The sequence below is a fragment of the Oncorhynchus nerka genome, linkage group LG23 (genome assembly GCF_034236695.1).
Source record: "Oncorhynchus nerka isolate Pitt River linkage group LG23, Oner_Uvic_2.0, whole genome shotgun sequence".
Lineage (NCBI taxonomy): Eukaryota > Metazoa > Chordata > Actinopteri > Salmoniformes > Salmonidae > Oncorhynchus > Oncorhynchus nerka.
Window position 1 is genome coordinate 23,104,051 of NC_088418.1, and position 71,808 is coordinate 23,175,858.

The following is a 71,808-nucleotide window of genomic DNA, read 5'->3' on the forward strand; positions in this document are numbered from 1 at the left end:
CTTGGAAAATTCCAGAAAATTATGTCATGACTTAAGAAGCTTCTGTCAATTGGAGGTGTACCTGTGGATGTATTTCAAGGCCTACCTTCAAACTCAGTGCCTCTTTGCTTGACATCATGGGAAAATCTGAGCCAAGATCTCAGAAAGGAAATTATAGACCTCCACAAGTCTGGTTCATCCTTGGGAGCAATTTCCAAACGCCTGAAGGTACCACGTTCATCTGTACAAACAATAGTACGCAAGTATAAACACCACGAGACCATGCAGCCAGCATACCGCTCAGGACGGTGACACGTTTCATCTCCTAGAGATGAACGTACTTTGGTGCGAAAAATGCAAATCAATCCCAGAACAAGAGCAAAGGACCCTGTGAAGATGCTGAAGGAAACCGGTACAAAAGCGTCTATATCCACAGTAAAACGAGTCCTATATTGAGATAACCTGAAAGGCCGCTCAGCAAGGAAGAGGCCACTGCTCCAAAACCGCCATAAAAAAGCCAGACTATGGTTTGCAACTGCACATGGGGACAAAGATTGTACTTTTTGGAGAAATGTCCTCAGGTCTGACGAAACAAAAATAAAACTGTTTGGCCATAATTACCATCGTTATGTTTGGAGGAAAAGGGGGGAGGCTTGCAAGCCGAAGAACACCATCCCAACTGTGAAGCACGGAGGTGGCAGCATCATGTTGTGGCGGTGCTTTACTGCAGGAGGGACTGGTGCACTTCACAAAATAGAGTGCATCACGAGAAAGAAAGATTATGTGGATATATTGAAGCAACATCTCAAGACATCAGTCAGGATGTAAAAGCTTGGTCGCAAATGGGTCTTCCAAATGGACAATGACCCCAATCATATTTCCAAAGTTGTGGTAAAATGGCTTAAGGACAACAAAGTCAAGGTATTGGAGTGGCCATCACAAAGCCCTGACCTCAATCCTGTAGAACATTTGTGGGCAGAACTGAAAAACGTGTGCGAGAAAGGAGGCCAACAAACCTGACTCAGTTACACCAGCTCTGTTAGGAGGAATGGGCCAAAATTCACCTAACTTATTGTGGGAAGCTTGTGGAAGGCTACCCAAAACATTTGACCCATGTTAAACAATTTACAGGCAATGCTACCAAATACTAATTGAGTGTATGTAAACTTCTGACCCACTGGGAATGTGATGAAAGAAATAAAAGCTGAAATAAATCATTCTACTATTATTCTGACATTTCACATTCTTAAAATAAAGTGGTGATTCTAACTGACCTAAGACAGAGAATTTTTACCTGGACTAAATGTCAGGAATTGTAAAAACCTGAGTTTAAATGTAAACTTCCAACTTCAACTGTAACTAATACTTTTGGGTGTCAGGGAAAATGTATGGAGTAAAAAGTACATTATTTTCTTTTGCAATGTAGTGAAGTAAAATAGTAAAGTACAGCCACCCCAAAAAATGACTTAAGTAGTACTTTAAAGTATTTTTCTTAAGTACTTTACACCACTGGTAGTACAATAGTACACACTTTCTACACAGACAAACTATTTTGGAAAATGTGAATGATTCAATGGAACTACAAAGCAAATGATAACTAGTCTTTATTCTTATGTTCATCATAATATAATAAAGAGCATTTATAAAATGACCACACGAATAGAGACCTTCACACCAAGAGCAGTCCCCATCGGAAGATGTCAAGACTAGAGACTTCATGCCATATCTTTTGCTTCAACTTTTATCTTCTTTCTTTTTTTGCCTGTATACTACAATTCAGCTTTTAGTTGTGAATGTGTACAACTCAGTCTAACTACTAATAAAACCTTGATATACCTCGTAAAAACATAGGTAAAAGAGATGTAATGAGATGTATAACATAATTCCAGGGCTCTGCTTTCAGTACGTAATTCTGCTTTACACATCGTCTCACATGATCTCGGCGTCAGATATCAGGAAAGCCATCCATTTCCTTCAGTTAACATTTCAAATAATGACAACTTCTCACAATGGTTGAATGGCAAAAGCATTCCCACACACAATTATACATTAAATAATGAAAAAGGCCATATACCCTTTGAAAGAATCATGATTTCTCTGGGAGGACAACTGTCTGAAACTATTGAATAAAAATAACTACAGGATAAACAGTCATACCAACGTGTGAAGGTGCAAGTATGCAAAATGATTTAGAATATCCTGAAACATTGAGAAGTTCAGGTACGAAGCAAGAACTTTGACGAACCAACACTCACTCTACAAAGCTGCTTTTTGGTTTTGCTGCAACATTAGCATTTGTTGTTATGCTAATCAATATTCTGTTATTTCATATGGCTTTATCATACTGGTAGGATACCACAATGGGTGGGGAACAAATTTCTCAAGACTATAAAGCTTCTTTTCAATGTTAGCCTGGAACTAGACTGATATTTTGCAGCAAAAGGGTTTCAGGGTAAAGTGGAGCATAAATCCTAACCCAATGCATCTAATTAATGACTAGCTATTATAACTTGGCCAGAATAATGTTTCTTTATGTGGTCAGAACTTATCAGATGGTGATAATATCAAGAAATGAATTAAGAAATTCCCATTCTAAATTAATGGATTTGTATCAAGATGAAAGTACGCACAACTGTTGACATTTGGCAACTAACATTCAATAATGACAGTCTATGCTTTGACCCTACAGTACCTAAAATCGCCCGTTTCTTACCTTCAGTGATGTTGCACGATGCACAATTCTACAATCAATGGAACATTATGTTTTTGAGTGTAAAAGTTTAAAAAATCCAAATGAAGGCACAATCTAAGTTTGAGAACGTTTTCAAGTGAAGTTTCTTTTCTCAGGCGTATACATGTATCCCGTCTTGTGGAACTGGAAGCAGTTTAATATTTATTTTTTATATGAGTGACTTGCTCCTTTGAGCTTCCCAGAAAGTCCTGTACAAATTTACACCGAGTGTTTCCTGTAAACATGAAATAACTAGGTAACAAAACACCACAAGCCCCCCCAAACAATGACAACATCAATGTATAAATGTCATAGAAATTGCATCAAGGAGATTCATGGCATCATCCTTTACTGGATTATATTGTTCAGATGATTCCTTGGCTTGGACACTCATGACGTAGAGCTAGTTCAGAGAGGTAAGAACATATCAACTTGTTTCACCTTGTCAATCATGTCAATAGCAGAAACCTCTCCATGTTAGTGCACGTTGACGAATAGCTCCTGGCTCGACCACTATCCAGTTCGGTTGATCATGTTTGGTCTGTGGTCGGTCCATACAGTCGCACTTCCTAATTGCACTTGAGGTTAATTCATGTAGAAAAAAAGAAACTAGAAGCAGGATGTCAATGTCTGTTCTTGTCATTTCATAGGTATCTGCAGCTATGGGAAGCCCACTGGGTCACAAAGACCATTCCTGCAGGGTTGCCGGTTAGTCCTGCAGATCTCTCTCGAGGTACCTCTGAAGACGCAGGCATCGTGGACAGGAAGGCGACTTGGCCTTGCAGGTTACGTGAGACACGGCCTTACACTCTTTACACCTGTGTGGGAGACAGAGGGAGAGTATGTGGGGGGGGGTTCAGTGAGTGATCACATTTCAGAGTATTGAAGTGATAAATGGCCAGGGCCCTACCTGGTGGTGGTGTCAAACTGGAAGGGGAAGATGATGTCACTAGTGTGACAGATCTGGCAGATGAAGCCCCTCTGGGTGCAAAGGTCACAGTGGTGGACGTGGTTGGAGGCAAACTGGATCAAAGTGTTCAGGTAGGCCACATACATTCCCTCCGCTATCTGAACACACACACACAGAGAGAGAAAAAGCTAATTCAAACTTTTTACCTACATCTATTTGGTTTCTGGTGGTGTAGTTTTGCAGGTAAATAATGTGCATTATTTCATTTAAAAGTGAATTGACTAACAGGGATAATTAAGTAATGACTGTATTGATACCTGTCGTAAGTCCATGACACTGTAGAGATGGCTTGATTCCAATAAGTATGTCCTTGGACCCAGTCTTGAGAGAAAAAGAACACAATAGTTACACAATAAAGGTTTACTGGTATGTGGAAATCATTAATCTATTGACGTTTGGCCCATGTCCAGATCACCTGAAGAATGACCTAGATGACCCGAGTTCTCAGGAAGCAGGATCTATATGTTAACCAGCTCACATTGATAAACGTTCATTCTGCAATGCTTAAAGTATTTCCTGGTTACTAAAATTCAAATAGTTCGCTTAATTTCAGTTTGTGACAAAACAAGCAAGCATAGTTTAAAGAATCGTTGTACCATCTAAACCACTGAAATATATTTTCCATAACCCAAACTATTTTATTTTCAGCTGGTGTTCAAAACCGAAAGCAAAAGCTGCAAAAACGCAACTTAAGGGAAGCATAGAAATAGAGCACATAGAACAGATCTATCACTTCTTAGACTTGCTCTCAATAATAATGACAGTTCTATAACACACATATCTATGTGAATTTGGTCAGGTCACCCAAAAAGTTACATATTGCAGCTTTAAACAAAAAAGACAAACATACAAAAGTGGATCACACACACACCTGGTCTGGATGTTCTTGCATGCTCCGCTGCGGCAGGTGAGCAGGTAGTCTCCTAGGAGACGCAGCCTCTGTCTGTGGCTCTGTGCCTGGGCCATGGCCTCGGCATGCTCCCACAGGTCAGGGTTCAAAAGGTCAAGGTTGAGCAGGGGCTCATGTTCAATCTCAGCCAGCAGCTTAAGGGCATGCCTGGAGACCTACATTTACACAACCAGGGCAAAGGATGCATACAAGAGCATCTTAACAACAAACACAAATAATATTAAGGACAACAGTACTGGTTTAGTTCCATGTCAAAGGTAAAAGAAAGAAAAAAAGTTATGCAAGGTGGAAGTTAAGGTATGTTTCCATTCTGATTATGTTGGAAAATTATTTATTTTTTATTGACCATGGATATACTTTGGCACAAATATTGTGTGTGTGTGTGTGGTCCATAGATCCTTGAGACTCACCTCCCGAGGTGCGAGGTCCCAGTTGTGCACCATGCGGGAGGGTATGACGATGGTGTCGCCCTGGTGACAAGCGTCGCAGTAGTACTGCCCTGAAAACTCACACAGTCTGGCTTTTCCTCGGGAGACGCCTATCACCTTTGGACAACCTGCAGAGAAGAAAGGCGTTAATAAAGTTGATGTCGGAAGTTTACATACACCTTAGCCAAATACATTTAACTTCAGGTTTTCACAATTCCTGACATTTAATCCCTGTTTTAGGTCAGTTAGGATCACCAATTTATTTTAAGAATGTGAAATGTCAGAATAATAGTAGAGAGAATGATTTATTTCAGCTTTTGTTTCTCTCATCACATTCCCAGTGGGTCAGAAGTTTACATACACTCAATTAGTATTTGGTAGCATTGCCTTTAAATTGTTTAACTTGGGTCAAACGTTTTGGGTAGCCTTCCACAAGCTTCCAACAATAAGTTGGTGAATTTTGGCCCATTCCTCCTGACAGAGCCGGTGTAACTGAGTCAGGCTTGTAGGCCTCCTTGCTCGCACACACTTTTTCAGTTCTGCCCACACATTTTCTATAGGATTGAGGTCAGAGCTTTGTGATGGCCACTCCAATACCTTGAATTTTTTGTCCTTAAGCCATTTTGCCACAACTTTGGAAGTATGCTTGGGGTCATTGTCCATTTGAAAGACCCATTTGCGACCAAGCTTTAACTTCCTGACTGATGTCTTGAGATGTTGCTTCAATATAACCACAATTTTCCTACCCCATGATGCACTCTATTTTGTGAAGTGCACCAGTCCCTCCTGCAGCAAAGCACCCCTACAACATGATGCTGCCACCCCCGTTCTTCACGGTTGGGATGGTGTTCTTCGGCTTGCAAGCATCCCCCTTTATCCTCCAAACATAACAGTGGTCATTATGGCCAAACAGTTCTATTTTTGTTTCATCAGACCAGAGGACATTTCTCCAAAAAGTACCATCTTTGTCCCCATGCGCAGCTGCAAACCATAGTCTGGCTTTTTTATGGCGGTTTTGGAGCAGTGGCTTCTTCCTTGCTGAGTGGCCTTTCAGGTTATGTCGATATAGGACTTGTTTTACTGTGGATATAGATACTTTTGTACTCGTTTCCTCCAGCATCTTCACAAGGTCCTTTGCGGTTGTTCTGGGATTGATTTGCACTTTTCGCACCAAAGTACGTTCATCTCTAGGAGACGGAACGCGTCTCCTTCCTGAGCGGTATGACGGCTGCGTGGTCCCATGGTGTTTATACTTGCATACTATTTTTTGTACAGATGAAAGTGGTACCTTCAGGCATTTGGAAATTGTTCCCAAGGATGAACCAGACTTGTGGAGGTCTACATTTTTTTTTTTGAGGTCTTGGCTGATTTTGTTTGATTTTCCCATGATGTCAAGCAAAGAGGCACTGAGGTTGAAGGTAAGGCCTTGAAATACATCCAAGGGTATACATCCAATTGACTCAAATTATGTCAATTAGCCTATCAGAAGCTTCTAAAGCCAAACAATAATTTTCTGGAATTTTCCAAGCGGTTTAAAGGCACAGTCAACTTAGTGTATGTAAACTTCTGACCCACTGGAATTGTGATACAGTGAATTATAAGTGCAATAATCTGTCTGTAAACAATTGTTGGAAAAATTACTTGTGTCATGCACAAAGTAGATGTCCTAACCGACTTGCCAAAACTATAGTTTGTTAACAAGAAATTTGTGGAGTGGTTGAAAAACGAATTTTAATGACTCCAATCTCAACTGTACATTCACGGGCTCTCCCATTAACAGCATGGTAAGGGTAACTTAATGGAAACTATAAAGTGTTGCCTGGTTAAGGGCAATTCCACGGTATCAGATTGACACAGACTAAGATTTGTCACTTTAAAAAATACTTCTGATTGCAAAGTTAAACAAACCATACAACTCTATTAATTTACCCTTATCACTTTTAGCAATTTCCACAGATTTCTTTTTACAAAAATCACTTACTTGAAAAACAGTGCAGATGCAAGATTGGTAACAGAATGACAGTTCGTGCCGTCATTCTGTTACAAAACTTTGCATATGCATTGTTCTTCAAGTAAATGTAAATTTTTGTCAAATGTTATTTTTTGCAATCCTTGGATTTGGTTTGAATGAAAAAGGAGAGTATCAGTGTCATTGTTACTGTGGTATTGCCTGTAACAACTAGTAGGTTGATGAGATTTAGAGCTACCTGCACACTTGAAGCCCTGAAGGTCCAACCCCTTCTCTGTGGGCACTGTGCATAGATGGGCCAGCAGCACCCCGTCCCCCTTCAGTCTATGCTGCACCAGTCTGTGGGTGTTCCCTCCCGCCCCAGGGGCCACCCCGGGGCTCTCAGGCTCCCAGTCTTCTCCACTCTCCAGGTAGGAGTCCAGGGCTCCCCTGATGAGGCCCCTCCAGGCCTGTGCCTCCTCGGAGCTCTTGGCCCTCAGTTTGAGCGTATCCCTGGCCGTTACGACCCTAAAGAAGGCTGGTCCACCCATAGAAACGTCTGGGACCACGTCCCGGATCCCCTCGATGGGGTGGGAGCAGCGCAGCACCTTCTGCCCGTCTTGCATCCGGAAGCCCTTGAGAGTCTCTAAGGAGAGGGAGAAGACGAGAGGAGTCCAGATGCGAGGCTCGGAGTCCTGGCAGAAGTACAGCACCGCTTCCTTAATGGCGTCTGACTCGGGGTCTGTGGGACGCGTCCAGTCCAGCTCCAGCTGCTGCACCTGCTCAACCACAGCACCCCCTCGATCGGGACTGGCGGGTACGGAGGAGGGGGATGAAGGGGAAGATTTTGGGGGCTCATCCGGGGTTACACTGCTGTCAGAGAGCTGCAGCACCTCCCACTGGTCATCGAGGAGGTGAAGCGGGCGGCACTTGTTGACGGCTTCAGTGATGCGGTCCACCCAGTCCTCGGCCTCATCGCAGTTGGCCGCCCGCATAAGGAGCCTTTTCCCAGGGAAGGAAAGGTCGAAGCGGCCCTCGGCCGAGGTGACGCAGGCATCCTCGCAACGCAGCAGGGAGCAATTGTCGCAGCAGGTGCGCTCCTCTGCATTCAGGTAGAGGCGGAACTCGAAGGGCGAGAGCTCACAGTAGTAGTCGCGCCACATGCCTACCGTGCCCCGCCGCTCCAGGTGTCCCAGCTTCAGTAGTCCACGGAAAGGGTTGGAGAGGCCTGAAGGACAGAGAGAAAGAGTGAAAGAGAAGAGGGAGCGAAAGAACGAGTTAAATCAACTCAAGGATGCTATAGAAAAACTGCCCAACAGATCTCTAAAGTGCGTGGGTCTAATTTCTGTCCAGATAAACATTTGCATGCCATCAAAAAAACATTATTTTTTAATGACACTAAACCGGTATAACAGGTTTTATCTGATCATGAAACCACCGGGCAAAAATGATATTCAACTCTGAGGTTCAAACATACCATAAGGAGGAAGTACCAATAATTCTGTGCAGTTGTCAGCAAAAACGAGGAAGCACGATCTTATACCAAAAAGGTAAGAGAATTCATGAACATTACTGGTAGAAATAAAAAGTTCTTCCTGGTTTGAGCCTAGATAGTTGTTTCACAATTGACCCTTCGCTAAGCCCCGCCCCATAATTTTGAGCAACCAATCGCAGTGCTCCAATGGACACATCGGACAAGCTCACGTGTCAAACGCATTAAAGCCACTGAAAGCTATGGCAAAACTGAGTTTTCATGAAAAGGAAGATAAATTGTTTAAATGGCTGAATAACAGTGTACCTGAAATGTAGAGCCTGTTGGAGTATTTTTCTAATCCAAAATTTTACTTTTGTTACATTGTTTGCTAGCTCAGCCGGTTAGCTAGCTCTGTCTCATTGACCACCAAACGTGGCTAACTAGCCAGTTAATATAACTTGTTTTCTTGAAATGTACAGTATGTTAGCAAGTTAAGTTAGCTATATTATGAATAGAACTACAACATCATCTGTTGTTGACATCAGGATATGACTTGAGGGAACTAGTTAGCTCCAAGAGTGGTTAATAGTAGCTTTATCTGCTTGACATTCAGAGCCATTCAGTGGCTAACTAGCCACACTACAAACTAACTTGTACCAGGTTCCTGTGAAGCAATTGTCATGACAGTCCACCATAACATACTCAACAGTCTCCTGATTAGCAAGGGGTTGTCTGTGTTGAATTTGATTATGTATTAAAAACACAGTTTGAGATCATTGTGTAGGGTTTTCTGAATGAGGAATGGAGCTTCCTGGGAATATTATGGCCGAGGTTGCAACAGGAAGCAAGGGTGTGTGAGGCTTAGCAAAGGGTAAATTATGGAAGTTGTGGACTGTCCAATGACTCACAAACCCTGCCATTGAACAAACAAGTCTTTGGTTCATCTAAATTTCCTTGAACTAAAGTGTGAAAAAGACCAGAACAACATGTGCTGAAAACTAGGAACAATCCTTTGGCATACTGTCACCTCATGACCAAGGCCATTCGTATGGTGGTTACAACAGACTGCATCACAAGGTGTTCTGTGTTCAAGAAGTGCTAGAAGAGTTGGTGTCCCTGGTTTTGGGAGCTTACCTATCTGCCTGCGGTGGACCACGCTGGGGGGGGACTGGGGGGTCTCGGGCTCTAGAGGGGGAGAGGTAAATCCGTTCACACAAGCTGGGCCAGACCCTAGCAAAGACTCATCGGGGTCAGCCAGTTCCTCAAGGTGTGGCTTATAGATGTCATCCTCAGAGATCCAGGAGTGGGAATGCTAAGAAAGGGTAAATGGGTCTCAGTGGTGATCGGTTGCTCATTTAGCAAATCTGGAAATAATTGTTGTTTCAGCTTTGAACCATATAAGCCCACAGATGCGTTACTATTTAGCAAAGCTTTGCACAATATAAATTCTACTAATGCAGCCTAGACTACAGTGGAAAATATATCATTATATTATATCATTATCTAGGGCAAAGGTCAAGGAGAACTCAAATAACTTAGAGCGACTGAACACGCCGATTGGCACGTTTTTTCTGTTACTCATTAGAAAAATTATGAGACACGGTAGACGTGGAAGCCTATTTCACTTCCTTAAAATCCCCAGAATGAATTGAAGACAACTCAAGAAATCGCTAACTAATTTAGACCTTTTTGTCAAAGATGTTGTCGTTGCACAATTATACACCTAACTAAAGTATGTTTGGTGTAGTACTTCTCAAGTTCAAAAATGTGCAACATGTCTTAAGTAAACAAAGTCAGAGCTGCTGGGCAGGTCTGTCTCACTGTCTATGCTTTTGGATAGAGAGCCATCACCGCAGCTGTTCACCCCATGCTAAAGGCAAATGGCCATCATCAAAACCAAACGGTAACTTACCTGTTATACGCACGGATACGACAAACTCTGTTTTAGGCTAGACTGACTTTATGACCAAAATTATCATACTTACACTTCGTCGTCAATTTTGACACGATAATAACTGTTTCTGATTCATATCGATGCCACATAGGCCATTTTCAAAGGGATTTGTTGCTTTTAAAAGGCAGTCGCTCTTTAAGGTAAATCACATGACGAGTGAGTCAGACAGGGGGATGGGAGGGAATAAGAGAGAGATTAAATTTACTGTGACTGAGTCTGTAGACACCATCCGACTGAGCACGCTGGTAGTGCGGTGTAGGTTCATGTGGGCTGAAGGCTCCGAGGCGCCCTTAACAGAATATTCTGTTTTTTTCTCCTGTGGCATCTCAGTGGAGGGCCCTTCAATGTGCGAGTACACGTTGGAGGGGGCGTGGGTCTTGGTGGACGGCTCCTCCTGGTCTGACCCCAGTGAAGCAGGGTTAGAGGGGCCAGTGAGATGTGTGACATGTCCCTGGGTCTCGCTGTCGGAGCCACTGAAGGCAGTGTTCTCAGAGAGGTGGTCTGCGCCTGGGGTGGACGCGTACGAATCCTCGCGCATGGAGTCCTGACTGGAATGGGCACTCTCCCTGAAGTCTGCCAGAACACTGCATGGTTACACAAAATAGGAGATGTCAGAGGTCGTCAGAAATCACCAAATGAAACAAGGGACAACATGTTAGACAGTTCCTTTAAGTATTTAATACATTTCTTTAAACATTGTTAGTCGAATCACGTTGCTTGCATCACCATAATTGCGGTGGGTTTCATTCTTGCGTGAGTACGCCTACAGGCATTGACCTCAAGTTGCTTTGGATAAAAGCATTTGCTAAATGCAGAAATGATTTGGGTCTATGTCTTATACTGCTTTGGTGATCTTCCAAGGACCTCATTTATTAGCACAGGTACACTAACAACACCCACACTCACACATTACTTACTCTTTGAGAGGCCTCTTGGCATTGCCATTGTTCTCCATGTTGGAGATTTCCAGGTCACATGGCCAGGGCTCCTTGTCTGGGCTCTTGGGGTCGTGGCCTTGAAGCAGACTGTCAGAGCTCAGACTGGAGGAGAGCTGAGACGACCCTGTGGTGTCCAGGCTCAAATTGGACGAATTCAGTGGGGTCTTAAACCCGGAGACCCCCCCAATCCCCTTCCCCAGCACCCCTGGCCCCCCTCGCTGCACTTCAACCGTATCCGACCCGCCGGATGACTGTGACACCGTATCATAGGATTCCTTGCGCTTGGTGAGAAAGGGGAGGTCGAGCGCTTCAGCCTGTGCAGCAGGGCAGAGGCCAGCCAGAGCCAGAGGGGTGGTGGTCCACTCGTTGAGCACGGCCGATTTGTAAGAGAGGTTGAAGGTGAGGGAGGCCAGGCCCTGGATGTAACTGAGCAGCACCTCACGCTCCTCAGGGTCCAGCAGCAGGGCGGAGGGCTGGTAGTGGGCCTGCAGTTTGGAGCCCTCACGGAACAGGGAGGCCAGGTAGCACTCCATTAGGCCGTGGTTGAGGGCCAGCCGCAGCCAGGCCCGGCAACGACCCGTGTCCGTACCCACGAAGCTCAGCTTCTCCAGCTCCGTGATCACGTCACTGAGGGCACCAGGAGGAGGCATTACATAATTTATCATTACAGAGAATTGTTTCATGTACAGTATACACCACACATATTGAAACAAGCTACACCATCTGATCTGAAACATTTTCTTTTGTCATTCTGCTTAACTTGTGTAAATAAATAGCATTCTGCTTAACCACTGTAAATAAACATTATTCTGCTTAACTACTGTAAATAAATAGCATTCTGCTTTACTACTGTAAATAAACATTATTCTGCTTAACTACTGTAAATAAATAGCATTCTGCTTAACCACTGTAAATAAACATTATTCTGCTTAACTACTGTAAATAAATAGCATTCTGCTTTACTACTGTAAATAAACATTATTCTGCTTAACTACTGTAAATAAATAGCATTCTGCTTTACTACTGTAAATAAACATTATTCTGCTTAACTACTGTAAATAAATAGCATTCTGCTTTACTACTGTAAATAAACATTATTCTGCTTAACTACTGTAAATAAATAGCATTCTGCTTTACTACTGTAAATAAACATTATTCTGCTTTACTACTGTAAATAAACATTATTCTGCTTAACTACTGTAAATAAATAGCATTCTGCTTAACCACTGTAAATAAACATTATTCTGCTTAACTACTGTAAATAAATAGCATTCTGCTTTACTACTGTAAATGAATAACATTCTGTGATTTGTTATGCACACTTATTGCAACATAATAGAGGATATAAACATCCCATTATCTGAACTTCAACTTCTCTAGCACACTAAAGCGATTGAGGGTGGAGACACTGCACTAGAGGCGCCTGTACGGCTATCTATAGGGGAAGTGGGATTCTCATTGTACAGCTTCAGGCATCCACGCACCCGTGAGTGACAGTCTTGAGGAGGCTCCAGAACACAGGCTGGGGGAGGGCTCCCCGGGACCCCCCTTTCCTGCCACGTCCCCCAGCCTCGGAGCGAACATATTTGCTTTTGATGCCGTGGATAAAGATGGCCTCCAGTGCGCAGCACAGCAGATTGGCGTCACCATCCTCGCTGGTAACCACGACATCGGTTGTCACGTAGCGCTTCTGCAACGCCTTGAGTGACCACGCCAACTTCTCCTTAATCCACTAAAGAAATTGTAAGATTGGGTTAAATCACATAGCCCAACAGATGAAACATTTCCAAATGTCTTCAACTGTTTGAAGTGACACAACTTCGCAATGGACTTCCCCAGATATTGGAAACAAAATGATGGCAGAAAAGATGTGTCATCACTTTAAGAAGGGTCATTAGCCATGTGAATATGAAACATACCCTGACACACATACAAGTCGCCCGATGTCAGCTGACACTGGCAAAAGGGCCAGAGAAAATCCATTTGATTCAATAAAACACGAAACATATTATTTATGAGCTACTGTTGGGCTGGAATGGGTTTTGGCATTCATGACAAAGCGTGTTCTGGGCATCTAATAACACTTGACCCAAATACATGTTTGTCAAAATGGCTCTTTGACATCTAAAACAGACTGTAAACCTATTTAACTGCTGCTCATACAAGTTCTACCAACCTGACTACAAATAGGAACACTTTTGATCTTTATTTTCCCCAGAAAACAGGAACAGTGGACACTGGCCTACAATTTGAATTGATAAAACAAACCTTTGCCTCATTGACGTTGTCGGTAAAACTTGAAAAATGACAGCATATTATTGATTATCTATGATATTTATCCCACAGGCTACATTGCACAATGTCTAGCCTAAATCAAACATCAACAGAGTTCAGTTAAAGGAAAACTCCACCCAAGAACTATCTTTTAGTATTTGATTCATTAGCCCATTATTGATAGACCCAAATTGTTTTGCATGTCAGCAATCAAGTTTTCAAGATGTATAACTTTAAAAATACAGAAACAAAGGTGGTATGAGACATTTTGCATCATAATATGGTGCGTTTTGCAGGCTATTACTAGAACAGCAAAGATAGCCTACACCACTTAAACAGACCTAAAATAAGTTTCAGATATTGATTTTATTCACTTAGTTTAAACCGTCTGTTATAAAGTAGTGCAATCAAACTGTGACATAAAAACGCCACGACATCAATGGGCTGCATTAAAGCAGAAGTCTGTTTTTTCACGCAAAAAAAAAAGATTTAAAAAACACATAAGAAATATCTTGTTGCGTTTTATAAACGCAGATCTAAAATGCTTCTTATTGTATTTTCTGCTGTGCATCAGACTAATTTTGTGCTTCAGTTGCACTTCACTTGGATGAGAATTCATGAACGGGCATTCTATCAGCAGACAGGGCTCTGACTGATGCGTAGCTACTTTTCTCCTGTACTTTCTCCATGTAGCCTACTTTTCTCCAGTAAAATGCTAGATTAACTTCAAGCAAAACATTAAGAAATGTAGCTGGCTGCATTTTTCTATGATAAACATTCTAAAGATCTGGCCATGTATTGTTTTTGCCCAAAATTGTATTTTCTGCGAAGAAAACCTGCCCCTGATCACTCTATTGAAGCAAAAAAACACTGTTTTCTTTCAATATAAAACGCTGGTGAACTGGTTTAAACACAGATGTTTTGATGGTCTGCATTTAGAAAATGCACATTTTTTAATTCTAACGCGACCCCAGCTACCTGTCCACACGGTCACTTACGTGAATAACTATGCCATGTCATATAGGCTAAGGTGTTTGACACAGTAACCTGGACTTCAATGACTAAGAACTGGAAATCAGGGCATCCCAGTAAGAAATAAACATTAGGCTAAGCAATAAATATTCACTTAGGCTTATTGTTAAAATACTAAGATTGGTCAGGCATAGACAGGGTCAATGTGTCACTAAAACAGTATCTGTGAGAGAGATCTGATCACCTTTTCAGAGTCACATGGAAGTGGTTTATGGGATTGGATGGGCCATTAACAGTAAAAAAAGGTTTAGCCTACCTGCTTGACGTCTTTTGCCTCTGGCCCTGTATCTGGGGTCTGTGTGGCTAACATCTTGCCTCCAGGGATGAGAGTTACTCCCACATGACACGCTGTGACATACACATAAGATATCTCCGGTGGTTATGCTGACAACAAGCTGAACAAACAACCCCATGAAAAACACATTGTTACAGGGCTCTACAGTGTGACCATTTTACTTGCAAATAAATATTTTGCTGTACTTTACATTTTAATTTAGGAGCACCAGTGCGTCTAGAAAAATTGTATGATTCTAGCTTTAATACCTCAAATATTTGTCCTTGTGCTCCTAAATGTATTTGTGTGAGACTACATTTTCCAATTTAGGCGCACATGTGCTCCTTGTAGTTCTGCAAGCCCCCTTTATATCCATTTAGGTGGCATTTGACATCATTTAAGTAAACAAGCACATCAAGGGCTGTCAGTACAATATTCTAGTGATAGTCAGTCTCTCTTCTGTCAATGAATGTCACTATAAGATTATTTCCACATCATGCCGAGTCACACAATTTAGAGATCACAAGACTGTTTTAGCTTACATCTACATTTATGGTGTGTGTTGACACCAGCGCAGAAATCAATCACACGGTCTACTGAGGTTTTTGTTGACAGTAAGACAAGTTGCCACAGAGGAAAAAATGATACCAGTGAGGAATATAACTTCCTGGAAGAAGGGAACGTGAACGTACAGCGAGTGCTCATGAGAGCATTAACGTGTTTGTCAAAAGCTTTGCATGATCACTGGAGCCCATCCCTTTATCCCAATTTGTATGACACTTATCTAACGGCTGTGTCTATCTAGTGGACAAAAACAACATTCCTTTAAAAACATATATATAATTCCTAAACCCTAATTCCCAATGACAATGTTAACGTCTACAAATCAGCTGATTGAGAACCCCCGGTACTGTCGTAAAGAGATGCCCTTAATAAAAGGCTAAATGAACAATATAGTTACATAAATACAAACATGCATGTGTAGTTGACAAGAAACACAAAGAAAAACACAAGGAACATTGCGTTACTAACAAGCTAGCTATATACATACCGTGTTATTGTTAGGTCAACGTCGTTAACTAGCCAGTTAGCGATATCCAAAACAAGCGATATTACAGGATTTTTCCCCGCTGCTTTGTCGTTCTTGTTTGACTCCTACATGGACTGCAACATTGTATCGCATGATGCCATTTCACAGAGTCGTTTCTTTCACATGTACATTCCTGAATCGGAGACAGGAAGAAAAGTCTAATCGAATGTGTCTGCAACCTTTAGCTCAGCTTCAGGCAGAGATGTTCGAGAAAGTAGGAGATCGGAATCGCATTGGACAATGAATTAGGTATAAGCCTCCACCCAGCAGACTGTCGACCAATCGCGTTAATGTTGTTATGTTGCGTCGCACGGTTGCTAAACAAATCGTCACGCAATCCCTTCTCGAAGTCCGGTTATGAGTCGAGAAACCTGCTATTTTCCTCAGAATAGCCCAGAATAGGCTGTGCGGCCCATTGACAACGTATGGGTAAAGTATACAAGGGGCATTAACACAATTCCATCTCCTCAAAAGTGCCTATGGTTCAGGTTCAGCTCAGCTGAGGGGACAAATGCATGATGTGATATGTCTGGCTCTACATTCCTTCAGAACATACGGGCTTGCAGAAAAGGTATATGTGCACTTGCATGCAACCAGATGGGACCAACTACTGCAGAAGTCTTCCAGAACTACGTCTCCAAAATATGTCAGCTTCATGTAAAAAGCAAAATTATTCTCATTCCTGTTCAGTGACGTTTTGTTGGATAAATAGTTTGGCTGCAGAAGTCTTCCAGAACCAGGTATGCTCTGCTATTTTAATTTTGCAATATAGGACAACATTCCGCTTTAGCATACCCTTACCCCTATATTCTTTATAGGCTATTGCTGACTGTCCTATATGCCTAGGGCCCTACCCTATGCTATGTTTGTCAATTAAAAGCTTTTAACTTTTCCACGTGATCATTTCTTTGGAGATTTGCCCAATGCTTTGGATATGTTCATACTGATTTTTGTTTGTTTTATGTAGTGCGTTGTCCTAGTTTTTTCTAAAGCATTTATATGTGTGTGTTTTCTTCTCTTCTTTAAAAAAATAAAGGATGTGTGTGCACAGTTCAGCAATATAAAATTTGAAAAGTAAGAAAGCATGAGAAATAATATAGATTGATTGAATTCAAGTGATTACTGTAACATATCATAGCTTTTTTTGTATCTGTTCATAATCAGTATTCCAGGAAATGTTTCACAGCACCACGAGTTATTATTCTCTCTCGCTTTACCAAGGTTTCTGCTGAGTATGAATGATTGTGTCATGGTATTTACTCTTTGATTGAATTACACTATCAGTGTATAGACATTTTCTATTTCGCAATGATACTAATCTGTCATATTGATGAAAGACATTTACCACAAACAATGGTCCAGAGACCAATATCAAATAGAGGCCAATCAGTAGCAGCTAATGTATTTATTTATCCTTTGATGAGCAGTGATCTGAGTAACAGATAGGCTTGTTACCATATAGACTCTATTTTTACATAGAGTTACTGAGCTTCACAATAAAAGGTGAATAATGTCCAATCAGTGGGATAATACATTTAATCATCACTGATATGTCTGCTTTGGTTTTTGACATGAGACAACACATAGTTATCCCATAGTACAGATAGTTTTAGAACTCACACCAATGTATGTAAACTAGTAGAACTGTACAAGAGTCATACAAATTAGAAAGAAACAAAGATTTCGAAATATATTCGAGACCTATAACCCACCTGTGACAGAAAGTGTTAGCAAAGATGGCAGATAAATTAAGATAGTTCAATCAGGACGTTTATTACCATTGAAAAAATGACTTTTCTTGTTGAAAAGCGGTATCCCAAGTATTAATACAGTAAAGTACACACACTAAAGGGTAATTATTATTATTTTTGTTTCTTCTGTAAAATAGTGTTTTTAGACACAACTGCAAACTTCAAGGAGTAGGGCATTCAAGGCTTTGGTTTGATGGGAAGTCGTAATGTCATAGGCCTCCCCCTTGCTTGAAGAACAATATGTTTCTTCAGAGAAAATATATATTTGTAGTGATGTTCAATGTTTTTTTGTTATTGTATTGGAATTTGACATTTAAAATTAAATTTTTAAAAAAGTTTTTTTTTTAAAGAGACGAAGCGAGGAACAACTGGGCCAAAAATGTATCTTCTCCCCAAAAAAACAAAAACAAAAAACACAAAAGAGGGGCAAAAAAGAACAAAAGAAGAAAGGCCCACCCCCACACTTGTGCTATTTCATGATGTACAAGCATTTCTCTACACCCGCAAAAACATCTGCTAAACACGTGTATGTGACCAATCAAATTTGATTTGAATTTATCTGGACCACCGATTGAGATGTGCCTTTTGATAAGTGGATCAGATGTTAAATGAGTTGAAAATAAGACTGGCGTGCCACCTATACAGTGCCACCCAGTGGAGACAGTACCACATGTGACATTACACAGAGGTTCCAAACGGAAGTGTGTTGTACCGAAAATGTGGCGCGAGACGTAGCCAATGTTGTGTGTACATACACGGTTTTTTAAAGTAAAAACTTAATCTAAAACAGTTCCATCCACTGCATTTATTATACAATTTGGGAACTACGTTGTTGTATGAGACGGGCGGCATAGGAACCGGCGTTCATCAAGGCAAATATGCCCCGTAGACGACAGGTACGAAACATGTAGGTCGGAAGCTAACGTTACGGCGTTAGCTAGCTAGCTGGATAAAGCTAACTTGACTAGCTATGCTGCTAGCATAACGTTGCTAAAATGTTAGCTAGTTGTTAGCCAGTGGTCTCTATTTATGTATGTTTCTTAACTAGCTAGATAACTTGATGCTAACTATCTAGTTAGCTACTGCAGATAACCTAAGTTAGTAAGCTAAAATGGCCTCTTTTTTTACGCTTTCAAGGTAGATTGCTAGCTAATGCTACAATGGTGTTTTGCTAATGTTGCGTTGCCTATTTGGCTAACTAACGTTAACTGACTAGCTAGCTAGCTATTAAGGCTGTGTTTACATAGCGATTTGTAGAGAGTAATTAGCTAGCTGTATATCTCATTTATTCTTATCACAGAGTGTGCATTTGGGGAGCGGCTCTGATGGGACTGAAGATTCAGACTCTTCTGCAGAGAGAGAACAGACAAACAGCTCAGAGAGTGATGGAAACATACCCAAGAGAACACGCCTCACAAGAGCATCTCTACGCCTCAGCCAAAGCTCACAAGGTAAAGAAAGCCATGGGATGGGTGCTTTAGTTATGAATCAAAACCTACATTGAAACTGTAGTAGTTAGGCTAGCGAACAATGAGTCAATTACCTGTATAGGATACCTTGTGAGGGCTAACAATTGCTAGAAGATTCCATTATTTTATCCTACATTGTCAGTGTAGCTGAATGTTGTGCTGTTTCTCCCACATGCCAATGTAGACACACCAGATGTGAAGCGAGTCGGCGACCATGACGAGTCTCCGCCGTTGACGCCCACAGGCAACGCCCCATCATCTGAGTCTGAGCTGGACATCTCCAGCCCCAACGCCTCCCACGACGAGAGTGTGGCCAAAGACCCCGCCCTCAGAGACTCAGACAAGGACCTCTCCCACCGGCCCAAGCGCCGCCGCTGCCATGAGACCTACAATTTTAACATGAAGTGTCCCACACCGGGATGCAACTCACTGGGTAAGACAAGTGACTATTTGGTTAGTGGCACCACTGCTAGTTTAGTGGATGCTGAACAAGACTTGTCATGATTCTTGTTAAGATTATTGTTATGAAATATCTCTGGTCAATTAATTTAATTATATGTAAACTCATTGCTTTTCTGTCTCTCGTGTTCCTTGCAGGACATCTAACAGGAAAACATGAACGCCATTTTGCGGTTTCAGGATGTCCTCTTTACCATAACCTATCTGCTGATGAATGCAAGGTAAATATGTTATTAAAATATTTGGCATTGCTTATTGAGGTACATTAACTTCATTGTCTCGTACAATGAGAGCTACAGAGAATCAAATGCCCAATAAGTTTATTCATCCTTTTGATTGACAGGTGAAAGCAACCACTCGCGAGAAACACGAAGAAGAATCAAAGGTGCAGGAGGAAAGCAACAGACACGCTACACGACATCAGGTAAAATGAATTACATTAATGTTGAATACTTTTTAAGGTGATTCATTTTATCATGTAAAAGTAAATAAAGGGCCTCCCGAGTGGTACAGTGGTCTAGGGCACTGTCTCACAACCGGCTGTGATCGGGAGTCCCATAGGGCGGCGCACAATTGGCCCAGCGTCGCCCGGATTAAGGGAGGGTTTGGCCGGGTGAGGCTTCAATTGGCTCACCACGCTCTAGCAACTCCTTCTGGCTGGCCAGGCGCCTGCAGGCTGACCTCGGTCGTCAGGTGAACGGTGTTTCCTCCAACACATTGGTGCGGCTGGCTTCCGGGTTAAGCAGGCAGGTATTAAGAAGCGCGGTTTGGCTGTTCACGTTTCGGAGGACGCATGACTCGACCTTCGCCTCCCGAGCCCATTGGAGAGTTGCAGTGATGAGACAAGATCAAAAAAGGGGGTAAAATAAAAAATAGCTAAAATCACAATGAATTCCTGTTGTGTCCACCAGATGCCCACATCAAAACAGACGAGATACAAAGAGCAGGTGACGGAGATGAGAAAGGGGAGGAATTCTGGGCTTCCCAAGGAGCAGAAGGAGAAGTACATGGTGAGACATAGGACAGATCTCCCCATTCTAATGACTAGAGGGAGAATCATGTTTGCTATGGGGATCCTCTGGTCACTTGGCCCTTCCACCCCTACGGGAGGGCAGCTCCCGATCAGCCCAGTCAAAGCTTTTCTCTGTCTTGGCACCCCAATGGTGGAACAAGCTTACCCCTAATGTCAGGACAGTGGCCCATCTTCCCGAAAAAGTCTGAACCGCTACCTCTTTAAAGAGTATATTCAATAAAGCCCATTTATTGACACAATCAGCACTCCGTCACCCAACTCTTTTTCTTTCCATCTCTTCTACAGGAGCATCGACAGAGCCACGGCAACACCAGAGAACCTCTTCTGGAGAACATCACTAGTGAATATGACCTGGAGCTTTTCAGAAAAGCCCAGGCACGCGCATCTGAAGATCTGGTAAGACAAAAACCTCAGTGCACCTTCATGCATAATAAACCAATCGTGTTTTAGATTATTGTAGATAAGATGTTGGTAGTTTAGAAGAATTTCATATTTCTCCTCTCTCGTTTGCCGCTTATTGAAAACGCCACAGGAGAAGCTGCGGATCCAGGGACAGATCACGGAGGGCAGCAACATGATCAAGACCATCCTGTTCGGCCGCTACGAGCTGGACACGTGGTACCACTCGCCCTACCCCGAGGAGTACGCCCGCCTGGGACGTCTCTACGTCTGCGAGTTCTGCCTCAAGTACATGAAGAGCCAGACCATTCTGAGACGACACATGGTAAGATATACAGTGCCTTCAGAAAGTTCCCCTCGACTTTATTCCACATTTTGTTACAGGCCGAATTCAAAATAGATGAAATATGATGTTTTTTTTTCACACAGCCGTCTACACACGATACCCCATAATGACAAAGTGAAAACATGTTTTTAGAAATGTGTTGAAAATGAATTACAGAAATATCTAATTTACATAGGCATTCCCACCCCTTTGCTATGCCACCCAAAATGTAGCTCTGGTGCATCCAATTTACTTTGATCATCCTTGAGCTGTCACGACAACTTTATTGGAGTTCACCTGTTGCCAATTCAGTTGTTTGGACATACATTTACAAAGAAACACACATGTCTATATAAGGTCCCACAGTTGACCGTAGATGTCAGAGCAAAAACTTCTCAAGTCCAAAGAACTATCTGTAGATCTCCGAGATAGAATTGTTGTGTCTGGGGAAGGGTATAAAACCATTTCTAGTGTTAAAAGTTTTGAAGCGAGCAGTGGTCTCCATCATTGACAAATTAAAACAAATATGAAACTGCCTAGATCTGGCTGTCAGACCGAACTGGGTAAGAAGGACCTTGGTCATGGAAGTGACCTAGACAGAACTACAGAATTCCTTGGCTGAAATGGGAGAACCTGCCACAAGGACAACGGTCTCTACAGCACTTCACCAATCTAGGCTTTATGGGAGAGTGGCCAGTCGGAAGCCACTCCTGAGAAAAAGGCTCATGACAGCATGCATAAGGCAAATTATTCTGTGGTCTGATGAGACAAATTTAACTCTTTAGTCTGAATGCAAAGCTCTGTGTCTGGAGAAAATCAAGCACAGCTCATCTCCCAACGGGGAAGAATCATGCTATGTAGGATGCTTTTTAGCGCCAGGGACTAGGAGACTGGTAAGGATAGAGGGAACAATGACTGCAGCCAAATACAGCAAACTCTTGATGAGAGAGTTTCTTCAGAGTGCAAACGACCTTAAACTGGGGCATAGATTCCACGTTCCAACAGGATAATGACCCCAAAAATACAGCCAAAACACTGCTGGATTGGCTTCAGAACACGAATGTGAAAGTCCTTGAGTGTTCCAGTCAAAGCCAAGATTTAAATCCCATTGAAAATCTGTGGAAAGACTTGGGAGAGGCGATGAACAGCAATCTAGCTTAAGAGCTTTGAGAAAATCTGCAGATGTTCAAAGATTCTTCCAAATGGTCTACGGTACAACTCCCGCAGCCGCACTCCTTTTGAGAAAAATGATTTTCCTTTTTATCCTGACAAATGTTGACTCTCCTGAACACCAACGCCGGAGTACAGTGTTAATGATATAGGGTCCTATCATGGTACAAAAATAAACATTGTTCTAAGCTCATAGACATACCCAAGACGACTCAAAGCTGGGCTTTATAAATACATTTGTTTGAATCTCCACCAAAGGTGCTTTTACAAAGTATTAACTCAGAGGTTTGAATACTTATGTAAATGAGATTTCTGTGTTTCATTGTCAATACATTTGCAAATATTTTCCATTTTGTCGTCATGGGGTATTGTGTATGGATGGGTAAGGGGAACAAAATCGATTTAATCCATTGTGAATTCAGGCTGTAATACAATAAAAATGCGGAATAAGTCGAGGGGTATGAATACTTCCTGAAGGCACTGTAGAAAAGCCAGTCCTATCACCTCTTAAGCTGGGGTTACACGAATCAACTTTCACACAATGTTTGTTGCAGGTTGCAAGTGACATCCCCTCAAGCAACCTTTGCTGATACTCGAAGCAACTCAAATGTGATTGAAACTGCATGCAACAGCCAATCAAAGTTTAAGCTCCTTTTGTCATACGTTTAGGAATTCTAAACTCACCCAATGATTCAATTTCAGCTGAAACTGTTCAGAGAGGCCTTTTTTAATGGGGGTTTGAATGAGCAAATCAGTAGTGTTGTCTCCGTGTGTTTGTTAGGCTAAGTGTGTGTGGAAGCATCCGCCCGGCGATGAGGTCTACAGGAAGGGAGCCATCTCTGTCTTTGAGGTGGACGGCAAGAAGAACAAGGTAAGGGGGCCTACACACTTGAACTCACCCTGGACTCGTACACAACAAATGCTTTTTTTTCCTGTCTCTGTTTTATTCTCCAGTCTAAAGAACAAAGAAATAATCATGGTTGAATTATTACCTTCCGTTTTGTCATGTCTCACATTTCTTCAGGGACCCTAACCCCACTGGTGCCTTGCACTCCTATAAAACAAGCTACATAGAATATGGATAGGTCACATACACTGGATGGGTGCAGTGAAATGTGTTGTTTTACAGGGTCGGCCACAGTAGTACGGCACCCCTGGAGGAAATTAGCTCTAGTCTACCTTTCGCCCTTACATTATCCCTGGCAAGGTCTTTGGGGAATTTAAATGGTGTGTGGTTTCCTTTTCCAGATCTACTGCCAGAACCTGTGTCTACTCGCCAAGCTCTTCCTGGATCACAAGACGCTGTACTACGATGTGGAACCCTTTCTGTTCTACGTTATGACTGAGGCAGACAACACAGGCTGCCATCTTGTGGGATACTTCTCTAAGGTACCCATCCATTATACTCTGTTCAAATTGATAGTGTCTCCCATAACTTTTTGATACGGTTTATAACAGAGCTTTTTTTAAAAATTATTATTAGGGACGTCTCTGTCATTACTTTAGTTTTAAAGATGATATTCAGACCCATATCCTCTGTTTTTTCAGGAGAAGAACTCTTTCCTCAACTACAACGTGTCCTGCATCCTGACAATGCCCCAGTACATGAGGCAAGGCTTTGGGAAGATGCTGATTGACTTCAGTAAGTATAGACCAACTCTGTTTTCCCCTTGTTAGATTGGCTACTGCAACTACAGCCAGGTGGCATTTCGAGATGCTGATTTATTTTGTTAAGCCTCTCAGGAATGACAACAGAGTCTTGCTGGTCAAAAATGGCTTTTAATGTCCTGAAAGCAACTTCTTTATGTGTTGTCATTACACGGTTATTGCAGTAGAAACTACAGTTCCTTTAGCAGTTTTTTTTTGCTTTTCTCCACCAGGTCTCATTGCTATGTAAGTGCAGTCCATCTCATGACTTATTAGCACTGCTAGTGACCACCCTGCCGGCGCTCTTCCCTTTCTGTAGGCTACCTGCTGTCCAAGGTGGAGGAGAAGGTGGGCTCCCCAGAGCGGCCCCTCTCGGACCTGGGCCTCATCAGCTACCGTAGCTACTGGAAAGAGGTGCTGCTGCGTTACATGTACAACTTCCAGGGCAAAGAGATCTCCATCAAAGGTGACAGAGGACTTTACAAAGAACTGATTTTTGCAAATATGTTTTGGTGCTTAATGCCGCTCTTGACTGTTGAGAAAATATTTCCTCAACAATCTACAATATGTTTAGGGTCAAAGGTGAGGTTTTAAAATTACCCGGGTAAATTATGTAGCTTGTTCCGATCACACACACACGCCATACACTCACACACAATCTCCAAAGTGTCCTCTTTAAATTTCACCGACATAAGCATATGTATTTTTTTTCTAATTTAGAAACATTTTAATTTGTCCCTGTCCATATAGGCTAATTCTCCTCTCATAATGAATTAGCCCATAGGTGGAGCATCAAACTGCTTAACGAACATGCACTAAGCATTAAACCTTGGAAGGCTACCTTTGATTTATCACTCTATTTGTCATGTATTCGCTGTAGCTTGTGTGTTTACAGCCCTATCAATCTGTTTTATGGTTGTCAAGTCAGTAAATGTTGATTTAATGTTGTTAATTATTTAGCTTGTTCAGGTTAGCCTCAGTTTCATTTGAACACGTGAGAGGATTTTCTACCAAGCATTTGAATGACTAGGAACAGCATATGAAACAGTACTCTTGGCACGATTCAGTATTTTGAATGAGTGCGTGAAGAGCTGTGCGTTGTACTCTTGTGTGTTCAGAGATCAGCCAGGAGACCGCGGTGAACCCAGTGGACATTGTCAGCACCCTGCAGTCCCTGCAGATGCTTAAGTACTGGAAGGGAAAGCACCTCGTCTTGAAGAGACAGGTAAGTGTCCCCTTCATGAAGGTGTGTGTCATGACAATATCAACATCGGTTAACCCTTTATACTCTGATCCCATCTATGGGATCAAAAATGGGAGATTTGGTCACTGATAAGAGATTAAATTGGAACGCGGTGGCTGTACAGTAACATACTATACATTACATCAGAACTCTGGGTGTCCGCTTTACAATGTATAGCTTTCAACTGACAGGCGTTCTAAACTGGACTACCACCCGCTAGCTACAAGTGTGCTCTGTTCAGTTCCTCCAAAGGCACAGCCAGGAAAGCTCAAAAATAATAAACTCCTAGTTGAATGCTCTACTGCCTGAGTCCTACGTGTATTGACATCACTGCACACTTTGGAGTGGCCACTTGAAGAAACCAGTGAGACCTCTCACTCAAATCCTTGTGATGTTCTATCTTATGTTGTATCTACCCCAGATCTTGCAGGAATATTCGTATATATTATTGAATGTATTCAGCGTTTTAGTATTGCCCTATTTTCTGTTATCGAAACAAATGGCTGCAAAAAGTACAGTGTCGGTGAAATGCACATAAAATCAACAGTGAATTCGGTTCCTGTCTCAGGTGAACTGTTTGTTCAGATAATTCTCAGAAGTTTTCCCTTTCAATTGCAACTGTGATCTTCTAATATTTTTTTCTGTTTGAGCATTTCAATTGGGGCCTATCCATATAGGTAAAGGGTTAAGTAATGTCCCCCATCACGTACCCAACAGTGTGTGACATCACAATATCCCATTCAGCCCAGTTTGTCAGTTAATACCCTAGGCAAGGCACCTAAAAACCTGTGAAGGAGGAGTTCTATGAACATTTGAGAGACTGCAAAATCAAGGATGTGTCATGTGTTTACTGTAGCTTGTGTGTATGTAGCCCTGTCCATCTGTTTTATGTGGTTATCTGCAGTGGGTTTCATAATTATTCACCCCCTTGGATTTCTTCACATTTTGTGTTGCAAAGTGTGATTTTTAAAATGGATTTAATTTAAAAAAGAAATAAAATACTAATGTCAGTGGAAAACATTTTCATATATACACTACCGGTCAAAAGTTTTAGAACACCTATGCATTCAAGGGTTTTTCTTTATTTTTACTATATTTTCTACATTGTAGAATAATAGTGAAGACATCAAAACTATGAAATAACACACATGGAATCATGTAGTAACCAAAAAAGTGTTAACCAAATCAAAATATATTTTATATTTGAGATTATTCAAATAGCAACCCTTTGCCTCCATGACAGCTTTGCTCACTCTTGGCATTCTCTCAACCTGTGTCATGAGGTAGTCACCTGAAATGCATTTCAATTAACAGGTGTGCCTTGTTAAAAGTTAATTTGTGGAATTTCTTTCCTAAATGCGTTTGAGCCAATCAGTTGTGTTGTGACAAGGTAGGGGGGTATACAGAAGATAGCCCTATTGGTAAAAGACCAAGTCCATATTATGGCAAGAACCGCTCCAATAAGAAAAGAGATGACAGTCCATTACTTCAAGACATGAAGGTCAGTCAATCTGGAAAATTTCAAAAGTTTTTCAAGTGCAGTCACAAAAACCATCAAGTGCCATGATGAAACTGGCCCTCATGAGGACAGCCACAGGAAAGGAAGACCTAGAGTTACTTCTGCTGCAGAGGATAAGTTCATTAGAGTTAACTGCACCTCTGATTTCAGCCCAAATAAATGCTTCACAGAGTTCAAGTAACAGACACATCCCCACATCAAATGTTCAGAGGAGACTATGTGAAAAAGGCCTTTTAATGATTGAATTGCTTCAATGAAACCACTACTAAAGGACACCAATAAGAAGAAGAGACTTGCTTGGGCCAAGAAACACAAGCAGTGGACATTAAACCGGTAGAAATCTGTCCTTTGGTCTGATGAGTCCAAATTTGAGATTTTTGGTTCCAACCATCGTGTCTGTGAGATGCGGAGTAGGTGAATGGATGATCTCCACATGTGTGGTTCCCACCGTGAAACATGGAGAAGGTGGTATGGGGGTGCTTTGCTGGTGTCACTCTGATTTATTTAGAATTCAAGGCACACTTAACCAGCATGGCTACCACAGCATTCTGCAGCGATACTCCATCTGGTTTGTGCTTAGTCCCACTATCATTTGTTTTTCAACAAGACAATGACCCCAAACACACCTCCAGGCTGTGTAAGGGCTATTTGACCAAGAAGGAGAGTGATATAAGCGCTGTATCAGATGTCCTGGCCTTCACAATCACCCGACCTCAACCCAGTTTGGGATGAGTCAGTCCGCAGAGTGAAGGAAAAGCAGCCAACAATATGTGGGAACTCCTTCAAGACTTTTGGAAGAACATTCATGAAGCTGGTTGAGAGAATGCAAAGCTGTCATCAAGGCAAAGGGTGCCTGCTTTGAAGATTCTCAAATATTTTGATTTGTTTAACACTTTTGGTTACTTCATGATTCCATATGTTATTTCAGAGTTTACGATGTCGAAAAAAAGTAAAAAATAAAGATATAACCTTCGTAGGTAGTGACTGGTACTGTATATATTTTTTTAGATTAACGAAGAATAAAACACTAATATACTGTACCTTTTTAAGTTTTGAACCCCCTGAGTCAATACACGTTAGTAACACCTTTTGGCAGCGATTTATAGCTGTGCGTCTTCTTGGGTCAGTCTCTTAAGAGCTTTGCACACTTGGATTGTGCAATATTTGCCCATTTATTATTTTTAATTCTTCATGCTGTCTCAACTAACTTGGCCACTCAGGAACATTCACTGTCTTCATGGTAAGCAACTCTAGTATATATTTAGCCTGGTGTTGTAGGTTTAGGTTATTGTCCTGCTGAAAGGTGAATTCCTCTCCCAGTGTCTGGTGTAAAGCAGACTGAAGCGGGTTCTCCTCTAGGATATTGCCTGTGCTTAGCTCCATCCCATTTCTTTTTATCCCAAAAACCTCCCCAGTCTTTGCCGATATCAAGAATACCCATACCATGATGCAGCCACCACCATGCTTGAAAATAAGGAGGCAGTTACTCACTGATGTGTTGGATTGGCCCCAAACATAAGGCTTTGGATTTAGGCCAAAAAGTATATTCCTTTCCTTTTTTTTTCAGTATGTATTGTTGCATACAGGATGTTTTGGAATATTATTTTATTCAATATGTATTTGTGTTCTTTTCTCTGTCATGTAGGTCATTATTGTGGAGTCACTACAATGTTGTTGATTCATCCTCAGTTTTCTCCCATCACAGCCATTGAACCCTGTAGCTGTTTTAAAATCACCAATGGCCTCATGGTGACATCCCTGAGCAGTTTCCTCCCTGTCCTGTAGCTCAATTCAGAAGGACGATTATCTTTTGATGTGTATGGGTGGTTTAATACATCATCTACAGCATAATTATTAACGTGACCATGCTTAAAGTGATATTCAATGTCTGATTCGTTATTGTCACCCATCTACCAATCACGGCCCTTCTTTGAGGCTTTCGAAATGCTCACTGGTCTTCGTAGTTAAATCTATGCTTTAAATTCAATACGTGACCTAGAGACCGTACACATTAATGGGGGACAGTAGAAGGGGTAGTCATTCCAAAATAATTTCAACCCCTTGTGATTTAAGACAAATTTTACTCCTGAACTAATTTAGGCTTTCTTAAACAGAGGTGAATACTTGACCTATATTTGAGTTATTTAGTACATTTATATATTTTTCTTTTCACTTTGACATTATGGATTGTTTTGTGTAGGTCACTAACAAAATCACAATTCAATCTATTCCATTCCCTCATTGTAACGCAACAAAATGTGAAAAAATCCAAGGTGGGTGAATATGATACCCACTGTATTTCATATCTGTAAATGTTGATCATTTTATGTCTTTGACTCGGTGCTCTTGCGAGGCAAATTCCTCAAGGGCCAATAAATGAATTGAACTGAACTCTCCCTCACAGGACCTGATCGATGAGTGGAAAGCTAAGGAGACCAAAAGAGGCAGCAACAACAAAACCATCGACCCCAGCTCACTTAAATGGACCCCGCCCAAAGGGACATAGGCTATAGGCTCACCAGTGAGCCACTTAATAAACTTGACTTTCTTCTACCACACCTGCCGGGATAGGAGTCCTATCAATACCACAGTGATCTTTCTTCTATCACACCTGCCGGGATAGGAGTCCTTTCAATATCACAGTGATCTTTCTTCTATCACACCTGCCGGGATAGGAGTCCTTTCAATATCACAGTGATCTTTCTTCTACCACACCTGCCGGGATAGGAGTCCCATCAATACCACAGTGATCTTCTATCCCTAAACCCACCCTGTAGCTGTCCCTTACTTGTTGTTTTGTGTCTGGAGGAACTCTCTTCCCTTTTTACATTTCGACTTGTATTTATATTTTAGTAATATGTCAGTCACCATGTAACCATTCAATCAATTCTTGGCTGAAATATTGTTAAACAATGAAGGTTACAGAATTTGAGTTGATGACTTGTTTTAAAAGATCCACTTAAAGATGTGCTATGAATGTAGGTACATCTCGTCTGAGCTCTGACACTAGTGGATCACATGAGTGTTTTTGCTTCTTTGTCCACAAAAAATATATATAACTGACCGGCTGCAGCATTCCTGGCTATTTTATTTCATTCAACACAGTTGCGGTTGTTTGCAGAGACAAGTACATTTTTTGGGGGATGGAATATTCAATAATCATCAGCATGAACTTTGATACCTTAGATATAGCATTTTGTTTCTTACAAGTATGAGATACAGTTTCGTTTTGTATGGTAGTCCTTTTTGAGTCTATATCAAAATTGTATAGGTCATGAAAACAAATCTTTTTTTTTTCTAGCTTTAGTAATATTGGAGTTGGTCCCATTCCTCTTGTGAATCTGCCAAATGAAGAAATAAAAAATATTACATACAAGTTCAAATGTTTCGTTTTGCATTTAGTCAACACGAATGCAAGTTTTACATGTATGTTTTTAAATTGCACAGTAAAACTTGTATTACATTTTGCAAACTGTACATTACAATGTTACAAAGTGCTCTCTGGTTTTAACCGTAACATCAATGTATATGACAGACCTGGTTGTGTGTCTGATCCCTCAGCGACATCGACCGCAGTGCTTGGAGCATCTGGAATGATCCTCGTGAACGATTCTGCAGCACAAAACATTGCATTTGGTTATGACACGCGACTGCAGTTGTTGACACCCGTTTTAAATTTGACTTCTCTCTGCTGTGTGTTTGTCTAAAAAAAACAAATGCCTTGAGATTTCAAATGATATAAATCATGCCATTTAGCAGACACTTTTATCCAAAGTGTTTTAGCCATCCGTGTATAAATGTTTATGTATTGGGGGGGGGTTCTGGGAATTGAACCCACACTGCAAGAGCCATACTCCTCTACCAACTGAGCTATAGAGGATTTTCTATGAAGTGTAATAATTCTTACCCCCACTTAGTGCTCTTCTTCCCATAAGTCCAACAAACATGTCCCCTTTGTTTCCTGTTTAAGACATCACCAGGAAAGAGTCATTTAAAAGGAGATGCATATTTTTTTTCTCATGTTAAATGTAAAACATGTTTTAAGTCCATATAATGCAGAAAATGTGTTATGATTTAGATACTGAATAATCTACAATATAGTATATGGACCAGAGTGTACTGTATACCACTATTCTAAAAATATATATTTTTGTTAGTCCATTGTGCTATACTCACGTTTTCTATCCACTTTAATAGGCTGCGGCTGATCGTCTGTAATTAAAGGGACCTGATAAGCACTCAAATGTATTTGAGTTCAAAATATTTGCTTTTCTTGTCAATTAGATATAATACGTACTCAACATACAGTACGCATCATACAATTTAGTATTCTAGTCTACCTCCTTCAAGATCCCTTTTCAAGTCATTCATTCTTGTTATGGACAGGCAGAACGTTATAGTGCTTACCTGAGCGTTTGCCCATGAGCCCGTAGAACTGACGGACTTTGGATCTCTTTATCAGACTAGCCACTTGGCTGGACAATCTCTCTTCCAGTGGCTCATCCTGGCGAAAGGATTAAAGAGTCTTTTTTTCCACCTTTTTTTTCCTTGATTTATTTGTGAAAAAGCAATGTTCGATTGCGACAATTATTACTCACAAATATTTTTTTGTTCTTGGTTCAAATCAGGAATATACTAATGATATAAACTCGTCTTGATAATAGAAATCTAAAACGTTCCACTTACCTGCCAGTCTTTTGATACCCAGTGTTCCTTGTCAACACTAAACGACAATCCTTGGTATGTATACACCAGTGCAAACAGGGTAACTATTACCAGCTGGAATTTCAAGATATCCATTGAATGTGATGATACTAGGCAAAGCTGTATTCAAATAAGACTTAAAAAAAAAAAAATGTTTCCTTAAGAAGTATATCTCAAGAAATAATGATAGTTGGCTGCTGAGTGAGCTCAGAAAAGGTCTGCTATCTTCTCTGATGGATTGCAGACTGAGTCTATTCCCTGTCGGTCTGATCCTGCACTGAATACAACGTCCATTTTATAACACAGTACCCCGTACAACCTCATGTTCCCTCCCCTCTGGACGCCATCAAATCATCAAGCTCATACTATTATTATGCAACATTTAACAAATATGACGTGTTTTTCACATCATGCAGAGAGATGCTTGAAATATGTTTTTGAATACTTGTAGTATGCAGGTCCATCGTTAAGGAAACTAAATATAGGTGAGGCGAATGCAACGAGCTGTCGTCCAGTTTGAGCACTTGGACTGATGATATATGCATAATGCCCAATATCCAATTTACAGAAAGGGCCATTGTGCTTGTACTTTTATAATCCTTGGTTTGCTTTAAAAGTTTAACCTGGTGCTCACCTCGTTCCCTTGGGTTTGATTGGTATCTGAGTGTATGTATGTGATTCACAGTTAAATATTTGCATTTTTTTCAAATTTGGTTCTGTAATTTCCATGTTTATCAAACCTACAACCAGAACTCTATATTTGCCAGAAACGTAAGTCAGCAGCCTCATGTTTGACCTTCTGATCTTTCTCTTTGATGTGAGGGCGCTTGAAAACTGCCGCCTGACATCTTTGAACAATGTCTTGTTAATAATGGCTCCTTGTAACCCAGTCAGTGTTTGCCTGTTCATTAATTGGCTCAGTGAATCATACCTAGGACAGGTCAGCCCAATATAGACCTCATAAATAAGGTTATAAAAAAAACCTGACATAAAAACAAACCAAGTGGATACCTAAATGGCTCATTCAATCATCTGAACTTGAAGCCGTATGTCTTGAGAAAGCGGTGTGCACTAGGGTATCGTATGGTGATGTGATCGGGTTGGATACCGCTCTGTGACCGCGTCTCATGTCGGCCGAAGTGGGTTCAGCTGAGATGAACAGAGCACCAGAGAATCTGACACTCTCGTATGGGTTCTACACTTCAATAATAAGCCACATTTTAGTGACCTACTTCAGGCTTTTCTTGAGAGAGATGGCTATAGCGAGCAGATGGTTTTTCCTTACAGCACTGAGGGTAGTGCGATGTCCAGCTGAGAGCGATGCTCTCGAACCACTATGTTGTGCTGGCACAGCTGAAATGTTTTTTTTTAATATATTTATTTTTGAGACACAAATCGACTAATAATTGTTTTAAAAAAGCCATCCATTTATCTCTAGAGGATAATTAGTGTAGCAAAGCCTTTTATATGATGTTTGGTTGCTTAGTCCATAGACATTAATAACTGCTTAGTCATTCAAATGCTTGCGGTTTTACTTCAATCATATAACCTTTTCATTATTAGCAATACATTTTTTCCAGTATAATCCGGCTACAAAATGTTTTCAAGGAGCAATTACTTGTCAATCGGGTGTTCTAAGGATGTCCTCTTGAAATGTGGGCAACACACACATCAAATGCTTGGAACTCTGCACAGGTGCTCCACAAAGCAAGGAAAACAGGGCAATTTGAGCTGAAAGGCAATTACACCAGAGAACAACCCTCGTGTCATGTTCCCACAGACGCGACGGCTAACGCTGAGTGGCAAATCAAAGGGAATCGGAGGACCTTCATTTGCATGTGAAATGGCTTCCTACTTCCTGTAACGACTAGGCCATTATGTTTCCATGTTACACAGAGTGAACCAGTGGCAGTCGAACAACCCCAGCCTTCCACTGGGGATTGATTTGGACTTGACATAGATCACTGCATTCCTTCTATTCCCGCTTTTTAAAGGAATTGTATCATTGTAATTTCGGGAAACTCAATGGGAAGTCGACATGGTAATTCACCCATTTGCTGCGTCGTCTCCGTGTCATTTGAATGTCTTCTCATCTAACGGTAAAGGTGACATTTTCCGTCAGGCGCACCGCTGCACTACTCTATGAACGTGGCCACGTCATGCTACTTCAAAGTCCAATCATGTCCCTACAATAACCATGTTCAGAATGTCCTGGGTACAGTACTATCCAACAGAAAGTCAACGGGAGGCTGCTATCTTCACCATGTCCATAGCTGCCGAACTTCTCAATGAAAAGGGAGGGATGCACTGCTATTGGACTTTGCTCCATAGAGAAATGATCCGATTTCAAGTATAATGTGTTTCCTTGGAACCTCTTGAACTCAGCTACTTAGCTGCAAAACTGTTACTTTTGCCTCGAAAGACTTCCTTGGTGGTCTGAGACTCGCCCGATGCTAGAAATATTCTGACATCTTTACACGCCTGAAATCTGGGAGGATTCTTCAGTGCCTGTTTTGATCTGAAGTATACCTGCGCTGACAAGTACAGTAGGAACAGTCTGTACTCTCTTGGAATTGGTTCTCTTTCAAAGATTTCTGTTGTTCTTGATTGGTTGCATCCTTCACCATGTACATGGACGAAGTAATGGGACATGCCAAATTGATTTGTACCCGGTAATGGCCTCCAGAGTCCTCTGGAAGTAGGCTACTATTAAATTTGAGCCCTCTTTGCAAAAATGTGACTTGTGCGTTCCTGACTTCATTCAAACTTATTGCTTTCTATTGATGATGTGTGGGTTGTACATTTAATGATTACTTTGAGAATTTATTTTTAACCAACCAGTGGAAAGGTCCCAGAATGGCGCAAACTGCTCAACCTGCACACTGGTCAACCCATATGGGTAGACCAAGGTATCATATACTAAAACTGTACTTATGTCACAGGTGTGACTCATTTGCAACGTTTAATCTAAACAAGTATTTTTATTGGTTCATTGCCTGGCCATGTGACTTGCGCTGCACGTATTTAAACCCACCTGTTTTGTGCTTCTTGGTGGCTGTCAACAGGAAATGATGGGGCGGCAGGGTAGCCTAGTGGTTAGAGCGTTGGACTAGTAACCGGAAGGTTGCAAGTTCAAACCCCCCAGCTGACAAGGTACAAATCTGTCGTTCTGCCCCTGAACAGGCAGTTAACCCACTAGGCCGTCATTGAAAATAAGAATTTGTTCTTAACTGACTTGCCTAGTTAAATAAAGGTACAAATATAATGCAGTCTGTAGGCATGGTGGAACTTTTGAGAAGAGCATGTTTAGTGAGAGAAGATGGCTAAAAGGGAGTATAATAAAATAGAATGTAAAAGGGAGTATAATAAAATAGAATGTAAAAGGGAGTATAATAAAATAGAATGTAAAAGGGAGTATAATAAAATAGAATGTATGAAGAAATGGTTTCCTGCCTGCTGGACTGTGTCGCTTCCTCTGCCTCTTTTTGTTTGGTTTGTGTTGGTTTATTGTATTTTAAATAGCATGGTTTGTAAAGCTAAAAGAATAAGAAAATGACACAAAGTGTGGACATGATTTACGGAACTGGAATGTGAACTGAGAACGTGTCTGAACTTTGATTTCAACTTGTGGCGAAAACTATGCCTTCAGGAAATAAATGTTAACTTCCCTTTTTTGTTGTCTGCCTCTGCTTCACTCTGCTAGCTCAACCCAGAGCTAGAACCTGTCACTTTCCACCCAAAACAGAGGCCTCTACCAACCAACCTGTGATATACGACACCAAATGTCTGAGTTGTGGCCTGTAATCTGGTGTTGACAGGTACTGTGTGTTATCAGATGGGCAGGCTGCCACAGATCGTAAAATGTGAGTTTAGTCAGGACGCGGCCTATCCTCACCTTCCATTGGTTTGATAGAGCTGCTTTAATGGCCCCTAAGGCACCTTGTCTTTATTCCTCATTGATTATCTAAGCACAATCTGGGGTTCATCTTAACAGGAACAAATGAGTCCGATCATGGAACTAAGTAGGGATGGCTTAGTTGGACTACTCGGGTGACCAGAGGGGATTTGATTGGTCTCTGAGAAATATTACTGAATGGATTTCCACTAGTGTTCGCTATATCACACTGTGTTCAAATATTGTTCAATGTAATTAACTGACAATATAGACCGCATTGTGTATTTCAAGACTACACAACTTTTTTTCTGTGCAAATCATGATTAAATGACGACACCCGCTTGCCTGTTTCGTTTTCAAAATGCCGCAGGGTTACGACTTGTCAAGCTGGCTCTTGTGGAATGTAGCCTTCTGCTCAGTAGGCCTGACATTATTCAAGTGGTCTTAGATAAAGTTCCCGTTTTAGTGGGGGGTAAATGATTAGGTTTAGGGTTTAATCAAATCAAACTTTATTTGTCACATGCGCCGAATACAACAAGTGTAGACTTTACCGTGGAATGCTTACTTACAAGCCCTTAACCAACAGTGTAGACTTTACCGTGAAATGCTTACTTACAAGCCCTTAACCAACAGTGTAGACTTTACCGTGAAATGCTTACTTACAAGCCCTTAACCAACAGTGTAGACTTGACCGTGAAATGCTTACTTACAAGCCCTTAACCAACTGTGTAGACTTTACCGTGAAATGCTTACCAACAGTGCAGTTCAAGAAGAGTTAAGAAAATATTTACCAAGTAGACTAAAGTAATAATGAAAAAGTAACACAATACGAATAAGATTAATGAGGCTATATACCGGGTCAGTGTGCGGGGGTACAGGTTAGGTGAGGTAATTTGTTCATGTAGGTAGGGTTGAAGTGACTATGCATAGATAATTAACAGCAAGAAGCAGCCGTGAACAAAAGAGGGGGGGGGGGGGGGAGTCAATGTAAATAGTCCGATGGCGATTTTAGCTGTTGAGGAGCCTCTTGGTCCTAGACTTGGCTCTCCGATACCGCTTACTGTGCGGTAGCAGAGAAAACAGTCTATATTTGGGTGACTGGAGTCTGACAATTTTATGGGCTTTCCTCTGACACCGCCTATTATATAGGTCCTGGATGGCAGGAAGCTTGGCCCCAATGATGTACTGGGCCGTTCGCACTAACCTCTGTAGCGCCTTACGGTCAGATGCCGAGCAGTTGCCATACCAGGCGGTGATGCAACCGGTCAGGATGCTCTCGATGGTGCAGCTGTAGAAACTTTTGAAGACCTGGGGACACGTGCCAAATCTTTTCAGTCTCCTGAGGGGGAAAATGTTTTGTCGTGCCCTCATCATGACTGTCTTAGTATGTTTGGACCATGATAGTTCGTTGGTGATGTGGACACCAAGGAACTTAAAACTCTCGACCCGCTCCACTACAGCCCCGTTGATGTTAATGGGGGCCTATTTGGACAGCCTTTTCCTGTAGTCCACGATCAGCTCCTTAGTTTTGCTCATATTGAAGGAGAGGTTGTTGTCCTGGCACCACACTGCCAGTTCTCTGACCTCCTCCCTATAGGCCGTCTCATCGTTGTCGGTGATCAGGCCTACCATTGCTGTGTTGTCAGAAAACTTAATAATGGTTTAATAGTCACATGTAGAGGGTTGCAGATGTAATTATATGGTACAGTGAAATTAAGCTCAGAGTTCCAACAATGCAGGACAAAGTGAAATAATTAAACAAACAGTTAGTGAGAATGCCAAACTGACCAGCATAAAAACACATCTTCCATGCGCATTACAACCAAAAACAAAAACAATATGTATAATATATATAATATGTATAATAATAATTTTGGTCCGGCTTATATTCTCTTATATATATTTTTTTTTTGTGTGTGAATTTGACCCCTTTTTCTCCCCAATTTCGTGTTATCCAATTGTTTTAGTAGCTACTATATTGTGTCATCGCTACAACTCCCGTACGGCCTCGGGAGAGACAAAGGTTGAAAGTCATGCGTCCTCCGATACACAACCCAACCAAGCCGCACTGCTTCTTAACACAGCGCGCATCCAACCCGCATCCAATAACGATTGTTAGGTCAGAGCCAAGTCACAGAAAAACACAGCCATTTTTCCAGCCAAAGAGAGGAGTCACAAAAATCAGAAATAGAGTTAATCACTAACCTTTGATGATCTTCATCAGATGACACTCTTAGGGCTTCATGTTACACAATACATGTATGTTTTGTTCAATAAAGTTCATATTTATATAAAAAAATCTCAGTATATATTGGCACGTTATGTTCAGTAGTTCCAAAAACATCCAGTGATTTTGCAGAGAGCCACATCAATTTACAGAAATTCTCATAATAAATGTTGATGAAAATACAAGTGTTATGCATGGAACTTTAGATACACTTCTCCTTAATGCAACCGCTGTGTCAGATTTCAAAAAAGCTTTACGGAGAAAGCAAACCATGCAATAATCTGAGTACGGCGCACAGAGACCAAACAAGCCAAAAAGATATCTGCTATACTGCACTTGCAGTCAACAGAAGTCATAAATAACATTATAAATATTCACTTACCTTTGATCTTCATCAGAATGCACTCCCAGGAATCCCAGTTCCACAATAAATGTTTGTTTTGTTCGATAATGTCCATTTATGTCCAAATAGCTACTTTTGTTAGCAAATCTAAACTCACGAAGCGCGTTCACTAGGAGCAGACAAAGTCAAAGTTTTGTTACAGTCCGTAGAAACATGTCAAACGATGTATAGAATCAATCTTTAGGATGTTTGTAACATAAATCTTCAATGATGTTCCAACCGGAGAATTCCTTTTACTGTAGAAAAGCAATGGAACGCTACCTCTCACGTGAATGAGCGTCACGAGTTTGTAGCACTCTGCCAGACCACTGACTCAAAGAGCCCTTATGAGCCCCTCCTTTACAGTAGAAGCCTCAAACAAGTTTCTAAAGACTGTTGACATCTAGTGGAAACCTTAGGAAGTGCAACATGACCAATATCCTACTGTATATTCAATAGGGAATGAGTTGGAAAAACGACCAACCTCAGATTTCCCACTTCCTGGTTGGATTCTTTCTCAGGTTTTTGCCTGCCATATGTGTTCTGTTATACTCGCAGACATCATTCAAACAGTTTTAGAAACTTCAGAGTGTTTTCTATCCAAATATACTAACAATATGCATATATTAGCAACTGGGACTGAGTAACAGGCAGTTTACTCTGGGCACCTTATTCATCCAAGCTACTCAGTACTGCCCCCAGCCATAAGAAGTATTAAGATAACATGTTGCACAATTGTTGTAATTGATAGCTTGGGCAATAACTTCAAATCAACAAACATACACTATAGTTAGGCCTATATGATGGTTTAATCTAGTTAACAGACATTGTGCATTTTCAAATCGATCTGGATTCATGAACCGTCAGAGCGCACACTGACACGAATGAACAGGACCACTGCTCAAAAAGGAAGCAGAGAAAGGGAATGACGTAGCTAACCTGTTAAGAGACTTAGCTACAGTATAAATGGAGTGGAAATGTATAGTTAGTGAGCTCTTTTGTCTTACATAGACACAAGCACATTTTTGACATTCTCATTGATCTTTTATGTCAAAATGTTTTCCTCATTGCCATGGGCACTAAAGGCACTTCCTGTGTTCTGTGACAGACCAAGCTTAATTCAGAATGAGGGACCTTGAACATCAGACTTCCAGCGATTTCACCAAAAACCTTAGTCAACCCCCAACCGTAGCCATCTTGACTCTACTATTGATCTCTCCAACCTGCAAGTCACATTCACTCTCTTTGTTACAGCTCCTTGCTCTATACCCTGATGCAACAGTATGTGAAATGACTAGTACAGGGACCTCTTCCTTCTCTCTGGCTCGTATCTTTTAGCAACCCTGAGGTCTGCGACGAGGTCGTAAGAGTTCTGACGAGCATTTCCCAGAGCTTAACCTTTCATCCTCACTCCCAAGCTGTGCTGTTCCTCTAATGTGGTGGTGAACATCTTGCCCAGGCTGCTCCAGAGCCTGTGGCCCCACCACATCAAAGGCCCCTGTGACCGGCCCTGAGGGATCTGGCTGTCACCATGGTGAAGGCAGTGGTGGAGAACCTCTAACAGGTCTAAAGGCCCCTCCTGCACCTCAGGTCTATTACTTCCGTTCCACTGGTGTCAGGATGGTCCACTCACTCAACCATAAGATCCAGCGCCTAGGCAGCCCAGAGGCCCTGAAGAGGACTCTTTTCATCCAAAGTCTCTCTCTGATCAGCACTGACATTGAAGCTGTGAGCACTAAAGTCCAGAGACTGTTTGAAGCTCCTGCTGATTTATATTTCATTCAGCTCTATCCATGGTTGGTTATCAGAGGCCAAAGCAGTGGGCGATTGGAACGAGGTTCCTCCAAAGTGTCCTGACCAGCTGGTGATCCCATCAGAGCTCCTGAGGACCAGCTTTGGTCTGACAACCATCTTAATCTATGGTGGGACACTGGAGAAAGGCATCATCAACCTTCATGACCGGCCCCTCACAGATGACATCATCAACCAGCTTTTGCTGTGTGGGGGGGTCAGTTATGAAGAAGAAGCGGAAAGCCAACTGGCATCTGGGCTGGGACCAACATCCATACCGACCTTCACTATGGTGGCACAGAGAAGATCTTAAAGTTTGCCACAACTTACAGCGCCACCATGCTAACGAGGCACATGGTTCACCTTGTGGTTGAAGAAATGAAGAAGGCCAAGGACTCTTCGAACAACAGAAAAGTTGGTGATGATGAATACCATGGAGGTGAGCTTGGTCACTGTATGTATACCCGGCACTGCGCCCTCCACCGGGCTTTGCCCCCGGCACAGGCTGATCTGAAGCAAATTGTCGTCCGATTCCTGGAGAAGCTCTCTCCTCCTGCACCAAACGGCAAAGTGTCAACGTCCTTCCCTTTTGGCCAAGCAGTCCTGCATGCTGGTTCAGACAGTCATTGACGGATCCCACAGCGTGTTCACTGAGGAGCTGGAGAAGTGTACTGACTCTGACAGTAAGAGCTACTGGGAGTACCTGAAGTGTGTTAACTATCACCCCAGTGGTCTGGGGATTGAAGCCTTCTCAGGGGATGAGGAGAGACGTTTAAATGTGGCCAACATGATGGTCGAGAAACGTCTGGCTGACGTCGAGCCCCAGCTGTGACACTTCGATCTGAACCCGTCCAGTAAGGGACAGAAGGAGAGCAAGGTGATTACTCCGATTGAATCGAACGCCAGCTCCAAAGACCATTGAGGTAAGCAACACAACTTTTTTGAGTTCTCAAACTTTTATAGAAATGATCACTATTAGTAAATTGGTTGTAAAAAATGGCATTCTGTCTTTTCTGCTTTCAGTCTGTTGTGCGTGTGAATACTCCCGTGTCAACTAACCTGCTGACAACACCACCTGAGACTCCTGGGTCAACTCCACTGAGCACGACCTCTATACACTGAGAAATGAACGAGGTAACAGCTGACCTCCAGTCAGGTAGGTTTGCACAGAGTCCCTTGTCATGAAGTATTTTCACACTGATATACCTCATCTACTTGCCTGTGTTCGTTTCTTTCGTTTCTTTAGTGTGGACGAGACATTGATCCTCTGTGTAATTTCCATGAGATGTGGTCAAGCTGAAGAAGAGCAGAGCCAATCGTTTCCTCCGTAGACTTCTGTGTTGCTGCATCTAGTAAAAGATGTCGTGAACCTGACCTTCTCTTCACCTGCTTTTCACATGCCCTGCTCACCCCCCTCCCCCCCCCTCATCTCAGCTTAGATGGGATTTGTTTTGTGTGTTTTAGAATTTGACTGATTACTGTAGCGCCACCTAGGGGCCAATCAATGCCAGCTTTGGCATGCCAGTTACTCTTTCAGGGTTCCACCATTATGCCAAATGTTACAACCTTTTACTAATTGGTTGTTGAGTTATTGTCTGAAAATAAAGAAATAACTGAATAATCGGAACACTAACAAAAAAGAGGACTTCTTGCGCTTCTGCTGCTAGGAGCCTTAAAAGAAAAACTATGTTTAGATAAGATTGAATACATTAAATACATAGCAGTGTTTTCATTAGTTAAAAAAATATATACAGTATTGATAAATCGATTGATTAATAATTGTACATTTAAGTGACGGACAATTCATCGTCCAACAACACTTTGAATGTGTGTTTAGATTGAGCTTGTTGGCCAGTCTTTCCATGAATTTGTATTTCTTCAGTTCTCCAGAAGAGGGCAGTCTTGTCTAACATTTAAACCTATGAAATACTACGACCTGACATTTGAATTCATACTTCTAAAACAGCCCTGTTTGTCTTGACAGTAGTTGTTTAAGTAGGTCTTAGCCTGTGTGGCTTTCGTTCATTGTCATGTATTCTTAAAAATTGAACACAACATTATTCCCAAGCAGTCTACAAAAACTTTCTTCTGTATGTGGCTAAACTTTGAATAGGACGGAGAGATGAATAAGAATGAGGCATGTTTTTAATTATTACTTTTGTTTGTTTGTGGTTGTGACCCTTTTTTGAGATCTCTGAGACATCATACTCTCGGCATATTTCCATCTCTTCTTATATCTCTTCTTATAATCGGCCTCTTATGTCAGAGCTTTACAAAACAGAAATTTCTCAAGTTCAAACACTATGGCTACTATCACGATTTAACTTTATGGAGACAACTGAACTGTTTTCTTGCTTTTCCAATCACTTAATGACTGTTGCATTGTGACAACACAAACCACATATATATATATATTTTAATATTTACTATGCCCTCAATTAAAGGTTTGTGTTACCTCTGATGCTGCCACTACACATTCATTGCTTTGTTGTCGTCTAACAATCCGACACAGACTGACATTGTCAAGAAAAACTCTCATCCTTCACAATGGTAGTCTGCTTTCTGACTATAAATGATCATCTTAGTTTTCACTGTTGGAGTTGGCCTAAATGCCTCACTCGGCTCTCTTGTTCCTCAAGTTGTTTTTCTCGTTTGGTGCCCTGTGGCACTTCTGTGTGGTTCCTCTAGAGAGCCATAAATTTGGACTTTGAGGCTCTCTGTGTCAGGGTGAAGCCCAACTGTCTGACACTGCAGGCTGGGCCAATTTGGTTCTTTGTGAGGGCTCCTGCTCCCATGTTGCATAAGAGACATGAACTGCTCTGGGAAGCTGTGGTTCTAGGTACAGAACTAGGATCAGTTTACCCACCCCAAAGCCATTAGGATAGAAAGTTCCAAACTGGCCTGAGGTCAGTGTCTATTGTGTACGACTTCATTCTACCCTGTACCAGTAGACACTTGAGCGCTGCAGGCGTACTGCTCTTACAGAAAGTTTAGTGCTATCCGGGATCCTTGTGACGACCCTGCTGTAAACCCTAAGCCTAACCTTAACCTTTGCCCTAACCATAACTCTTACCTAACCCTAACCTTTATCTTAACCCTTACCTTTACCAGTTTACATTTCAATGGGGGTAGGGAATTCCCAAGGATTCCAGATAGCAAGGACCCTTACAGAAACGGCTACAGAACCGTTGGTAAAACCTTCTGGAATGGCTGTGTTGGTGTATGCTAGAGAGAGTATTATTTTCACAAGTTTATTACAATATGTTACAGATGTAGTATCTTAAGTTGATCACCGTGTTGCAGGAGAAATGTACATTGTGTAGTGTATTTGAGGTTTAAAAACACTTCAGAAGTTTTTAATTTCCACTTTGAAATTCCAGATTTGATAATCAACCCCTACAAAAATGTCCGTTGGTTATAATCCACATAAAAATTCACATTTCCTAATTCTGCGGGATTATTTTTCGGCTGTAGCAAATTGGCTCAAATTAAGATCCTACATCTGTACATACTTTTGTTGGCCTTAGTTTGCTCTGTTGACATCTCAGACACCCTGGACCCATTCCAATTTGCATACCGCCCCAACAGATCCCCAGATGACGCAATCTCTATTGCACTCCACACTTCCCACTCCCGCCTGGACAAGAGGAACACCTACTCTCTGTGAGAATGCTGTTTGTTGACTACAGCTCAGCGTTCAACACCGTAGCGCCCTCAAAGCTCATCACTGAACTCAGGGCCCTGAGACTAAACACCTTTCTCTGCAACTGGATCCTGGTCTTCCTGACGGGCCGCCCCCAGGTGGGAAGGGTAGGCAACTACACATCCACCGTGCTGACCCTCAACATGGGTGCCCCTCAGGTGTGAGTACTTAGTCCCCTCCTGTACTCCCTGTTCACCGACAACTCTGTGGCCGCACAGGACTCCAACACCATCATCAGATTTGCTAATGACACAAAGGTGGTAGGCCTAATCACCGACGACGATTAGAGAGCCTATAGGGAGGAGGTCAGTGAGCGACAACAACCTCTCCCTCAACGTAAGCAAGACAAAGGAGCTGATTGTGGTCTACAGGAAACGGACGCCTACACATCGACGGGGCTGTAGTGGAGAGGATATAGAACGTCAAGTTCCTAGGTGACCACATCACTAAGGAATTAACGTGTTCCACACACACCAACACAATTGTGAAGAGGGCACGACAATGGCTCTTCCCCCTTAGGAGGCTGAAAAGATTTGTAATTGTCACTTAGATCCTCTAAAAGTTCTACAGCTGCACCATTGAGTGCATCTTGACTGACTGGGTCACGTTTGGTATGGCAACTGATTGGCATTCGGGTAGTGTGTACGGCCCTGTACATCACTGGGGCCGAGCTCCCTGCCATCCAGGAACTCTATACCAAGTAGTGTCAGAGGAAGGCCCAAAAAATTGTCAAAAACTCCAGCCACCCAAGTCATAGACTGTTGGGTTAACTATTTAACTATTGGCATTGACCCTTTTTGCGCGAACATTTTTTTTTTGACTCATCTCATACGCTGCTGCTACCGTTTATTACCTATCCTGTTGTCATGTGTACATATCTAAGTCAATTACCTTGTACCCCTGCACATCGACTCGGTTCTGATACAGTAACAGTATATAAGCATTTCACCGTCAGTCTACACGTGTTGTTTAATAACATTTGTTTGATTTGATTCTCTTGGGGAGATACAGGTGTTTTCGCTATGCTTTTACGGTCCTATTTCGCACAACTATGACAATTAGCAGCTTCCAAACCAGTCAAACTGAATGCGCCTGTCATCGCCAAGCAGTAGACGGTGAAGGTGACCCCTGGCAACACACTCAGACAGGAGCTGGTCGTGTGGACGCCTTATCTCCTCAGTTACGCTGTATGGCAGTGTGTGCAGCTCCATTGGAGCGACACAAACACAACAAACCCTAACACAACAGTATCCTCAGTGACTGATTTGGAGCGCTCTGTTGGAGGCCAGCGAAGTATAGATGACCTTACAGGCTTTGAAGTTGTCCAGACGCCTCAGGCCTACTTGTTTGTCTCACTGAATGCCCATAGGCCTACATAACGCTGTCACAGGAGTGAGAGTTTAAGAGGCAGCCAACAAAACAGTTGCTTGGAAAGGCCTATTTATTTATTTTTAAACTTGAGGTAATATCAATGTGGAGCGCTTCAGTGCACGAAACGGTTCTACTCATGAACTTGAACCTAGATTCAGAATAGTTCAGTCAGGTCAATTTCATATCAGCAGCTGTAAGCTAGTTATTTCACCGGCTCTTCTCTCATCTGTTTGAGTCATCCGTGTGCGTGTTCTTTTTAGCCTGATTTAAGAAGTGTGTCTAATTGCTTGGTAAGAACCACTTGGTTCCCAGGGCCTGTAATCATTACGTACACCTGTCACTATCATTACGCGCAGCAGCGCTCACTGGACTCACCTGGACTCCTTCCCGTTGTTGATTGCTCCAGCGTCTGTCCTTACATTGCTAGGTCATAATTGGACCAGTCAGAGATGTGCTCGTTGCCAAATCTCGTGGCGTTGTCCTCTCGCAGGCAGCGGATGGCTCAGCATCATTTGGTCAAAATGTGCTCGTCTCTGACCCAATTACTCAGTCATTCATTCGTTCATTCATTCAGAAACCCTAAGGAGTTTAAAAGCCAAGTGCATGATTACGCCTGAAATCAATCTGCACGTTTAGTGCTCTTCAAGCAGCAATCAGTTGGCCCAGAGTCATCAATTCACCATGAATGGCCATCTACTGTAGGCATTTAGAGTCCCGAAAAGATCTGTATCTTGGGGAAAATTGCTGTCTAACTGGAACAGAATGTGATAGAGATTCAAGTCACATGAATTCTACATTGGAGGATCAGTGCGATCTATTCAATTTCCTCAACCTTTTATGGGTATCGTCCTTGTGTCTTTGTGGTTGTGATTGGGTCTAGGGCCACACAGACAGTGTCCTAGTGTCTCTTCATTTTACCAGTGTGTGGGTGGGTGTATGAGACTTAACCGACGACAGTCAGCCGCTGCATGTCTGTTTGAGAGAGAAACAGGAGACAGGCAGTGTGGTTGGGGCAGTGTCACTTAAAATAAGACAGCTCTCGTCTCTCTCCTCTCTGCTCTCACCTTAATAACAGACAGCTCTCGCCTCTCTCCTCTCTGCTCTCACCTTAATAACAGACAGCTCTCGCCTCTCTCCTCTCTGCTCTCACCGTAATAACAGACAGCTCTCGTCTCTCTGCTCTCACCTTAATAACAGACAGCTCTCTCCTCTCAGCTCTCACCTTAATAACAGACAGCTCTCGTCTTTCTGCTCTCACCATAATAACAGACAGCTCTCGTCTCTCTGCTCTCACCTTAATAACAGACAGCTCTCTCCTCTCAGCTCTAACCTTAATAACAGACAGCTCTCGTCTCTCTGCTCTCACCTTAATAACAGACAGCTCTCTCCTCTCAGCTCTAACCTTAATAACAGACAGCTCTTGTCTTTCTGCTCTCACCGTAATAACAGACAGCTCTCGTCTCTCTGCTCTCACCTTAACAGATAGCTCTCGTCTCTCTCCTCTCTGCTCTCACCTTAATAACAGACAGCTCTCGTCTCTCTGCTCTCACCTTAACAGATAGCTCTCGTCTCTCTCTGCTCTCACCTTAATAACAGACAGCTCTCGTCTCTCTGCTCTCACCTTAATAACAGACAGCTCTCGTCTCTCTCTGCTCTCACCTTAATAACGGACAGCTCTCGTCTCTCTCTGCTCTCACCTTAATAACAGACAGCTCTCGTCTCTCTCTGCTCTCACCTTAATAACAGACAGCTCTCGTCTCTCTCTGCTCTCACCTTAACAGACAGCTCTCGTCTTTCAGCTCTCACCTTAACATACAGCTCTCGTCTCTCTCCTCTCTGCACTCACCTTAATAACAGACAGCTCTCGTCTCTCTCCTCTCTGCTCTCACCTTAAAAACAGACAGCTCTCGTCTCTCTCCTCTCAGCTCTAACCTTAATAACAGACAGCTCTCGTCTCTCTCCTCTCAGCTCTAACCTTAATAACAGACAGCTCTCGTCTCTCTCCTCTCTGCACTCACCTTAATAACAGACAGCTCTCGTCTCTCTCCTCTCTGCTCTAACCTTAACAGACAGCTCTCGTCTTTCTGCTCTCACCTTAACAGACAGCTCTCGTCTCTCTCCTCTCTGCTCTCACCTTAATAACAGACAGCTCTCGTCTCTCTCCTCTCTGCTCTAACCTTAATAATAGACAGCTCTCGTCTTTCTGCTCTCACCTTAACAGACAGCTCTCGTCTCTCTCCTCTCTGCTCTCACCTTAATAACAGGCAGCTCTCGTCTCTCTCCTCTCTGCTCTAACCTTAATAACAGACAGCTCTCGTCTCTCTCCTCTCAGCTCTCCCCTTAACATACAGCTCTCGTCTCTCTCCTCTCTGCTCTCACCTTAATAACAGACAGCTCTCGTCTCTCTCCTCTCTGCTCTAACCTTAATAATAGACAGCTCTCGTCTTTCTGCTCTCACCTTAACAGACAGCTCCCGTCTCTCTCCTCTCTGCTCTCACCTTAATAACAGACAGCTCCCGTCTCTCTCCTCTCTGCTCTCACCTTAATAACAGACAGCTCTCGTCTCTCTCCTCTCTGCTCTAACCTTAATAATAGACAGCTCTCGTCTTTCTGCTCTCACCTTAACAGACAGCTCTCGTCTCTCTCCTCTCTGCTCTCACCTTAATAACAGACAGCTCTCGTCTCTCTCCTCTCTGCTCTAACCTTAATAATAGACAGCTCTCGTCTTTCTGATCTCACCTTAACAGACAGCTCCCGTCTCTCTCCTCTCTGCTCTCACCTTAATAACAGACAGCTCCCGTCTCTCTCCTCTCTGCTCTCACCTTAATAACAGACAGCCCTCGTCTCTCTCCTCTCTGCTCTAACCTTAATAATAGACAGCTCTCGTCTTTCTGCTCTCACCTTAACAGACAGCTCTCGTCTCTCTCCTCTCTGCTCTCACCTTAATAACAGACAGCTCTCGTCTCTCTCCTCTCTGCTCTCACCTTAATAACAGACAGCTCTCGTCTCTCTCCTCTCTGCTCTAACCTTAATAATAGACAGCTCTCGTCTTTCTGATCTCACCTTAACAGACAGCTCCCGTCTCTCTCCTCTCTGCTCTCACCTTAATAACAGACAGCTCCCGTCTCTCTCCTCTCTGCTCTCACCTTAATAACAGACAGCTCTCGTCTCTCTCCTCTCTGCTCTAACCTTAATAATAGACAGCTCTCGTCTTTCTGCTCTCACCTTAACAGACAGCTCTCGTCTCTCTCCTCTCTGCTCTCACCTTAATAACAGACAGCTCTCGTCTCTCTCCTCTCTGCTCTAACCTTAATAACAGACAGCTCTCGTCTCTCTCCTCTCAGCTCTCCCCTTAACATACAGCTCTCGTCTCTCTCCTCTCTGCTCTCACCTTAATAACAGACAGCTCTCGTCTCTTTCCTCTCTCCTCTCACCTCTCACCTTAATAACAGACAGCTCTCGTCTTTCTCCTCTCACCTTAATAACAGACAGCTCTCTCCTCTCACCTCTCACCTTAATTACAGACAGCTCTCTCCTCTCACCTCTCACCTTAATTACAGACAGCTCTCTCCTCTCACCTCTCACCTTAATAACAGACCGCTCTCTCCTCTCACCTCTCACCTTAATAACAGACAGCTCTCTCCTCTCACCTCTCACCTTAATTACAGACAGCTCTCTCCTCTCACCTCTCACCTTAATAACAGACTGCTCTCTCCTCTCACCTCTCACCTTAATAACAGACAGCTCTCTCCTCTCACCTTAATAACAGACAGCTCTCATCGTTCTCCTCTCACCTTAATAACAGACAGCTCTCTCCTCTCACCTTAATAACAGACAGCTCTCATCGTTCTCCTCTCACCTTAATAACAGACAGCTCTCACCTCTCACCTTAATAACAGACAGCTTCTATCCACACACGTTGATGCCCTTGGCTTTACAAACCTTGCTTTAATACACATCGTCTCTCTCTCTCTCTCTCCCTCCTTCCCCCTCCTTTCCCTGCTATATTTGCAGGCAGCTTTAGCGCCAGACACCCTGAGGCAGCAGTAGCGCCAGTGAGTCTTCCCACCTCTGTTTTTGTGGTGGGAGATGACATGTGGAAGCTTTGAAGGGCAGGAGGAGGGCGGGAGAGCGGAGGAACACATCACTCTGCAGCAGAGGGACTGTAATGTCATGTGGCCTGCAGTCCGCCCAGATTCCCTGGGTGTCTATGTGGGCAGTGAGGAATGGCGACAGGAAGAACCCCCCCCCCACCTCATCCTCCTTCCCTCGTTCTCTCACTCCTTCTCCGGTCTCCCCCCTTTTCTCTCCCACCATACTCTCTGTCTCTCCTCTCTCTCCCGCTCAGATTTGGGCCACATTTTAACTGTGTGTGTGAAATTTTAGACGAATAGTTGTAAAAAGTTGTTTTTTTCTCCCCCCCCCCCCCTCTGTTTTCTCCTGGGCGTGACGACCTGTCACTCATAGCTCAATGGTGTGTGAATGGGCAGAACAGACCGAACATGTTGAATGCAGATCCTCAGGCATTACACACCCCTGAAGAAGAGTGAGGAAGTCGACAGTACTTTTCCAAACGTGGGGCAGGTTTGTGTTTGTAGTCATGTACGGAGCTGGACACACCACCTGACATTAAGGCCATTGTTGAACGAATGATCAGAAACAAATGTCTGCCAGAAAGAAAGCTCGCTATTGACATTTTTTTTTTTTGGGGGCAAGCTTGTCAAAATGTATGTAAAACCGTATTAGGCTACATCTCTGTGTTGGGCCTAAAAAAACAGCAGGGATTACAGAGGAGGCAGACAGACCCTCCAGACAATTGCTACTCTCCTCTGTTAGCATTATGGGGGCTTGAACAGTTTACACACTATAAAGGTAGTAGCAAACACCTTGATATCTCCCGGTCGTGGAGTTAAAAGGATGAAAGGGAGATGAAAGTCTGAGGGTTTGGTCTACTTTTGATTGCCGTCTCTGATGGAACAGTAGCCGTTTCATGTTACTTCTTCAGCCATACCTGGATGTTTTTACTGTGGGTTATGTCATGTTTTGCCCTAGGGGTTACTCTACAAACCGTCGTTGGGAAGTAACATCCAGAACATCACTACCCATTGTTATTAGGTGAATGTCAGTTGGCGGAGTGACTAAAAGAGAGATCTTAACAGGACCCCGACTGTCTGTGTTGATTGCATTGCAATTAGTATGTGAATGAGTGCGAGTGTCTGTCGGTTTGCCTGTCTTTTACTAGAACCTTCTCCGGGGGAAAACATCCAACAAGGTCGATTCCCACGCCGCCATCAAAGGGTAGCTTCGAGAGGAACCTAGGAGCCTGTCTTTCTAAGAATGCATCAAACCAGTTATCGACCGAAGTGGCTGTCCAGACTCTCCACCCATCTCATGCCTACAGTGGGGTTTGTTGCGTCACTGATACCATCGTAGCCTGGTTTGATATGATAGCCGTTACACACAGACACATTGGGGAGAGATTACAGGGTAAAAGCAGTCATTAAACAAACCATTTAGTGCGACACGGTGTTATTATGCAGTAGTCGTCAGGTGAGATGTCAGACCCGCTTTGTGTCACTCCCGGGCTTTCCAAGACCAGCGCTCCTCATCACAAGAGTGTTCTCGGACTGAATTCTCATGGGAATTCACAATGGCGTTTCATGTTGGACTGTCAGAATATGGCGTTTCGTGGTACTTTCTCATCAGATGTAATGAGACGGTTCATGTTACACTTACAGCTGACGCACGCAGCGGCGATAGTTCGCTACGTACAGAGAAACCCAGCGCTTGTTTTGCAACATTAAACAATATTGAATTGTCTAAAAAATAATGTTGAAATAATGGGGGGGGTTCTTCACTTTTCTATGTCAAAGCTCCTCGCAACTCTTCCCTAAAGCGTGTTAAAAGCATCAGGAAAATACTCACAGCAACAAACGTGAATAAGAACCCCCCCCCCTCCTCATCTAGTTGCATCTACATTTTCCGCGGCCGGCCTCCCAACTGCTGAGAGTGCTGTTCCTTGAAGCCGCAGTGTATTTTGAAACGAGCTTCAGAGATCCAGCGGCTCCAAAAGCAGGCACAAGGCTGCCAGTGTTCCAGTGTTCAGCCTGGGGCTTGGCGCTCACCCTGACCAGAGGGGTCCAGCCAATGGCGGCACTCGCTGTTTGTGTGTGCGGGAAAGAAAGAATGAGAGTTTGTGAAGAGAGGTGCGTATGTATTTGCGTGTGCATGTGCTGATGGAGAAACACCCTTTTCCAAGTAGAGCTCTTCCTTAGCCTAGGTGAGTCAGAGAGTCTCATGTTTGGTAGTTTGCGGTTTTGTCCGTTTCTTTGGTAATAAGCTCTCTCCCCCTCCTCCAACCCCATGGTGGAGTCTGCTTGTTACTGAGCTGGAGGCGGGCCAAGATGTGCACCGCAGGAATTGGACCAATCCACACAGTAGAAGACAGGGGGAGCATTGCTAAATTGGTTCCATACCTTGGCTGACAGTGGTTAGGTCTTTTGAGCTCTGAGAAGAATGGCCTACACTGGTGATAGATAGTGAGCTGGTGACAATGACACAGCCGTCCCCAAATTCCATAGCTGCTATTTGTCTGTCATTATAGTTTCAACGCAACGTTCCCGCTGGGCACCTACATCAGTTCAACGTCTAGTTTTGATTTACATGTGGTTTAGTTGTCAACTAACATGACTTCAACGTGAAATCAAAAAGAAAATTCACCATGTCATTGGATTTAGGTTCAAAGTTTGGTGAAAAAAAGACGAAATGCCCTTTACGTGGATGACTTTCCGAAACCAATCATTTTCCCACGATGATTCAACGTCATCACATCGATTTTTTTTTGTGGGTTTGGTTGAAATGACGTGGAAACAACGTTTATTTAACCAGTTTGAGCCCAGTGGGATGTAAATGAACTGTAATTGATGTCGGGCCTACATCGGGTCGGTAGAGGGGGACGACACATAAAACCCTGAGTCGCACTGTTTACACACATGGATATGACATTAGTCCGGAAAGCTCTATGAGTATGTCAGTCAGAGTGTTCATCTGTCTTCGTCCTCTGTCGGAATATCCTCTCGGGGTCTGGAAGTCTAGAACGCAAAACACGCAAAACCGCCAAATCTAAATAAACGTCTGTATTTCTTCTTCTTTTGTCTGGTCAGGATACTCTGCTGTGGCGTTGCCAAGTTGAGCATCTACATTTGGGTTTGGCTGTTCCCTCCTCCCGTCTGCTCGGTCGCCCCAGAAACCACAGGAAAGGGAAGCCGGAACCCTCCGAATGCTCCGAAAATATTGTCCTGGGTAAAAATGGCCACTCGAATGGCAACATTCAGCCCCCATCCACTACAAACAAAAGGACTTTGACAGAGGGAGAAAGATGTGCAGTTTAATTTTTGTTTCTGCTTTTCTAGCTACAGTTACACTTCCATTTTCTCTTTCATTTGACAGTTTAATGTGAATACAGTATATGAATCATATACTGTATCTACTGCAAATACACTTTTTTTTAATACGTTGTTTATTTACTTGTGTTTGTATTCCATCGTCACTTGTCTGCTGGTCGTTGCATTTGTGGATTTATAGGGAAAGAGAAACTTCATTCATCATGAGGTCAGGTCTGTCACGCTCTAGCTGTAATAGTAAGGCCTAGCCTTGAAAGTGACTTGAAATGTGGTGGAACTTCAGTCAAAGTCTCCACATTGCCATCTTTTTCCATCCCACTACTATGGAACTTTATCTCCAACAAACACATATACAGATGCAGGATCTTAATTGGAGCCAGTTTGGAAAATAATCCTGCACAAACAGGAAATTTGAATTATTATGTGGATTTGAATGAATGGATATGTTTGTAAGGGTTGATATTTTTTTGGGGGGGGTAAAGGAAAATTACAAATTTCAGAAGCCTTTTTAAACCTAAAATACACTAAGTTCTCCTACAACAGGGTGATCAAATTAAGATCTTACATCTGTAAACACACACTCACATAAAACCTCCAAATGCCACCCAACACACACAGACACACACATCCTGGCAATCAAATGCAAACACTCACACACATACAAACAAACAAACAGCCCCCCCCACCCACCCCCCCACACACACACACACATTATTATGGTGTCTTTGATGGAAGCTAAGGTGTGGTCTATATGGGTGGTGTGTGTGTGTGTGTGTGTTTTATAGTTGTGTGTGCATCAGTGTCGGTGTCCTCCCTAAGTGAGGAGGGCCATCTGGTCACCCCGCCATTGCTGTCCGTGGTCCCTGTGAAGTACTGTCAGCGTAGCCGCTGCGGTCGACTGTGGCGACTGAATGCTTGCTGCACAGCAACATCCAGGCTGGGCTCTCACCTCAGAAAAGGAGATTTGGTTTTTCTCAAATGGAGGGGTTGCTCCTGAGCTATTTACAGAGCCCAGTACCGGTCCAGTGCCACCCACGATATTCCATATGAGAACCAGTGTGTGTTGTGTGGTGGGAAGGGGGTTTGCGGTTGAGGGGAGGGGGAGAGTGTGTGTGTGTGCGTGCATGCACATGCACTTGTGTGCACAATCTGAGTGCATAATGTAAATGTTTGAAATAAAAATGAATGGACGTTCCATAAAATGACCTATTATCTTGTTATCATGTCATTCATTATCATCACCACTTGCTTCTTTCTTGTCGACCATTTTAATTGAAAACAATCACAGTACGGTACTTATTTGTAACCCGGAGATGATTTGATATTGAGATAAAAACCGCATTTGGGTCTTTAAGATTTAATTGAGAATGTTTCCGTCTCTATCAGAAAGTTATCATTGGCATCCTTGCTAACGGCTACAGAAGGTGTAGACATGCGTGTGCACCGCAAACATGCACAGACGGGGGGGGGGGGGGGGGTATTCCTGTGCCGTTTCAGAAAGTTAGGTGATGCATTTTGTTCATGTTTTGTGATTAACTCGGGCAAATTCATGAATTACCTAATAAGTTCAGCACATTTAGTTGATTTCCCACTAAGTTCAACACGTTTGTTTTTATTTTGTTGAATTACGTTTTAATGTCCCGATTCCGTGATTCTATCCGCGTTCTCGGCAACAGATTTTCTATGGACCTAGGTATGGGGTAAATTGAGCATTATATAGACAGGGTAAGTTGAGCCGCTTTGGGGTACATTTCTGTACTGAATGAAATATTACCACCACCTTTTTAAAACCATGTATATCTTTATTTCACAAACACAGTTCAACACAATCCCCTTTCCCCCCCTGCTACTCTATCGTAGCCTCTCTTTTGCACAGGTACATGTTCATTTTCTTTTTTTGTCAAGCGACCTCTTCAGTGTCTTGATTTATTTATTTGTTCATCCCTTGCTGCTGCTCCAATGGACTTCTTCCCTTCTCTCACTTCCTTGGCTGCTCTTTCAAGAACCTCAAAGGGGGGTCAGACCCCTGCTTGTTTTACCTTTGTATACACGGGGCATGATGATGTCTGCTATGTAACAATAAAATATGCACTACCTTGAGTTCATATGCATATTATGCATAAAACTGACAGCATGTAGTCATCATTCGTATGGGGTATGTTGAGCCATTGGCTCAACTTGCCCCTGGCTAAACGGCACAATTTACTACAAAGCAACCATTTTGACTCTATTAGCCCACACAGCTACAAGGATGCACTTTCATGCTAGGTGCATGACCTCATATTGTAGCTTATAGAGACCCCAACTGATGTATAGAACAATCTTTAAATGATTTACTGTGGTTTAAATACACGCATTAAAAACCTCTAACACAATTTCATTTGACTTTGTGAAAATACATTTTTTGGATCGAACTTCCTTACAACTTTTTCCAACTGGTTTCTTCCTTCACAGACTCTGTGAAATGATGACCTCATCCTAAATATTTGGTCAATCAGTCACTTAAGAGATTTTTTTTTCTGCTAAATTTACATATACTGTAAATTAGCTACTGCAAATAAAATATAATTTGACTCAATCTACAGTACTCTAGCTGAAATAATAACTCCTTCCCTGAATGCCTATCCAAGACGAAAGCAACCAAATAAACTCCCAACCGCCTACACGTTAAACACACAAACCACCCAAGTGGGGACGACCTCCAGCAACTCCAAAGGAGTCTCTCCGGGTTGTGAATATTAGGTTAAGGTTATTTTCGGCAACCCCTGCCTTGCTCCAGGAGAAAATTACAGCACAGAGACGAGAAAAGAAAAAGAAAATCGGAAGTGGGCCGTTCCACCGTATAATTTTCCTGTTTCTATTTTCAAAGGATGAGGTATTCCTCGAGGAAGCTCTGTTCAATTTATGAGCCCTCTGGTCAAGATAGTTGACCTCAAATCAATGGGATGGGGCTCGTGCCGCTCCTCTCAAAGGGCTGAAGAGATATGTCCCTGGAGCTTCTCGGTCTATGGTCTGAAAGAGCAGTAACCCTTACAGGACAAGACTAACTACTCAGCTTTATAGAACAGGTATCAAAACAACATTAGTGCACTGAGACTATTAAAATCCCATGAGATTTTGTTTTCAGGGGGCCTTGAATAAACATAAAACTAAAGCAATGTCAACATTTTAAACTAAACTGGCATTGAATCAAATAAAGCTTTCTTGCTACCTGCTTCGTCGAATGAATGTTATACACTGAGTGTAAAAAACATTACGGACAACTTCCTAATATTGGGTTGCCCCCCCCATTTCCCTCAGAAAAAACTCAATTCGTCAGGGCATGGACTCTACAAGGTGTCGAAAGCGTTCCACAGGGATGCTGGCCCATGTTGACTCCATTTGCTACCCACAGCTGTGTCGAGTTGGCTGGATGTCCTTTGGGCGGTGGACCATTCTTAATACACATGGTAAACTGTTGAGTGTGAAAAACCCAGCAGAGTTGCATTTCTTGACGCAAACTGATGCGCCTGGCACCTACTACCATACCCCATTCAAAGGCACTTAAATATTTTGTTTTGCCCATTCACCCTCTGAATGGCACACATACACAAGCCAAGGCTCAATTGTATTTTTAAAATCCTTTTTTTTTTTTTAAACAATGGAATCTATCTCCTCCTTCATCTACACCAGGTATTCCCAAACTGGGGCAGGCGTACCCATACGCGCAGTGCCATCGGGGGTATGCCAGATAAAAATGTGATTCACATAAAAATATATGTATTATATATATATATTTTTTTTTTCTCTTCACATTTTCAAACAGGCAAGCCCCATACTATTGTGGAGGACTTCATTCTTCCTGCTGCCGCTGTTATGGCTGGGACAATGCTGGGGGAAAAGGCACAAAAAACTATACAGACAATGGCCTTCATCAAACAACACTGTTTCACGATGCATCAGTGACATGGCAGGAGATGTTTTGAAACAATTACTTCGCATACAGGTCAGTGAATTATATGCATTACAGCTGGATGAGTCAACAGACGTGGCGGGCCTGGCACAGCTCCTGGTACAGTGGGGCAAAAAGGTATTTAGTCAGCCACCAATTGTGCAAGTTCTCCCACTTAAAAATATGAGAGAGGCCTGTAATTTTCATCATAGGTACACTTCAACTATGACAGACAAAATGAGGGAAAAAAATCCAGAAAATCACATTGTAGGATTTTTAATGAATTTATTTGCAAATTATGGTGGAAAATAAGTATTTGGTCAATAACAAAAGTTTATCTCAATACTTTGTTATATACCCTTTGTTGGCAATGACAGAGGTCAAACATTTTCTGTAAGTCTTCACAAGGTTTTCACACACTGTTGCTGTTTTTTTGGCCCATTCCTCCATGCAGATCTCCTCTAGAGCAGTGATGTTTTGGGGCTGTTGCTGGGCAACACAGACTTTCAACTCCCTCCAAAGATTTTCTATGGGGTTGAGATCTGGAGACTGGCTAGGCCACTCCAGGACCTTGAAATGCTTCTTACGAAGCCACTCCTTCGTTGCCCGGGCAGTGTGTTTGGGATCGTTGTCATGCGGAAAGACCCAGCCACTTCAATGCCCTTGCTGATGGAAGGTTTTCACTCAAAATCTCACGATACATGGCCCCATTCATTCTTTCCTTTACACGGATCAGTCGTCCTGGTCCCTTTGCAGAAAAACAGCCCCAAAGCATGATGTTTCCACCCCCATGCTTCACAGTAGGTATGGTGTTCTTTGGATGCAACTCAGCATTCTTTGTCCTCCAAACACAACGAGTTGAGTTTTCTGGGATTTTTGCTCACCGTTCTTGTGATCATTTTGACCCCACGGGGTGAGATCTTGCGTGGAGCCCCAGATCGAGGGAGATTATCAGTGGTCTTGTATGTCTTCCATTTCCTAATAATTGCTCCCACAGTTGATTTCTTCAAACCAAGCTGCTTACCTATTGCAGATTCAGTCTTCCCAGCCTGGTGCAGGTCTACAATTTTGTTTCTGGTGTCCTTTGACAGCTCTTTGGTCTTGGCCATGGTGGAGTTTGGAGTGTGACTGTTTGAGGTTGTGGACAGGTGTCTTTTATACTGATAACAAGTTCAAACAGGTGCCATTAATACAGGTAATGAGTGGAGGACAGAGGAGCCTCTTAAAGAAGAAATTACAGGTCTGTGAGAGCCAGAAATCTTGCTTGTTTGTAGGTGACAAAATACTTATTTTCCACCATAATTTGCAAATAAATTCATAAAAAATCCTACAATGTGATTTTCTGGATTTTTTTCTTCTCATTTTGTCTGTCATAGTTGAAGTGTACCTATGATGACAATTACCTCTCTCATCTTTTTAAGTGGGAGAACTTGCACAATTGGTGGCTGACTAAATACTTTTTTGCCCCACTGTATATGTCCGTTACGTTTATGGGGGGTCAATTAAGGAAGACATCCTCTTCTGGAAACCAGGACAACATGAGAGGATATTTTTAAAGCACTGGACAGCTTGTGACAATGGGCAGCGACCTTGTAATGCTTTTACAACATACAGAAGTGCACTGGTTATCAAGGGGCAAAGTATTGACACGTTTTTATTAATTGAGAGATGAGCTTAAAATTTTCTTTACTGACCATAATTTTCTTGTCTGACCACTTGCACGATGAAAAGTTTCTCACACGACTGGCCTATCTTGGTGATGTTTTTTCTCACCTGAATGATCTGAATCTAGGATTACAGGGACTCTCCGCAACTATATTCAATGTGCGGGACAAAATTGAGGCTATGATTAAGAAGTTGGAGCTCTTTTCTGTCTACATTAACAAGGACAACACACAGGTCTTTCCATCATTATACGATTTTTTTGTGTGCAAATGTACTCAAGCATACGGACAATGTCAAATATGATATAGCGAAGCACCTGAGTGAGTTGGGTGCGCAATTATGGAGGTACTTTCCCGAAACGGACGAAACAACTGGATTCGTTATCCCTTTTATGCCCTGCCTCCAGTCCACTTACCGATATCTGAACAAGAGAGCCTCATTGAAATTTCAACAAGCGGTTCTGTGAAAAACTGAATTTAATCAGAAGCCACTGTCAGATTTCTGGATAGTGCTGCGCTCAGAGTATCCTGCCTTGGCAAATCGCGCTGTCAAGACACTGCTGCCCTTTGCAACCACGTACCTATGTGAGAGTGGATTCTCAGCCCTCACTAGCATGACAACTAAATACAGGCACAGACTGTGTGTGGAAAATGATTTAAGACTTAGACTCTCTCCAATACAACCCAACATTGCAGAGTTATGTGCATCCTTTCAAGCACACCCTTCTCATTAACCTGTGGTGAGTTATTCACAATTTATGATGAACAAATAAGGTTTTATATGTAAGATGGCTAGATAAAGAGCAAAATGATAGATTATTATTATATTATTATTTGTGCCCTGGTCCTATAAGAGCTCTATGTCACTTCCCACGAGCCGGGTTGTGACGACAACTCACACTCATTCTTATGTTTAATAAATGTATGTGCTAGCTGCTGGGTACGCAGCTGGATTTTGAATGTTTGAAGGGGTACGGGACAATAAAAAGTTTGGGAACCACGGCCTTAAAAGAATGATGATGATCACTGCTTACTCCTGCTGTGTTTACAGCATCAGACGTCTGCTGCTGTGCCATAATTATGCCAGTGGTGGAGAATCAAAGGTAAACCTGCCATTACTTTTGATACACACACAAGCGGCTGTACCTCTTCACAGACAGACACACACACATGCAGTCTTGTACAGCTAACCTTGTAGGGGGACACACAATTCCACACACACGCACACACACTTTCCTCTCCCATCCATGCTTGTGAGTTCATAAAGTCCTTCAGAAAACCGTTTTGTTTTATACTGCCTTTGATCTCGACCCAAAAAGCACCACTCGCTATAATTATACTTAATGTCACGTGCTAAAATACGACCCGGCAATTCATTACACTTGAAAGTAGCAGACGTGGTGTGTTGACATACGATGCTGCTGATGCGTACGCTTATACCGCTCCCCACATATTCATCATCAATACAGTTGAATGATAATACAAAATCATGCATCATGTTCCCTGGAGGCATATCAACGATGTTGTATATCAGCGATTGCGATCTCAAGAACAGTGGGCCACGCTCTTTCCTTCTTTCTGCTTCGCGTCCCGAAGGCCCTTGCCCGCAGAATAGTGAGGGGAGGAAGAGGGGATTGGAGCTGTGCTCTCTTTGCAGTACTGTGCTGGTTAATTATGGGTCTAAGTCGGTAGCTGTAGTTTTGCTCTGCTGGCCTGGCTGGGCGGGTAGTTGGAGCCAGTGGGTCTGGCACAGGGAGGTCTGGCCACAGACCCCGGCGGTGACGGCATAAAGTCTGGGACGAGTCAGAACACCAACTCCAAGGGTTTGGAGCATTCCTCAAATTCCCCTCCCTCCCTCCTACCATGGCTTCCTGCCTCCTCACTAGGCTAGAGTCTCCCCTGCATAGGCAAAACGAGAGAGCAATGGCTTCCTGCCTCCTCACTAGGCTAGAGTCTCCCCTGCATAGGCAAAATGAGAGAGCAATGGCTTCCTGCCTCCTCAATAGGCTAGAGTCTCCCCTGCATAGGCAAAACGAGAGAGCAATGGCTTCCTGCCTCCTCACTATGCTAGAGTCTCCCCTGCATAGGCAAAACGAGAGAGCAATGGCTTCCTGCCTCCTCACTAGGCTAGTCTCCCCTGCATAGGCAAAACGAGAGAGCAATGGCTTCCTGCCTCCTCACTAGGCTAGTCTCCCCTGCATAGGCAAAACGAGAGAGCAATGGCTTCCTGCCTCCTCACTAGGCTAAAGTCTCCCCTGCATAGGCAAAACGAGAGAGCAATGGCTTCCTGCCTCCTCACTAGGCTAGAGTCTCCCCTGCATAGGCAAAACGAGAGAGCAATGGCTTCCTGCCTCCTCACTAGGCTAGAGTCTCCCCTGCATAGGCAAAACGAGAGAGCAATGGTTCCTGCCTCCTCACTAGGCTAGAGTCTCCCCTGCATAGGCAAAACGAGAGAGCAATGGCTTCCCTGTGTGCGTTTGTCACATGCTTCATAAACAACAGGTGTAGATTGACAGAAAAATGGTTACTTACGGCCCTTCCCAACAATGCATATAGAAAGATAATAACACAAGGAATAAATACACAATGAGTAATGATAACTTGGCTATATACACAGGGTACCAGTACTGGGTCGATGTGCAGGGGTACGAGGTAATTCAGGTATATATGTACATGTAAGTAGGGATAAAGTGACTAGTCAACAAGATAGATAATAAGCAGTAGCAGCAGCGTATGTGATGTGTCAAAATGGGGTCAATTCAGATAGTCCTGGTTGCTATTTGGTTAACTATTTAGCAGTCTTATGGCTCGGGGGTAGAAGCTGTTCAGGGTCCTGTTGGTTCCAGACTTGGTGCGTTGGTACCGGTTGTCGTGCGGTAGCTGAGAGAACAGTCTATGACTTGGGTGGCTGGAGTTTAGCATTTTTTAAGGGCCTTCCTGACACCGCCTGGCATAAAGGTCCTAGATGGAAGGGAGCTTGACCCCAGTGATGTTCTGGGCCATATGCTCTAACCGCTACAGCGCCTTGCAGTCAGATGCCAAACCGTTGCCATACCAAGTAGTGATGCAGCCAGTCAAGATGCTCTCAATGTGTGTGTGAATGCGTGTGTGTGAGAGAGACTCAGAGTGTGTGTTAATGAGCATGTGGTTGGGTAATGCAAATGATGTACAGTAAGGCTTAGATGCAGGACAGTATCTATCCAGCTTAATCAAAACATACTGGGTCCCTGGTTGATATGCAAGCGGTCTGTTGGCCAAGATTTCTCTCAGGGAGTGTGTTTGATGATGTGTAGGATAGCTTGAGTGTTTGCCAAATGAAAAAGAGGCACCGCGTGTCAATAAGAAAATATTTCCCATGACAAGTTTCCCATGGAATGTTTACCCTCTAATGACTAATGTACTTGCTATCTAGGGCCAAATCCTATGGAGATACACACATGAATTTCTTTAATGGTACGTCATGGTAAGTTCTACAAACGAAGGTAAGGAATGTCAAGACAAAGTGATATATGTTGATATGAGGTGTCTTGATATGTGGCTGATTTGCTCAAATGGCACAGTGTGCGTTTCCCTAGCAGGTGCCCTGTAGGGTGTGTGTGTGTTTTCGAGGCGAGACATGCTGCAGACACTGACAGGTGTGTGGGCTGTGGGGAACTAGAGGCGTGGTTACTGTGGACACGGTAATAACACAGATCAAAGCAGGTTGTGCGTCAAATGGCTCCAGTGTCATCTTTACAAACCTCTATCACCATGACAAAACAATAAGGCATTTTCCACTGTCATTATGGAGACTAAAACATGGAATACATGTTAGCATAAAAGAGTTGAACAACCTTTGCTGTTGTTAGAAGGCTTGTAGCATGATAGTGTGACATGGGGGACCTTTCAGATTTCCACCACGATGAGGCACTTTAAGTTAAATCAAATAATTACCCGCTATCACTGTTAAAAGGCAACTGCAATCAGGCATGTTGAGAAACTACTATGGGGCCTACAGCAGGTGGCCATGTCAGTTTGGTTTCCATTGTTTGAAAGCATAATTTCATTTCAAATGAGTAATAATATTGAAATTGTTTGTTTTGAATATATTCATCATGTAAATGTTATTGCGCGGCACATTGGTAGATATGGCGCATGCAACGTCAGGATAGTCGGTTCGATTCCCTGGACCACCCATACGTAAAATGTATGTGCGCATGTAACTTTGGATAGAAGGTGCTAAATGGCATATTATTAAATTATAAAAGAGTAGAATTGCTTTTAGTTGTTTGTTTTGCTAGTTTGTTGGAGGTCCTCCATCTTTTTTTACTTCTCTTAACCGAATGTCAATACTCAAATGGCTGAAGACCTTCACCAATTCACTGCATATAGACACATGCTATAGTTATACCATATTTAAAGCTACGCTGTTTCAGGATTTTGGTAGAACACTGCCCGAAATAGGCACCAAAGTGGAGGAGAGGGTATTTCTTCTCTCCATGCATAAACTTCACTTTGACCAGGCTGGGAGTAGTGGGTATTTATATCGAGCTGTGTGCTGTGGCTTCGCCACAATTACAGACTGTGGCTCCCTAGACTCAGAGGTGTGCTGGAGGTTTTTAAGAGAGGGGGGGACCGAGTGGGGACCAACCCTCTAGCAACTAACAACCTGACAGGCATGCCTCTAACCAAATATTCATACGCACCTTCATATCATACACTCATAGACACCCCAGGGGGGAAAGATTGTGTGAACATGCAATGGGATGTTTAGTTTTGGAATGATGCTTGGATGAATTACACATTTATGAGGAGATGATGGCAGAAATATTGCAGTTGTGTCCTGCCCATGGGCCTATTAGTTTTTGGCTCATTTGGATGTGTTCTGTGTGTTTTGATGTATATTCCTTGTGTAGACATAGCGTTGGCATTCCAAGGTCGTCTTCGTGGATCTATATTGACGTTAGGATATAAACGAGGAGTTTCTAAGCCCTTCGTACACAACCACTGTGAGCCACGTAGAACAGAACAGTGGGAGTTTATGTTTGTTTCTTGGATATTCTGTTGACTCTGGCACTGGTCGCAGAGGCGAGTTGAGGGGGGGAACCGGGGTTTGTGGTTATGTGGGGCTGCTTGGAAGTCAGTCAGGGGCGGTGGCTGAACCACCTTCCCTCCACAACCCAACATCCACCCCACCCTTAACACACATACCACCCTACTTGTTCTCCCAACTACACCCCGCTATACACTTGCACACTTGCACACTTGCACACACACCCTGATCCAGCTCAACTTCTGCCCTGCATCCAGAATGGTATAGTATATCAGGACTTACAGGATGGTGTCGTGCCGAGCAACAGGAAATACTAGACAGCCTTGTTTATGAGGGCAGCGTGTGATGCAATTCCACGCTCACCAGAAAGACCGGTGCCACAAGCCTAGAATTCATTAAACACCTCGCTGACAATGTCCAAAAGCACAAGGCACACTGCTAAACTACCAGGCATACTGTGGCATTCTGCGACACCAGTGAAGTTTACTTGCATTTAGACATAGAAAATTATATTTAAGACTAGATATTGCTACATTACATTAAACATTTCTCCAGTATTGACTTGGAAACGTATAGCTTATGTCTTATGGGGTGTGAACGTGCCGTGAGGTTGTTGTTGTAACTGGTTGTCTGACAGATAGCTGAAAATTGAAAACAAAAAAGAAAGGTTGTTGATGGAACTTCACATACTTCCCCTGAGGATGAAGAGTCTGGCATAGCTTCTGTGGTGAAAACCTGTGTTGGCACTGGTACTACTACAGTGCTACAGGACATCTTTTGTAATTGCAACCCCTTTTTCCTCATTACTTCACCCACGACTGTACTTGCCCATGTGTCCTAGGTATCCCCTCTCACTCCGTCACCATAGCTGCATAACAAATAGTAGCCGGTATGCACTCCAAAAACGGGTCTGAATAAAAGTGACAAGCAACCGCAAAAATGCCTCTTCCGGCCGTACGGGAGTAAATTAAGATAGTTGTTCAGCAATACTCCATATTTGGTGAGAATAATGAACGTACACTACAAAAGTATGTGGACACCTGCTTGTTGACCATCTCATTCCAAAAGCTTGGGCATTAATATGGAGTTGGTCCGCCCTTTGTTGCTATAACAGCCTTCACTCTTCTGGGAAGGCTTTCCAATAGATGTTCGGACATTGCTGCAGGGATTTGCTTCAGCCACAAGAGCATTAGTGAGGTTGTCACTAGTGAGGTCGCCATTAGGCCTGGCTCGCAATCTGTGTTGCAATTCATCCCAAAGGTGTTTGATGGGGTTGAGGTCAGCGCTCTGTGCAGGCTAGTCAAGTTCTTCCACACCGATCTCAACAAACACTTTTTGTATGGACCTTGCTTTGTGTACGGGGGTATTGTCATGCTGAAACAGGAAAGGGCCTTCCCCAAACTGTTGCCACAAAGTTGGAAGCACAGAATCATCTAGAATGTCATTGTATGCTGTAGCATTAAGATTTCCCTTCAATAGAACTAAGAGGCATAGCCCGAAATGATGAAAAACAGCCCCAGATCATTATTCTTCCTCCACCAAACTTTACAGTTGGCACTATGCATTCAGGCAGGTAGTGTTCTCCTGGCATCTGCCAAGCCCAGATTTGTCCGTTGGACTGCCAGATGGTGAGGCATGATTCATCACTCCAAAGAAAGCTCCGAAGTCCAATGGCGGTGAGCTTTACACTACTCCAGCCGACGCTTGGCATTGGGGATGGCTGGTGATTGGTGATCTTAGGCTTGTGCTCGGCCATGGAAACCCATTTCATGAAGCTCCCGACGAACAGTTCTTGTGCTGACGTTGCTTCCGGAGACAATTTGAAACTCGGTAGTGAGTGTTGAAACCGAGGACAGATGATATTTACAAGCTAGGCGCTTCAGCACTCGGCAGTCCCGTTCTGTGAGCTTGTGTTGCCTACCACCTCGCAGCGGAGCCGTTCTTGTTCCTAGACGTTTCCACTTCACAATAACAGCACTTACAGTTGCCCGGGGCAGCTCTAACAGGGATTGTTGGAGAGGTGGCATCCTATAACGGTGCCACTTTGAAAGTCACGGAGCTCTTCAGTAAGGCCATTCAACTGCCAATGTTTGTCTATGGAGATCGCATGGTTGTGTGCCTGATTTCATACTCCTGTCAGCAGCGGGTGTGTCTGAAATAGCCGAATCCACTAATTTGAAGACATGTAGTGTATTTTGAAAGTATAATGCTTGCAGAGCTGTCTAATGGGAGTTTGAATCTGAGATTCCTGGGGGTTAGAGAAGTGACACGTCATACTCATCGTCGACATCTCTAACGCACAGATACTGCCGCATACTCTTCTCTGCCCACTGCTAAGGTACCAGGATTTGTTCGATAACGGGCTTTGTCGCAGCCGGCCGCGACCGGGAGACCCATGAGGCGACGCACAATTGCACCCAGCGTCGTTTGGGTTAAGGCAGGGTTTGGCCGGCCTAGGATGTCCTTGTCCCATCTCGCCCTGGCGACTCCTGTGGCGGGCTGGGAGCATGCACGTTGACACGGTCGCCAGGTGTACGGTGTTTCCTCCAACATATTGGTGCGGCTGGCTTCCAGGTTAAAGTGAGCAGTGTGTCAAGAAGCAGTGCGGTTTGGCGGTGTTGTGTTTCGGAGGACGCATGGTTCTCGACCTTCGCCTCTCCTGAGTCCATACAGGAGTTGCAGAGATGGGACAAGACTGTAACTACCAATTGGATACCACAAAATTGGGGAGATTTTTATTTATTTTTTTAATACAAGGTTCCAGGGTTTCAGACTGGTTGACACAGTCATGTGCATTGTAATGGACACAATATGGTTTTGAAAAGACAAAACAGCTGAAATTCGTGGCAGTAATTTGTGCCGATGTCAGTGCCAATGATGCAACCATACACAACTTACAACTAAGAAAAGCTATGATGGTGGTTAACCTTTACACTACTTTTTACACACAATGTCATGTCCAGAATGATTATTTATTGCCTAGGTATCTACTGTAAAGCAATATTTCACTCCTACTAATCCTTTTAAGGCAGGCCTGTCACCTGTGACATAAATCTGCATGGCAGAATTTTCTTAGCCTCTTCCTGCTCTCTCTGCACTCTTTTGCAGATCAAATGACTGCTGCTCCAGTCACCTGCCAGTGGAATGCTCCTGCTCTCTCCATCCATCAGCCACTCTTCTCCCACAGCAGGCATGGCTGAGGCCGGGGCAGCACAACATAACACAGGGCCTCACTGCCTGGTGGTGTGACTCCTACTAACAGAGGTGTGTTTGTGTGTCTGCGCGCACATTCATGCTCGTTCGTTAGGTTCCAATCAAGTGATGCCACCAACCACGTGACCCAACAAGTCTCGCTTTGCTCCAGATCGGTCGGCATGTTTGTCTGATGTCTGCGGTGGAGACAGGGCGTTTCTCCGTGTCTCACTGTGTTCACGAGAATCCAACCTGACTGCGGCAGAGAAAGAAAGAGAGGGATTTGGCATGTTTCAACAGGCATACCTGTAACCCGGGAGCTCTCCCATCCAGGCACCTAGTGATTTTCTCATGATTGTCATGGCCAGACGCAGACGACAGGCCTTGCAAAAGTATACTCCTCAGCAGAACTGGGGTGGCTTAGTATGGCGTCAGCCAGAAACACTATCACATTAGGAGATGCTTATAGTGTGCAGTTGGTGTTGGGGGAGCGATGTGTAAGTCAGAATGACTGTTTTTGTTGTGGCCACTGCGGGACGGTGGTGGCATGGCGGTGAATAGGGATGGAACACGTATTTGTGTGAGATGTTTGTGTGTGTTCTCATCCTACCCATGAGAACCAAAGCAGACGTCAGGGAAATAAGATAGACTGAGGGCTTAGGACTGGCCCCAAAAACAAACACTTTACTGTGTCTGTCGCTTCGACTGCTGTGTACTGAAAAACAAGAGCTTTGGTGCATGGTATTGCTCATTGTTTTGGCTCCTTTTCTCTTCATATGTTGTTTATACCCCCATTAAGTGGCTTTCTTCCACTCCCTTAGAAGACTATACTTTAACTTGTGTTTCTTTTGGGTTTTATTCATGTAGAAATGTTTCTATATCATTCAAAATCCTCTTTCTCTCCCATTACACATTTTTTTTCTTATTTTCACTAGCTATCTAGTGGCCTAAATTCAAGGTTGGGTACTTGAAGGTATTATTTATCACAGTCTCCGTGACAACACCGAGACAAAAGGAGGGTTTGGTTGTGTGAAAGTACAGGGGTCGTAACGTTGAACCTTGGCGTTGCGTGACAAACAATGGCCATGATTGTCGTCGGCTGTCAAGAGACAGAACATGAAAGGTTGCTCAAGATCGATGAAGACAGAGCCAGAGAGTTGACTCCTACCTACACCCAGATTTTTAGCAACACACCTTAACAGCCACTGTGTGGCTGACTGTCTGCTGTTTATTTGTCATTACTGTTGCACTGACTGGGGTTACAACAGAGATCCTTACATTCCTTACTATCAAAGGGCGCCAATCAGATAGCTAGGAAGAACTAGGAAGAAAGTGTGTTTGTTTGTGTGTGTGTGTGTGTGTGGTAAGGGTTACAGGTTGCATATTCATTGGCCTCATAATAGCAGTCATTACCTTGTAATTACCTGTTTTTCACTTGTCAATAATTTACATTAGCCGCCCCATAGAGGCATGGTCTAAGGCTATTCAGCTAATTGAGGTGAGATGATATGATCATTAAGATAAGCTGGTGGTAGCTCCTACACCCTGGGGTGACTACAACTGCTAACATAGCGGTGTTGTGTAATAATAGCAGGCTCTTTCAGGACTCACTGCAGATAGCAACGGAATCTCTAATTGCCCTCAATTATCAACGACAGGAGACCTGCTTCATTACATTCCACTGGGTGGTTAGCAGAGTGCGTTAGCTAATGCTAATGGTTTGGAGTATTATGATGTTTAATATGGCATTAGCTAGTTATTAGCAACCGCGGCTAAGCTAATAACAGATATTCCCAACTCCAACCAAGCCCTCTCACAAATCGTGATTTTTTTGTAAGATGTAGCTTTTTTTGATTGACAACATTCTATTTAAAGCAAAGGCAAATGTTCTTATATTCCCAAGCCATAAGACTGCAAAAATAGCTAACTACATAGCTAACTAGATAGCTAACAAAATGGCTTCATGGACTATCTGTGCTGACCCTTGTATTTTATATTACTTTTGCACAGTCTCTATGTGCACTCACACACAGGCCCCTACACACTTATGCACACTAACACTCCAACACACACACAAACACTGAATTCATAATTTGCTCACACACACACACATAATATGCACATACATTTATACGGACTCTACACACACGCATGCCCACACACATTCAATCATCACATACGCTGCTGCTACTCTGTTTATCATATATTCTGATGCCTAGTCACCATAGCACTATACATGTCTACCTCTATAACTCCAGTATCCCTGCACATTGCGAACATGGTAATGGAACTGACAGAGTTTTAATATTACATTGTTATTCATTACTGCATTGTTGGGTTTAGAGCTTGCAAGAAAGGCATTGCCCTGTACTTGTGCACCTGACTTTTTTTTTTTTTTTTTTTTGCCCTGTACTTTTAAACCTTAAAACTGAATCAAGCAGATTGTTTACAATATGCGCTTGCACAAATATAGCTGATGCATGATCAAACTTCCAAAGGCGTTTCTGTGGTCTGAGCGGGTGTGACATTTATGTTATGAGTCTTGTCCTGGAGGCAGACCTGAGCGATTTCCCCTTGGATAAGCCAGCTGCAAAGTCAAAATGGTCTATTGTTTTTAAAAAATATGAAAACAACATTTTGCTTTTTGGTCTTAATTTAAGGTTAGGCATTAGGGTTATCAGTGTGGTTAGGGTTAATGCTCGGCTTAAAATAGTTTAAAACAGGTTGTTTTGACTTTGTGGCTGTGCCAGCTAGTGACCGCTCTGCAGAGCTGCCTCCAGAACAAGATTCATGACAAAAAATGCTATCCTGCGTCATAAACCAGTAGGAAGAGGCCTCACTTGCCATGTTGCCAATAATTGAATGGATGGGAACATACTGTACTATTTGCCTGTCCTTAGAGTTACTCTGAATCTTTGAGTTCTCATTAAGGGTTCTTCTCTTGTTTGGTGTTTTAGGCTAGAGTTTTGTGTGTTGTATTGCCAAGTCATTACCAAACATTTTCTTAACGTAACTGGTTCAACTACCTGGTTAAATCAAATTTGTGAAAGACCACTATTGCACGCACGCATTCCGTCACACATGTAACAGGGTTGGTTATGTTTCCACTTGCCACTGCAGGAATAAGTATTTTGATGTTTTTGATCGGTTGGTTCAATCTAGACGTCAATAAGGTGTATTGACATTGGCTACGCTTGCAGATTGTGAACGTCTATTCTTCCCGGTCTGATATATACATGCAAGAGACGAATCTCGAATCCCTAGCCTTGTGTCCTGCATATCTAATGTGCTTCCTTGTGTCTATTGTCAGGATAAACACCAATCACCTGGCAACGCTGGCTGGACATTCATTTTTGGTAAACACAACGCAAGGGAGTTACGAAGTACTTGTTATGCACCCACACACAAACACACACCTAGGACATTCCCCTCCGGCGCTTTTCTTGACGATTTAGCTACTACTACGTAGAGTAGGGAGGGCCAGGACACAGACGGCTAATGCTAGGGCTAAGCCTTAACCTCTCGTGACAAGAGGATGTGTCGTCCTGGAATTAGTCATTGCTCTGAGGTGCCGCTGGGACATATATTATTCATCAGTAGCTCCCCAGTCCTGTCACGTCAAGTCCCCTGATCTCTGCCAGGAACAACGATTTATTCACCAGCAGATAGTCTAGCTGCGGGACGCTAGGAGACACGCACACACACACGGCTTAATTAAGGAAATAAGAGACAAAATGCGCATGGAAGCAAATTGGACTCGTTGACCCCGCTTACTGACTGACACCCGCACATTACACAACTCCTACAGTGCTTTCTATCACCTTTGATCGTTTGATCACTTTGCATCTATTTACTGTACTTTGAGCTCTTTGTTTGCAGGGCTATGTCATTGACTCGATCGGCTATCCCCTATCTATGGGGCTAGGTTAGCAATACTAGCTATAAGTTAGCCCAATTTCTCTACCATGTAGAGGGAAACACTTAGTTAATAACTTGCGGGGTAGAGTAGTAGGGCCTAAGCATACTCCCTCCAGGTTGCAATGGAAAATCCCTTGCTGTCCTACAGAGTGTATTTCTCTTCCAGTGAGTTCATCTTGTCAACCTAACACAACACAGCCACACTCCCTCAGGCATCAACTCTCCCAGCCATAAGTTTTTCAGTGTTTTAACACTTGGTGGGAGTGTTGAGCCAGTAAGGACCTACAGTATGTATAGGATGTTTCGATAGATCAGAGTAATGCAAAGTACAAGGAAAGGAGAGGAAAATGCCTATGTGGATGATGTATCTAGCCCAAACATAATTGGGTCATCACATATTTGATCAAAGAAACATAAACAATATTTATTTTTTTCTCTCCAGACAATCTCAAAGCACTACATACTGGTAGTGGTAGACATGACGTTTTTCCAAAAGAGGATGCCGCTGGGCTCAAAATGTATTCTTAACCCAACAACCACCTGCATCTTAGGTGTAAATGCGCTCAAAGAATACAGAATACCTCCCCCCGGGTCGTACCACCTTGCCCCCTATTATACCTGAGTGACCCCATTGTTCCCTAAGTGCCCAGCACCCACAGAGACTAGAGGCATTGTCCCCTGACCAGTGACCAGCTGTGCTGTGGCCAGGGGATTCACCTGTCTGTCACCATCCCAGGGAAATGAAGCCACTTCTCTTTGTCAGCGGTGAAGGCTATGGGGGACACTCTCAAGCCAACCGAGTGGAAGCCTGTTTGAACGACGGTCAGATGGTCATTGAATGACCCAGTCTGGATTCACTGGTGTCGATGGTCGACATCATCATGTCTCTGATTGGCAGTCCTAGTGGTTAATGTAGTGTCTGTGACTGAAGAATAGAAAACCTTTTGTTATTGCCATTTATAAGTACTGTATGAGAGTGAATGAGTCATAATATCCTGATAATGAATGCTTGACGCATATATACTAATTTACACAACCTGTCTACTAAAACTATTTTAAATCAGGTCACTTGGTTAATGTCCATTTTTTTAATATATTTTTTTTTAAGTCAGAGCCCTCTGAAGTGGACAGTGAACACTTCCTGTAAACTTCTATCAGTCGGCTGCAGCCTGCAGTGGTGACATGCCATCTCCTTCCTTAATGGCCCTTTGTTCCACCTGCTGGCTCTAGAGGTCAGGGGTCAACTACACCTGAGGCCGGTTCCCACAGACAAAGGTCCCGTGTGTGTCATGGCACCGGGCCACCACTTGACTGCTGCGTCCACACACCCGGTAGGCATGCAGAGTGAACGGTGGAACACAAAGACCGGTCCATTCACCCAGCACACTCTGACACCTCCGCTGAATTTAGTCTCCTTGTTTGGCTGAATATTTCCATAGGACTGTAAGATACAGGAGGATGCTTTCTAGCAATGTATGTGCATCGTGCAAAACCAAAGTTATTTATGTTTTCATCATATACTATGTTCATTATCACATTACTATGTACTATGTGGAAGGACAAGTTTTTTTAATATAC

General features: G+C 43.0%; 3 protein-coding genes across 5 annotated transcripts; 1 reads left to right on the forward strand and 2 right to left on the reverse strand.

The window, feature by feature from the left end:
• Nucleotides 1-1,566: 1,566 nt before the first annotated feature.
• On the reverse strand, nucleotides 1,567-16,220 carry LOC115106515 (pleckstrin homology domain-containing family M member 1-like). Its single transcript, XM_029629321.2, has 12 exons — nucleotides 15,964-16,220; nucleotides 14,895-14,986; nucleotides 12,817-13,064; nucleotides 11,312-11,959; nucleotides 10,600-10,978; nucleotides 9,575-9,752; nucleotides 7,226-8,194; nucleotides 5,001-5,146; nucleotides 4,552-4,745; nucleotides 3,938-4,001; nucleotides 3,621-3,778; nucleotides 1,567-3,528 (listed from the first exon to the last, which is right to left on the reverse strand). Exons 2-12 carry the CDS (start codon nucleotides 14,946-14,948, stop codon nucleotides 3,420-3,422), a joined length of 3,147 nt encoding a protein of 1,048 aa, XP_029485181.2. The 5' UTR covers nucleotides 14,949-14,986; nucleotides 15,964-16,220; the 3' UTR covers nucleotides 1,567-3,419.
• Nucleotides 16,221-18,418: 2,198 nt separating this feature from the next.
• LOC115106516 (histone acetyltransferase KAT7-like) lies at nucleotides 18,419-30,393 on the forward strand. Of its 2 annotated transcripts, none has more exons than XM_029629323.2 (14): nucleotides 18,419-18,649; nucleotides 19,054-19,204; nucleotides 19,407-19,655; nucleotides 19,820-19,902; nucleotides 20,025-20,105; nucleotides 20,593-20,691; nucleotides 21,000-21,110; nucleotides 21,247-21,438; nucleotides 23,390-23,479; nucleotides 23,857-23,997; nucleotides 24,157-24,250; nucleotides 24,575-24,721; nucleotides 25,374-25,480; nucleotides 29,422-30,393. In XM_029629323.2, the coding sequence occupies exons 1-14, from the start codon at nucleotides 18,632-18,634 to the stop codon at nucleotides 29,521-29,523; spliced, it is 1,665 nt and encodes a 554-aa protein (XP_029485183.2). In that variant the 5' UTR covers nucleotides 18,419-18,631; the 3' UTR covers nucleotides 29,524-30,393. The 2 variants fall into 2 exon arrangements, with proteins under 2 accessions (XP_029485183.2, XP_064864029.1); XM_065007957.1 differs by having other exon boundaries at nucleotides 18,420-18,649; nucleotides 21,000-21,108; nucleotides 21,233-21,438.
• Nucleotides 30,293-32,560, reverse strand: LOC115106517 (protachykinin-1-like). 2 transcript variants are annotated; one of them, XM_029629324.2, is made up of 6 exons: nucleotides 31,704-32,555; nucleotides 31,425-31,521; nucleotides 31,194-31,229; nucleotides 30,925-30,978; nucleotides 30,555-30,629; nucleotides 30,293-30,358 (listed from the first exon to the last, which is right to left on the reverse strand). In XM_029629324.2, the coding sequence occupies exons 1-6, from the start codon at nucleotides 31,815-31,817 to the stop codon at nucleotides 30,321-30,323; spliced, it is 414 nt and encodes a 137-aa protein (XP_029485184.1). In that variant the 5' UTR covers nucleotides 31,818-32,555; the 3' UTR covers nucleotides 30,293-30,320. The 2 variants fall into 2 exon arrangements, with proteins under 2 accessions (XP_029485184.1, XP_064864030.1); XM_065007958.1 differs by lacking the exon at nucleotides 30,293-30,358 and having other exon boundaries at nucleotides 30,505-30,629; nucleotides 31,704-32,560.
• Nucleotides 32,561-71,808: the final 39,248 nt, after the last annotated feature.

Coding starts and splice junctions, on each gene's coding strand:
- LOC115106515 (XM_029629321.2), bottom strand. CDS start 14,948: ATGTTAGCCACACAGACCCCAGATACAGGGCCAGAGGCAAAAGACGTC. Junction 13,065..14,894: donor AGGCAAAAGACGTCAAGCAG/GTAGGCTAAACC, acceptor CAATTTCTTTAG/TGGATTAAGGAGAAGTTGGC. Junction 3,529..3,620: donor CAGTTTGACACCACCACCAG/GTAGGGCCCTGG, acceptor TCTCCCACACAG/GTGTAAAGAGTGTAAGGCCG.
- LOC115106516 (XM_065007957.1), top strand. Junction 19,205..19,406: donor CCTCAGCCAAAGCTCACAAG/GTAAAGAAAGCC, acceptor ATGCCAATGTAG/ACACACCAGATGTGAAGCGA. Junction 21,439..23,389: donor CCATTCTGAGACGACACATG/GTAAGATATACA, acceptor TGTGTTTGTTAG/GCTAAGTGTGTGTGGAAGCA.
- LOC115106517 (XM_065007958.1), bottom strand. CDS start 31,817: ATGGATATCTTGAAATTCCAGCTGGTAATAGTTACCCTGTTTGCACTG. Junction 31,522..31,703: donor GGGTATCAAAAGACTGGCAG/GTAAGTGGAACG, acceptor TCCTTTCGCCAG/GATGAGCCACTGGAAGAGAG. Junction 31,230..31,424: donor GCTCATGGGCAAACGCTCAG/GTAAGCACTATA, acceptor CTTTAATTACAG/ACGATCAGCCGCAGCCTATT.